The sequence below is a fragment of the Malania oleifera genome, chromosome 2, assembly GCF_029873635.1.
Source record: "Malania oleifera isolate guangnan ecotype guangnan chromosome 2, ASM2987363v1, whole genome shotgun sequence".
Taxonomy (NCBI): Eukaryota; Viridiplantae; Streptophyta; class Magnoliopsida; order Santalales; family Ximeniaceae; genus Malania; species Malania oleifera.
In genome coordinates, this window is record NC_080418.1 from 148,248,662 (window position 1) to 148,320,750 (window position 72,089).

Below are 72,089 nucleotides of genomic sequence, written 5' to 3' on the forward strand. Positions count from 1 at the left end.
ATATAGTACATGATAATATATTGTTTTACATAAATAGATTGATAGCATTTTATGAATTTTGTAGTAACATAAATAATTACGGCTTTGCGCTGAATACATTCATAACTGCGGCCTTGTGCCAAATAACATGCATAAGTGTGACCTTGCGCCGACTATCAATCACGGCTTTGCGCCAAACATATCATAAATACTGAACTGAGCATAAGTATTGTTTATCATATATTCTGAAACCATAATTTCCTGTTTTATCATGTTATTCCTGAAAATAACTAAAACATATTTTTTCTGTAAAATTGACTTAACATAATACAATATGCATAAAATAATATCCATGCCACACAAACTGAATTAAATCATGAATTCTGTTCTGAAATTACCTTTCCTAACATTTCATAGTAAAAATATATCTTCCTGTGTAACAGTAGTATTTTCCCAAATATATATTTTCACAAATATGCTCATATATATAATATATGCTTTCTAAAAACTAATATGCTATTAAATAATAATAATTTTCATGAAAAATTATTGCTTCAGTTTACTCCCTTACCTAACTATTGGAAAGCCCCAAAACCACTAGTCCTACACTCGCAGGGTTCCCCGTTCAACACCCTAAAAACAATATTGCCCTGAACAAAACTTCAGTATTTCATCAAATGCTACATTTTCTACTATTGTAGGAAAGTCAAATACTCAATAAAAAGCCTTACCCTAAACCTGTGATGGAGTCCAAGTTAGCCCCACCAACGATCTACTCCGGCAGACTTGAAGAGAACTTTCTCAGGAGTAGCGTGGCGGCTTCAGATCGTCGATCTGAAGAAGAACGGACCCATAATCTTAGAGAGAAGGGAGGAAAACCGAAGAGGAGTGAGTGAGAGAAGTTGTTCGAGTGATTTCTGCTGCAAAAACCGAGTTTAGTCTATTTATACACCTATGCTCGTTGACGAGGCCACAAAGGGAATTCGTCAATGAACGATTATTCCTCATCAACAAAATTAAGAATTGAAAATAGCCTCTCGGTAACTCCTCGTCGATGAGACACATGTCCCCGTCGACGATCCCATCAAGCGTGTTCGTTGACGAACGTGTTGCGTTCGTCGACGAGACCCCTGTTGAATTCCAAACTCAATTTACCTTTCTCTCTCCTTTTCCTTATTATTTAATTAATATAATTCATCGAGTCTCTACATTCTCCGCTCCTTATAAAATTTCTTACTCGAAATTTACTATCCATTTGATTCACCATCCCCTAAAGAAAAGTGGTCTACTTATTTTAGTACGTACCCTCACTTGTGGCGGAGGAATACCGTGGTTACATCAGAGTTCTGGGAGATACATATATAAAATAAAATTCGCCCAAAACAAAAATATTGTTTACTAACTAAACTATTACATACATTAACTAGCCTGTAAAAGAAACATTTCATAACTACTTACACTTCCTTGATTATAAATAAACCCCACCGAATAAATGCAGATATTTATGCCTTATTTGTTCCTCGAGCTCCTAAGAAGTTTCTTCCACCGCATGGTTTCTCCATAGGACTGAAGAAATCTTCTTATTGCTCAATTTCTGTTATTTCCTGTCCAGAATCTGAACTGGTAGCTTCTTATAAGCTAGTGAATCACTGAGCTCTTATTCACTATAACTGATTGCGTGGGATGGGTCTGGGACGTATTTCCTTAATATAGAGACATGGAATACGTCATGTATCCTAGACAACACAAGTGGTAAAGCTAACCTATAGGCAACCGGCCCCACTTTCTCCATAATCTCAAACAGGCCAATGAACCTAGGGCTAAGTTTACCTTTCCTTCCAAATCTCATAACCTCTTTTAACGAAATTATTTTAAAAAACACATGATCACCGATATCAAACTCCAATTTCCTAAAGCGGTTATCGGCGTAACTCTTCTGTCAACTCTGAGCTGCACTGATTCTATCTCTAATGAGCCGAACCTTATCATACACTTGTTGTACTAACTCTGGTCCCACAACTCACCATTCACCCATCTCATCCCAGTATAAAGGAGAACGATATCTCTTTCCATAGAGCGCCTCAAACGGTGCCATGCCAATGCTGGCCTAATAATTGTTATTGTACACGAACTCCACCAGCGGCATAAATTGGGTCCAACTACCCCAAAAATTTGGCACGCATGCTCAAAGCATATCTTTTAATATCTGAATCATCCTCTCAGTTTGCCCGTCTGACTAAGGATGGAATATCGTGCTAAAAGATAACTGAGACCCTAGAGCTTCCTGCAAGCTCCTCCAAAATCGTGATATGAAACGCGGGTCTCGATTTGACGTTATAAACACTAGCACTCCGTGAGAACGAACTATCTCCTGAATATAAATCTTTGCTAGTCGGTTAAGGGAGTAACTGATTTTGATAGGAAGGAAGTGGGTGGTCTTAGTCAAATGATCCACGATCACCCAGATTGCATTATGGCCATGCAATGCCGACAGCAACCCTGAAACAAAATTCATAGATATGTGATCCCATTTTCACTCTAGGATAAAAAGTGGTTGCAACTGGCCTGTCAGCCTCTGGTGCTCAGCCTTTACCTGCTGGCACATCAAACACTCTGCTACATACTTAGAAATCTCCTTCTTCATACCACTCCACCAATAAGACTCTCGCAGATCCCTATAAATTTTCGTGCTGCCGAGATGAACTGTGTATAAAGATCTATAAGTCTCTTCTAAGATGGTCATTCTAATATCAGCATCAACGGGAACATATAATCTAGAACGGAACCGAAAAACCCCGTCATCTGTAATGTAAAACTCCTCTCCCTGACCACCCTGTACTCTAACCATTGCCTCTGCTAATTCTGGATCCTCTTTCTAAGTAGCTTTAATCCTTTCCTATAGAGTAGGCTGCACCACTAAGCTGGCAATACATGTTTGAGGATCACTCTTGACCAACTCTATGCTGAGTCTCTCCAGATCCATCAGGATCGGATACTGAATCTCCATAGTTGCCAGCGCTGGTCCTATAGACTTCCTACTTAACGCATCAGCTACCAAGTTTTCTTTTCCTGGGTAGTAACTGATAGTACAATCAAACTCTTTAATAAGCTCCAACTACCTTCTCTGCCTCATGTTCAATTCCTTCTGAGTGAAGAAGTACTTTAAACTCTTATAGTCGAAGAAGATTTCACTTCGCTCACCATATAGGTAATGCCTCCAAATCTTCAATGCATGTACTACTGCAGCCAAATCAAAATCATGAGTAGGGTAGTTTTTTTCATATTCTTTCAACTATTTGGAAGCATACACTACCACCTTACCATGTTGCATCAATACACAGTCAAGTCCCTTCAAGGACGCATCACTGTAGATAACATAACCCTCACCCCCTGACGGGATGATAAACATTGGTGCCATGACAAGCTTTTGCTTCAATTCCTGAAAACTCTACTCATAACTGTTGTCCCATTCAAACCTAACGTTCTTCCTAGTCAGTCGCTTTAGAGGCCCTGATAACACTGAGAATCCCTCAACAAAGTGACGGTAATAACCAACTAGCCCCAAGAAATTCTTGATCTCCTAGACGTTTCTCGGTTTAGCCCAATTCACTATTGCATCAATTTTACTAGGATCCGTAGAAATTCCATCCCTTGAGATAACGTGCCCAAAAAAACGCAACCTTCTCGAGCAAGAATTCACACTTTCTAAATTTGGCATACAACTTCTTTTCACTGAGTGTCTGTAAGACCTACCTCAAATGCATCCGATGCTTCTCATAGCTCCTCGAATAGACTAGTACATCATCAATAAAAACAATAACAAACTGATCTAAATATTGGTGGAAGATTCTATTCATTAAATCTATGAATATTTCCGAAGCATTCGTCAGACTAAATGGCATAACAAGAAACTCATAATGCCCATACCTGGTCTGAAAGGTTGTCTTTGATACATCTTCTGCCCTTACCTTCACTTGATGATAGCCTGACCTCGGGTCAATCTTAGAATACCCTTGTGTACACTGAACTGATCAATTAAATTATCTATACGGGGTAAAGGATACTTATTCTTGATTGTCACCTTATTAATTTCCCTGTAATCTATACACATCCTCATGGACCCGTCTTTCTTCTTCACAAATAACACTGTAGCTCCCCATAGAGATACACTAGGTCGTATAAATCCCTTATCAAGCAAATCTTGCAACTGATTCTTTAATTTTGCCAATTCTGCTGGCGCCATTCGATGAGGTGCTTTAGAGATCGGCGCTGTACTTGGAAGCAAATCAATAGGAAAGTCTACCTCACGATTAGGTGGCAAACCTAGTAGCTCATTTGGAAAAACATCTATAAACTCCTTTACCACTTGCGTACTAGTGAGCTTCAATTCATTCCTTGATATTGCCTTCACAAAGGCCAACAATCCCTGACAACTACTCAGGAGCAGTCTCCTCACTTGAATAGATGAAACTAACTAAGGTAGGGATTGCATTCGCGACCTTATAAACCTGAATTATGGTATTCTCGGCGGTCTGAATATCACTTCTCTTAACGGACAATCTATACTGGCAAAGTTAGCTGCTAGCCAATCCATGCCGAATATGACATCAAACCTGTGCATATCCAGCACTATCAAATCAACAGACAAAATTTTCCCTTGGATATCCACTGGATAGCCCCAGAGCACCATACTACACCTCACTACTGACCCAGTCGGTGTAGTTACTAACAGTTCAGTGTCTAATAATTGTGTTTCTGTCCCACACAATTTAATACACCCCATAGACACAAACAAATGTGTGGCTTTTGAATAAAATAATATAATAACTTTAAATGAAAGCATTATAACCATACCAATCATCACATCGCCAGTTGTCTTAACATCACCTGGCGTCAAGGCAAAAACTCTTGTTGGAGCCATATTCCTTTGCTGACCTCCACAAGGTGCTTGATAACCTCCCCGAATAGGTCTAGGAGCGGGAGTAGCTCCAATATGAGCCTCGCAATCCCTTTTCATATGCCCTGACTCCCCACATCGGTAGCAGATACCTCGTCGGACACGACACTCCCATGGGTGTCTCTTCCCACAAGTCGGACAAGCTGGAAATGACTGCATACCTTGAAACCAACGATTCCCTAACTCCTGCCTCCGATTCCTGTAGTAGCCACCTCTCTTCCACGAACCCCGACTGGACCCCTGCTAGGAACCAGAAGGCGTGGATCTCTTTCTCTGTTTCTGCTCCTCAGCCTCCAAACGTTCCCCGACTTCTGCCATAGCTGCCCTGTCTACCAGTTCGGTAAAGTCTTGCAATTTTAGTATTGATACCTGCTTATGTAATTCTCTTCTTAGACCTCTTTCAAATTGTCTTACCTTATTCGTCCCTTCTAAAATAATGTACAGGACGAAGCGAGATAACCTAATGAACCTCGTCGCGTACTGCAGCACTGTCTGCTGTCCCTGCTTCAGATTCAGGAATTCCTCTATCTTCGCTTCTCTAGACGAGGCTGGAAAATATCAATCGAAAAATATCTCCTTAAATCATTCCCATGTTATTTCTATAGGCACTGTCCTCTGCTATTTCAGAAGTTTCACTGTTGTCCACCATCTTTCGGCATCTTTAGTCAGTTTATATGTAGCAAATAGCACCCTTTGCTCCTTAGTACACCGTAGTACTACAAACACTTTTTCAATCTCCTACATCCAGTTTTCAGTGACTACAAGATCAGTTCCTTCTAAGAAAGCTAGAGGATTCATCTAATAAACTTCTCAATCGAACTACCGTGGCTTGCAGACGGACCACTCTGCTCTTTAGAGTTCCTAGAAATTTCAGCCATGATTTGCTAAGCCACGTTGCGCAATACCGCATCTGAATCGCCACTAGCAGCGCCCGAGGACCTAGCACCCTCATTACCACTAGCATGGGCACTACTACCTACAGGGTCCATCTTGAAAAGAAAATAAACTTATCTGAGGACCCTATTACCATAACATATCATCTAACTAATATATATTATATCCTTAACTGATTCATCATCCCTGATCTTAATTCAAGGTTCAATATGCCAACCTAGATACCCAACCCGACAATAGTTTACCATGGCTTTCTTGAAATCGTCACCCCGGGAAAATCACACAAACCATCAACGAAGTCTTGCATCTAGATTACAAAATCAGACCTCAAATTCCCTTATCCTATACTCTGGTATTATTAATGCTGCATTCTAAAGTTTACAGAACCTAACATCCTAGGCTCTGATACCAAACTGTATCAACCTGCTTAATCTACTACATAATTAAACATATTAAATACCCTGATACCATTAACTTAAAACATAACAAAGTCAACCTGAACCCATGGGTAATGGGGACACACCATTCACACACAACGAAAACCTAAGCAGTAGTAAATACAAATTTCATCCATCCAACCATAAAATACAATACCAGAGTTACTTACATTCCACCATATTTTTGTAGATGTATATATACAATCCTCAAAATACCAAAAGATACAACTAGGATCTTACATCAAAAACCTATTGACCCTAGTTCAAAACTCACTATTCTAGCATGGTAGAACAATTGCCTCAACAACGCGGAGCTCGATCCGTCTTTCTTTCTAGGTTTCCTAAAATATTTTAAGCTGGGGTGAGACACCTCTCAGTAAGGGAAATAAACTAAATACAGTTGTGTGGCAACATGAATATTTACATGCTATAATAAATATACAGTACATATTATACGATATCATAACTGAATAAATATACAATTTCATAATTATACTAAATCATACTGTATTTCACTGCTCATAAAATCATCTGATATAACTAGTAATTCTGAAATTTACCGAGGATGAATAGTTAGCTGATGTCATGTATTATCCCCCATGACGGGTTGTATAGCCCGAAGACGGAACCCTTCAATGGCTGGCCAGTCACTGCCGATTAAAAAATGTCTATAAGTACGATGGGCCAACTACACCTTGGTCCGGACTGCTAGGTGGACGTCTACAACTCTACACTGAAAGTCACATCGATTATCCATGTCCCACCCCCTCTACTGGCAGGGGTAGTTAGCACAAGTCTGAACTGAACTGTATAACTACGGTACCGTGCTCCTGATAACTGATCTAAACTACCATCCGGGTTAGTACATGATAGTATACTATTTTACATAAATAGATTGATAGCATTTTCTGAATTTTGTAGTAGCATAAATAATTACGGCCTTGCGTTGAATACATTCATAACTGTGGCCTTGCGCTGAACATATCATAAATATTGAACTGAGCATAAGTACTGTTTATCATATATTCTGAAACCACAATTTCCTATTTTATCATGTTATTCCTAAAAATAACTGAAACATGCTTTTTCTATAAAATTGACTTAACATAGTACAATATGTGTAAAATAATATTCATGCCACACAAACTGAATAAAATCATGAATTCTGTTCTCAAATCACATTTCCTAACATTTCATACTAAAAATATTCCTATGTAACAGCATTATTTTTCCAAATATATATTTTCACAAATATGCTCATACATAATACATGCTTTTTGATTATTAATCTGCTATTAAACAATAATAATTTTCATGAAAAATTACTGCTTCAGTTTACTCCCTTACCCGACTACTGGAAAGCCCCAAAACCATTAGTCCTATACCCACAGGGCTCCCCATTCAACACCCTGAAAATAGCATTGCCTCGAACAAAACTTCAGTATTTCATAAAATGATACCTTTTCTACAATTGTAGGAAAGCCAAATACTCAATAAAAAGCCTTACCCTAAACCTGGGATGGAGTCCAAGTTAGCCTCACCCACGATCTACTCCGGTAGACTTGAAGAGAACTTCTCTAGGAGTAGGGTGGCGGGCTTTAGATCGTCGATTCGATGAAGAATGGACTCAAAATCTTAGAGAGAAGGGAGGAAAATCGAAGAGGAGTGAGAGAGAGAAGTTGTTCGTGTGATTTCTTGTCACGCCCTGAACCCGGAAATAGGACCCAGGGGTGAATTTAGTAACCTAACCTGTCTCTGTATCAATTAAAACATACATGACACCACATACAAAGAGGGTCCGACCCCGTGGGGTGAACATATGCCCTATATACATACATACAATCCTCCATACTCATCAAAAATACGCAGCGAAATATGATCTTTCTATACATAAACTGTACCATACCAGAGTCTATACCATACAAGGATATACATCCCTACGAATACCATACATACTATGGGCGTCTACAAAATCCATCACGACGGCCCAGTTACAAAAACTCGTACCTATCAGGCACTGGTAGTAGCTAAACAACACCCCTCGCTTTCGAATGCTAGGATGCTAGTTTCGGCTACCCGAAGGACCTGAAAAACATTTGTATATATTAGGGGTGAGACACCTCTCAATAAGGGAGAAAATAGGTTATATCAGTGTGTGGCATACCAGTGTCATTTTACATACTTCATAACACTATACATACGATACAATTTGAAACAATTCGTACAGTTTCATACATTTCCATATAGTTATAGTATTTTTACAAAAACCATTCCAGTTCATACGATACCCAAATACATACATACATACATATATATGGTCAGTGTTGTCACACTAGTTCGCAACTACACAAGGCCACCTCGCCTCACAACGATTATATTGCTACATACGCAACTACGCTGCGACGATCAAGGCCCAATAGTAAATCCATTGCTTCATACGCAACTACACAAGGTCACCTAGTCTCATAGCGATTACATTTCTACACATGCAACTACGAAGATCTACGACTCAGGCCCAATAGTGAATCCATTGCTACATACGCAACTACACAAGGTCACCTAGTCTCACCCCGATTACATTGCCACGTGTCAAACTACGTTGCGACGACCTAGGCCCATTGTGAATCCATTGCTACATACAGTGTAGATCACACCCACCGGTGACCAGTCGGAATATACTGGTGATATTTCACACCCCGGATATAGAGCCGGCCACTCTCGCACAGTAACTACCCGATACCTGGCTATTTTACAAATCCCTGGAATCATTTTGGAACTCACGTTCCTATACATTTCAGCGTACGATAATTAACCGCCACATAGCTGTTTCACAAATATCTTGAACAAAATACATACATACAAACATACCACACTTATTTGGTTTACGAAAAATCATATCGTTTACAAATTCAAGTATACAATTTATGCAAATATGGATTACGGTCATCTCAATAATACAATTTAAACAAGACAAATGGTTTTCCAAACAAAATAGAGATGATACCCGAAATCTCTAATTTTCCCAAAAAACTGTAACCCGAAAATCCTGCATTTTTACCCAATAGATTTCCCTAAATAAGTTGCCAAAACAAACATATGATCGTAGCCTACAAGCTTACCGATCCTGATTTCGAAAATGGACTGATATAAACAAAATCCCCTTACCTTAACCCGAAATCCAACTAAGAACTCTACGGTCCTCAAAACTATGAACCAAGACTTCGAGATCTACAAACCATAGTACAAAACATACTTACAATCCGTACTACTATACATATACCGAATCAGAAATGAAAACCGAGCCTTACCTCGATTTTGGCCCGAAACTCGAAATCCTTCGAAACGAGATTCCGATCCAGTAGAAACGTAGAGAATCCTTCACTGATTCTCGCAGTAACTTTGGATTTGTGAATCCGGAAACAAACGGCGAAAGAATCGAAGAGAGAGAGAGAGAGAGCTTTGAAATCTAGAGAGAGAGAGAGAGAGAGAGAGATAATCCATAACTTAGCAATGAAGAAACCCAAAAGATCCTTTTATAGACCTTTGACCCAAGGGATTCCGTCGACAAAAAGGTGCCTTCATCGACGAAAAGTCAGGGATTTCTTCGAGCAATCGAAGATTTCGTGGACGAAGCCTAATATTTCCAATTTCTGCCTCTCGGCTTTTCTTTGTCGATGAACCTCTGAATTTCATCGACGAAAAGTCTTCTACCTTCGTCGACGAATCATGGCCTTGTTGACGAAGTCTGCAGAATTTCCATTTTTACCCCTCTTACATAAAAATCCACAAATCACGGTTCGGGTTCTTACATTTCTACTTCAAAAACCGAGTTTAGGCTATTTATACACCTGCGCTCATTGATGAGACATGTCACCTCGTCGATGAGGCGACAAAGGGAATTCTTTGACGAACGATTATTCCTCGTCACAAAATTGAAAATTGAAAATAGCCTCTTGGTAACTCCTTGTCGACGAGACACATGTCCCTGTCGACGATCCCATCAAGCGTGTTCGTCGATGAACGTGCTGCGTTCGTTGACAAGATCCCTGTTGAATTCCAAATTCAATTTACTTTTCTCTCTCCTTTCCTTTATTATTTAATTAATATAATTCACTGGGTCTCTACACAACGCATGTCTACACACTTGCCCCAGTTGGGACAGACGCTGCTAGAGGCACAGGTAACATGCTTATGTTTGAGATAAATAATAAGTTATATCTAATTCTAGGTGATGCAATGGTTCACATGCTAGAATAGATTGAAATGTGTGGAATGTGTGATAGAATATATGTTGATTAATGAATTTCGAGGACAAAATTTTGTAAGGGGGGAGAATGTAATAACCCGAACCAAGAAAATAAAATAAATAAAAGAAAAAAAGGAAATAAATAAGGAGAAATAAAAGAAGGGGAAAAGAAATTTAAAAGGGGCATCAAGCAGGAACTCATCAACGAACTTGTTTTCTTCGTTGACGAATGTCCTTCTTGGTCTTGTCGATGAGTACACATGTCTAATCGATGAGGAATTACCAAGAGTAGAGAAAATTCAGGTTTTTAAACGCTTCGTCGACGAACCTGATGTTCTCGTCGATGAATGTCCTTCTTTGGTTCGTTGACGAACCTTTTAGTTTCATCGATGAACTCCAGCCTATAAAGAGGCCTTGAATCCATTTTTAGCATGAAAATTCTCTCTCCTCTCGCTCTCTTTTTCTCTAGGGCTCAGCTCTACCACCTTCTCTCTTCGATTCTAGCTCAGATTTAGCCCAATTTGATGATCAAAAACCATCACGAGGTTCCTGGGGGTGATTCTTTCCAAGTTAGTCGAAGCAGAAACTTGATTTGGAGTTCTTGGGCACCACTCCAAAATTAGGGTAAGTGGGATATTTTTAATATTAAATTAATTATTGGGAGTGTGGGGGCCTAAGAGATGTTAAATGATAAATATTCTGGGGTTGAACTGATTAAGTAAGGATTTTTGGAATACAAGGTTCCATTTTTCCATTCGTTTTAGGCATAACTTCGAGGATCAGGTAAGGGGAATAAATTATATCAGGTTTTTTATTAAATTTGAATCAGTTATTTTTGAGTATAGGAACCGTATAATTATAGTATGATTTTCTGAACAATTTAGGCAATTGAAAATAATGATTTTAATTATAAATCATAATTTGGAAAAACTGTGTGGCAGGAAAATAATCCTTCTTAATTATCTAGTTGTAAATATTGTACGATTGTGAATACCGTTTGCTTGTTAGTGCTTTCTAGATGTGAGTGCTATTTGGTTGTGAATATTGCTTAACTGTGAACACTGTTTGGTGGTGAATACTGTTCGGTTGTGAATACTGCCTGTTTGGGTGAATACTGTCTGTTGTGAGTACAAATGTGCAGTGAAATAAGTAGTTGCCCTATGTGGGCCACGTATAGTGAAGCACGCAATTGCCCTATGTGGGCCATGTATTGGGACATATGTAGCTGCCCTATGTAGGCCACGTATTGTGTCATACACAGTAGTCCTATGTGGGCCACATATTGGGTAGTACGTAGTAGTCCTATGTGGGCCATGTACTATGTGGTACGCAGTAATCCTATGTGGGCTACGTACTGAGATCAATGGAATGTATTGTTTTCCTGTGTGGATGAACTGTGGTGTATATGTTTGTAGACTATGTGTGATAATTGATGTGGATATGTGTGAATACTGGTTTGAGAATATTTATGGTAAAGTAAATATCTCCACCCGTGGGCTTCCTGAGAAAGGTGAGTGCCCTGATCGGTATCAGTTATAGCGACACCTGAATCAAAGAGTATGGTTACAAACGGTATCAGAGCAGAGGAAAGGTACATGTATGGACGTGTAATCTTCCCAATCCTCAGGAACTTTTGCTATAACTATTGGTTTTTTTTGTGTGACTACATTTTGTATGCGCCTTGCCATTTGCATACTAATTAACGGATGAGTTTATTATATATATTAAAACTTTTCTGCCACACACTACTATAGTTTATTTCTTTCTTACTGAGAGGTGTCTCACCCCAGCGAATTATTATTTTTTTAGGTCTTTCAGATGATCGAGCTTAGAAAGCTCCGGGGGCAAGGTTAGAATTTTGATAACTTGTGAGTGGTTGCAAGAACTGATGTATGTATAGTTTATGTTTTTAAATGCCGGTTATGTAATATGAAGTGTATGGATAGATGGATACACTCTTTGGGGATGTATAAATATTACTCTGGTATTTTATTTGAGGTTGTTCATTATTTTTCGCTGCATGAATGGTATCAGAGACAGTGATTGGTTTTATCACACCCTGGGCCCTACCCAGCAGGTTCGAGGTGTGACAAAGTGGAATTCGTATTCATCAATCATCTTATATAGAAAAAATCTTAAAACAATTTTATATGAATAAATCTTATCCATTAAGCTCCCAAATGTAGGGGTGAGCAAACGGTCGGTTCGGCCAAATTCGGGTTATTAACTGAATTAATCAAAAAATTCGGTTAAATAAAATCATTAACCGAACTGACCAAATTGGAGGAGGAAACCGAATCGAACCCGACCGAATTACCTATTAACCGATTTTAACCGAAATTATTTAAAACACACATAAATATAATAACAAAAGTGGAAGAAGAAGAAGAAGAAGAAGAAGAAGAAGAAGAAGACGAGGAGGAGGAGGAGGAGGAGAAGAAGAAGAGGAAGAGTTACTAGGGTTCGGGTTTGCACGGCGAGCTGGTGGCTGAGAGTTTGAGATGCTGAGGACCGAGACGAGATGCTGGACTCTGGAGTCTGGAGAGCCGAGCTGCCGAAGACTCGAAGAGGTCAGAGGGGATTTGCCGACTCCGAGAGGTGGTCCACTAGTCCGAAGGAGAGGCAGGAGAGTTCTGGCCTGCGGGCGTGCGCCGTGTGGGGTAGATTTGCACTAGGCAGAGGCGCAGAGCGCAGAGAAATTGAGAAAGTGAGAAACCCTAACTTTAATCCCCAATCCGGCAATCCCTAGATTCCCCACTGTGAGTCTATAAGTATGAAGTGTGAAGTTGTGAACGAAGCCTTTTTTCCCCCCAGCCCCAAGCCCCAAGCCCCAAGCGGGCAGCGGCCAAGCCCGAGGCCCCGAGTCGCCTAACTGCTGTTGCAGCTGTTCAGTGTTCACACAGTCACACTTCACTCAGTTCACTGCCTTTCCCGACCACGGACCACCCTATTATAAATTATATTAAAAATGTAAACTATTAGTAATTCGGTTAATCGGTTAACCGATATTTTTTTTAACCGTTAATCGAACCGAAACCGATTAACCGAAAGTTTGTATAATTTTAACCGAACCAACCGAACTAGATTTTTTACCCGAACCGAACCGACCAATTTCGGTCGGTTAATTCGGTTTTCACCGAATTATGCTCACCCCTACCCAAATGGTTGTTCGTTCACTTGATGTGAAAAAGGATTTTTTCGTCCTCGAGAAGATGATGAAGAAATCCTTGGTCCTGAAGTACCCTATCTTAGTGCAATAGTAGCACTCTTGTATCTTACAAATTGCACTAGACCAGATATAGCTTTTGCGGTAAATTTGCAAGCAAGGATTAGTTCTACACCAACTCAGAGACATTGGAATGAAGTAAAACATGTTCTTCATTATCTTCGCAACACATCTGATATGAGTTTGTTTTACCAAAAGGGAGTAAAGTCTGTGTTGAAAGGATCTGCTGATGCTGGATATCTTTCTGATCCTCATAAAACTCGATCACAAACATGCTATATTTTTACATGTGGTGATACAACTATCTCATGACGATTTGTAAAGCAAACGATCACCGCTACCTCTTCAAACCATTCATAAATATTGGCAGTTCACGAAGCAAGTCGTGAATGTGTATGGTTAAGAATTATAATCCAACACATTAAAGGGACAAGTGGATTATCACTGGAGAATGACACGCTAACAATATTGTACAAGGACAATGCAACATGTATTGCACAAATCAAAGGTGGGTACATAAAAGGTGATGGAACTAAATATATTTCACCAAAGTTCTTTTACATCCATGAACTTCTGAAGAAAGGAGATGTTGACATTTGCAAAATTCGTTCAAGTGACAACCCAATAGATATATTCACAAAAGCATTGTCAGCTTCAATTTTCAAGAAACACGTACATAACATTGGAATGCGACAACTTAAGGACATTTCTTAATTAATTGTATTGTTTAGGAGAAGTATGAATATTGTACTTTTTTTCCTTCGTTAAGGTTTTGTCCCACAAGGTTTTTTTAAACGAAGGTTTTAACGAGACATATTCATAGTGTATAGTCATCCAAGGGGAAGTGTTGTAAAATATGTATATTTATGTGGATGACTATCTAGATAATAGATTACAATTTTTGGTATGCCCACATAATAATTCATTATGTGGTTAACTTTTGGAATGTCAATGTATTTGCCAATATAAAAACATGCTTTACAACAAAATAAGATAATAAAATGATTAGAAACATCTAGTTTCTGAAAAACTACACTGTTAAATTTTTATAATTCCAAATTATTATTCTTATTATTATGTATTCATCTTTTTATTTCATTTACAACAATTTCCGTATTTATTGTCCATTCCTTCTATATTTATATTTTTTAATTTTTTTTATATTTTTATAAAAAATTAATCTATTAATTTTATTGTTGTTGTTATTGTCGTCCTCATCGTAATTTTCAAATTATGAATAGAATCAAACCCTACATAATGTTTGTATATGCATTAACATGGTGGCAGGTTGGACAAATTTGTCATGATCGGCAACCCAAGGAAAAAACAGGCAGCCTGGGCCACACCAAATTCAGCAATTTGTCACCGCAGCATGACCCTTGACCCTACCACCACCCCCAATTCAATTCATGTCCCCTAAAAAATTAGGTGTCTTTAATTACTCTCTCTCACAGAAGCTTTGATGAGCTTGGCCTACTTTCTTTAAGATACTTTTAAATAAATAAATAAATAAATAATGAGTCGAATGCATTTAATAAATTATTTTTATATTTTTTTAAATTTCACATTTAATAATTTTTAATGAATTTTAGAAGATTTTGAAAAATTAAAAATTATATATTTTTTTAGAAATCAACATGGGTTGAGTGAATTATTTTAGAAGCAACACGTGCGTGCCTTGTTTGATAATAAAAATATAAGGTAAGGCCAATCCAACCCAATACATTAATAATGAATAGATGTTTCTTATCCTCATCCCAACTCAAATAATACAATTTAAAGGAAACCAAAAGCATAATTATTTTATTACTAAGACTAAGTCAACTATTTTTTAATAAATTTTATTATTTTTATTTATAAAAGTGAAAGATAAAATAAAATTGATAGCGTCTGAACGAGTGTTATATGTGATGTTTGATAGGTAAGTGTAATATTATTTTTTTTATTTTTAAAATTAGAAAGTAAATAATGACGGTACGACACGAAACATGCCTCATAAATATTAGAAACATAGAAACAAAGAGCATGTTTAATTAATGGGGATTATTTTTTTTATATTTTAAATTTATTATTTTTAGGAGATAATGTGAAATTATAAAAAAAATTTATTTAAATTATAAAATAAAAATTATTAGATTATTTATGTACTTATGATTTATGAATATTATAGCAATAAAATAACTTGTAAATTAAGGGTATATTTGAAAAATACGACTATCTAATTAAGAATTGTATATACTTTTCTCAATTAATAGTAGAGATTAATTGTCGTAAAATAAGAACATTTTTTATGATGGTGATTGAAGGAAAAAAAAAAAGGGGAATTAAAAATTATAATCCAACAATCAAAATTAATTTTTACTAAAAAATATCTTCCAATAACTTTGACATTATTATTAATAATATTTCTTAATTTGTCTCCTATGCTTCACTAAATCTTCCACAATTAGAACCTGCTAGAGAAAATTTAACTGTTTAAAAAAATATTAAAAAATAAGTTTGTATTTTTAAAAAAAATTTATTCAAAATGAGGGAAAAAACGGTCGAGGAAACTTGCAATTATCTATTAAAGGAAAACCCCGAAAAAAAAATCTGCAACTTGTTTTGAGAGCTGGAATTGAGAATTAATGGAGGGGGATGGAGATGTGAAATCGCCATTGATGACGTCGACCGAAGCTCAGCGGAAGCTGAGTCATTCCGGAGGCCGACTTCGTCGCCGGAACTCCGTGAACTCGCTGAGGAACGACTTCGTGTCCCGCTTGCCTGATGAGGTCCGCTCCAGCCTCGACGTTGAGTCTTCTTTTCGCTTTGCACCCTCCAGAACATCTGGCTTAAGCAAAGGTTTCCTCTCTCTCTCTCTCTCTCTCTCTCTCTCTGTATTTGTTGCTGAGAAAATGTAGGAGAACAGAGGAAATTATTGAGACTGTTTGGTTGCTGAGAAAATTAATGTTGGAGAGAAAACGAAAATTGTTGAGAGCTGAGAAGGAACCATGTTGAAGTTTGGGGTGCATTCAAAATCAGTCGAGTTCCATGACTCGAAAAGCTTCGAGCTCGAATTGAACTCGCTTAGCAACTTCCACTCACCACTCAATTGGCAATTAAGCTCAATTTCATAATAATAGTAATGTATAGTGCTTTGTGCTTGTATAAAAGATATAATATATCACTTATAAAGTATAGTTTTGAAGACAAAAAAAAAAACTTGATTAGGTTTGATTATAATTACAAGTAGAATTGCGGAATTTGGATTGACTCATCGGAATTACGAGCTGTGCTCAAACTCAAACTTGAAAAAAGTTAAGCTGGGTTGAATTAAGGAGCAAGCCAAGATCGAGTTCGCGAGACTCACTCACACCCTGTTTGCAGTCCGACACTGTTAGTTTAGCCATTTTTTTAATTTAAACTAAAATTTCTATTGTTCAGTTGTGTACTTTTTTCTCCCCCCTCCCCTTTTATTTTATAATTAAGCTCAATCTCTGCAATGGGTTGAATCTGGATGATTATTATATATGAGAAATGCTCTTGCTAAAAATTATCATATGTTACAAATGAATTACTTATTCTTTTGTTAGATTTTAAAAAAGATATATACTTGAATTCATGAGAATGTGTTGTTAATTGAGAAACGTGTGTATTCCATCAAAATTTCAACATCAATACATTCAGCCGTCGTCACTTCTCAAAAGTTTTTCCTCGTCATTTACCAAATATTTCTTTCTCCAACGACTTCTTGGCAATTTATAATATTCCTCGCAGGTAAAAGGGAATACTATGAAAGACAATTTGCTACCTTAAAATCTTTCGAGGAAGTCGATACTGTGGTGGCATCCAACTGTCTTGAGGAGGAAGATTGCGAAGAACAGGCCAAACATGAAAGACTAATGAAGATCTCTAATTACTTAAATGTTGTGCTGCTGGTATTTAAGGTAATGTATGCAGCCTTGCTTGTTTCAAATTTGAACAGAACCTATCATTTATACTCCTAAATGGTTTTTGGGTTGTGAGTTTGATTCATTCTAAGAAATCTTCATTTTCTTGCACTAATAAAACTGCAGCATTGCTTTTTAACTGTTAGAATAGTGTAAATCTTACTGAAGCAAAAGGTGATGTGAGAAGTATTTTTTGTTTTTCATTTTGAATAGTAAAAACAAAGATGAGCTGGCAGTGATTTAGGCTCTATTTGAAACTTGGAAAACAAGGGAAAAAGAAAACAAAAATACGAAGGAATCTACTTTTTCTTGTTTGATTATGAAGGAAATAGAGCAATAATAAAATACATAATAAATAATGAATAAAACTTTCATTTTACATCATGTTGATGTTTCTTCTTCTTCTTCTTCTTAATGAAAATTTGATTACCTCGTATTTTTTTCTCCTTTCCTTTTCTCTGGCAAATCCTTCGATTTGAACGGAGCAATTGTTTTTTTTTTGTCCCACATTGGTAGAATACTCCCACATTAATATAAAAAGTTGTTTTGAATTTTTTATATTATTTGTCCCACATTAGAGAGAAGTGTTTTTTAGACTTAAGATTGAAGTTATAAAAAGAGCTCAACTCTTCATTTGTAAAATACACCTCAAAGTTGTATTTTGTCAAGAAGTAGTGGATTGATCATTGGCGCCCGAGGACCTAGGTAATGCTATACCGAACCTCGTAAATTTCTTGTCTTGTTCTTTTTATTGCTTTATTATTAGTTTCTGCATTACTTTAATTTTCTTATATATTCAATAGGGTGTTTGGCACAAGTGGGGTGCCCGGCACAACAATTGGTATCAGAGCTAGGTTGAATAGTGTTGATACGAAGGTGTTCCTCTGTTAGGATCCTTGATTCCACGTTTGATGCCTAAGAAAGATCTTGTCTAAGCGAGTGCTCAGAAACCATTGCGGCTCAGTCGCTCCCTGGAGGTCGGCCTGGTCAAAGTGGAATTTCATAGGATAAAACAGAGTAGACACAGTTGGTACGTACTATTCATCCTAGGCTTTTTTGCTTTGTTGGTTGCTATTGAATATATAGAAGATGGCAGAAACTAGTGCAGCAGTAGAAGAAACTCTGTCCACACGAACTCCAACCCCTTTGACTTTGACATCATCATCGAAGACGATAGCTAATGCTCGGTTTGAGGTGGAGAAATTTGATGGTACCAATAATTTTGGTATGTGGCAATGTGAGGTGATGGACATCTTGTATTAACAAGAACTAGATATTGCTTTGGATGATAAACCAGTAGATATGGGTGACAGAGATTGGGAAAAGATCAATCGTCAGGCATATGGTACGATTCGTCTGTGTCTTGCCAAAAATTAGAAATATTGTGTTATGAGGGAGACATCTGCAAAGAAATTGTGGAAGACATTGGAAGATACATTTATGACCAAGAGTCTGGAAAATCGGCTCTATTTGAAAAAGAAATTGTTTCGCTTCCAGTATCAACCAGGTATTTCGATTAATGACCACATAAATGTTTTCAATAAAATTTTGGTCAATTTGTTAAATTTGGTTGAAAAGGTGTAAGATGAGGATAAAGCCATATTGTTACTGAATTCTCTCCCTGATGAGTATAAACATTGACCACCACTTTATTGTATGGGAAAGATAAAGTTACTTATGATGCTGTTGGTACTGCGTTGATTAGTACTGAATGCAGAAAGAAAGATTAGAGGGTCCATAAGGAAACAACAGAAGCACTAACAATAAGGGGACGTGCTCAGAGTCGTATGCCTGGAAGGAAGAGTAAATCTCATGGGAGGAGTAAATCTCGTGGGAGACCTACTAAAGATGAATGCGCCTTTTGTCGTGAGAGAGGGCATTGGAAGAAAGATTGCCCTAAATTACAGCAAAAGAATAAGGGCAAAGCACATTCTAATGCCAATATAGCCAATGATGATGGAAGTGAGTCAGATTTTTCTCTTGTTGGAACATCTTCGTCACATTATTTTGGTGAATGGATTTTGGATTCTGGTTGTTCCTATCACATGTGTCCCAATAGGGAATGATTTTCTAATTTTGAAGAATTAGATGGTGGGGTTGTTTTTATGGGAAATGATAATACTTGTAAAACAATGGGATAGGATCAATACAATTGAAATGTCAAGATGGAACTATTAAGACCTTGACTGATGTTAGGTATGTTCCAAGCCTAAAGAAGAATCTGATTTCATTGGGTGCCTTAGAATCTAAAGGGTTCATTATCACTTTGAAAGATGGAACCTTAAAGATTAAATCAGGTGCGCTGGTGGTGATGAAAGGAATAAGAAAAAATAACTTGTATTATTTACAAGGTAGTCAGTTATTGGCTTAGTAGCTGTTGTTTCTGAGAAAGATGTAGGTTCATATACAACCAAGTTATGACATATGCGGTTAGCACATGCAGGAGAAAAATCTTTGCAACAATTAGTTAAGCGAGGTTTGTTAAAAGGTGCAAAGGTGTGCAAACTTAAATTTTGTGAGCATTGCATTTTGGGAAAACAAATTAGAGTGAAATTTGGCATAGCAATTCACCAGACTGAAGGTATTTTAGACTACATCCATACAGATGTATGGGGGCCCACAAAAACTGCTTCGTTGGGTGGTATGCATTATTTTGTCACTTTTATTGATGATTTTTCTAGAAGAGTTTGGGTGTATTCTATGAAACATAAAAATGAAGTGTGTGATATTTTCCTTAAGTGGAAAAAATTAGTTGAAACTCAAACTGAGAAAAAGATTAAATGGCTCGGATCAGATAATGGTGGTGAATACACGAGTGACCCGTTTATGAAGGTATGTCAGGATGAAGGTATTACTCGACACTTCACAGTTTGAAATACACCACAGCAGAATGGGGTTGCAGAGCGCATCAATCGGACTTTGCTGGAGAAAGTTCGATGTATGTTGTCTAATGCTGGGTTAGACAAAAGGTTTTGGGCTGAGGCTGTTAGATATGCGTGTCATCTCATCAATCATCTACCATCATCTGCAATAGGGGGAAAAACACCCTATGAGGTATGGTCTGGAAAGCCTGCTAGTGATTATGATTCTTTACATGTATTTGGTATTATGACTTATTATCATGTTAAAGAATCTAAGTTAGATCCAAGAGCTAAGAAAGCAATATTCTTGGGGATAAGTGCAGGAGTCAAAGGATACTGTCTTTGGTGTCTAGAGACGAAAAAAATGATTTTAAGTAGAGATGTAACTTTTGATGAACTTGCGATGATGAAGAAAACAATACGCAAGGAGTCATGAGTTGAAGAGAAGACTAGTGGTACTCAACAACAGGTGGAGGTTGAGACAATTTTGGGAAACCTAGTGAGAAATGAGACTACACAAGGTAACTCTCCAGTAACGGTGGGGAATAGTATACAAGAGGAGGAGATTTCAATTCGAGAATCTTCACAACAACAAGAACCAATTGTTTCTCAAAGGCCAAGACGAGAAATTTGAAAACCTGCTCGGTACACTGATATGGTAGCCTATACACTTCCAGTTGTGGATGATGATGTTCCTTACACTTTCAAAGAAGTAATGAGGAACTCTGAATCAGACAAGTGGAAAACAGCAATGGATGAAGAAATGCAGTCTCTTCATCAGAATCAGACTTGGGAGCTAGCCCAGCTGTCTAAGGGTAAGAAAGCAATTGGTTGTAAATGGGTTTATGTAAAGAAAGAAGGATTTCCATATGCAAATAATGTTCGCTTCAAAACTAGATTGGTAGCTAAGGGCTACACACAGAAGGAAGGCATTGATTATAAAGAGGTATTTTCTCCAGTTGTTAAACATTCTTCCATTCGAATTTTGTTGGCTTTGGTAGCACAATTTGATTTTGAACTAGTTCAACTCGATGTAAAAACTGCATTTTTACATGGTGATTTGGAAGAAGAAATCTATATGACTCAGCCAGATGGATTTCAGGTTGCTGGAAAAGAAAATTGGATATGTAAACTGGGTAAATCATTGTATGGTTTAAAACAGTCTCCAAGACAGTTGTACAAATGATTTCATCAGTTTATGATGGGTTAGAAGTACATCAGAAATAAACATGATCATTGTGTTTATTTTCGCAGACTACAAAATGGATCTTTTATATATTTAGTCTTGTATGTTGATGATATGTTGATAGCTTCAAAGAATAGGGAAGAAATCAACAAGTTGAAAAGTTAGTTAAATCAAGAGTTTGAGATGAAAGATCTTGATGAAGCAAAGAAGATACTTGGCATGGAGATTCACAGAGACAGAATGAGAGGAAGAGTTAGTTTGTCTCAAAAACAATATTTGAAGAAGGTAGTACAGAGTTTTGGCATGTCTGAGCAGTCAAAACCAATAAGCACTCCTCTTGCTCCTCATTTCAAACTTAGTGCTGCTTTATCTCCTAAATCAGATAAGGAACGTAAGTATATGTCACAGGCTCCTTATGCAAGTGCTGTTGGTAGTCTGATGTATGCAATGGTTTGTACTAGTCCTGATATTTCACAAGCTGTTAGCATGGTGAGCAGGTATATCCATGATCCGGGTAAAGGACATTGGCAAGCTGTGAAATGGATTTTGAGATATATTATGAATACGATTGATATTGGTATAGTATTTGAGAAAAATAGTACTATTGATCAACGTGTTGTTGGATATGTGGATTCGAATTTTGCAGGTGATTTGGATAAACGTCGATCAACTACTGGTTATATTTTTACATTTGCTAATGGTCCAGTGAGTTGGAGGTCTACCTTACAGTCTACCATTGCTTTGTCTACAACAGAAGCAAAGTACATGGCAGCTTCAGAGGCTGTTAGGGAAGCTATTTGGTTGCAGGGTATACTTGAAAATTTGGGAGTTATTCAGAAGCACATTGTTGTGTTCTGTGATAGCCAAAGTGCTATTCATTTGACAAAGAACCAACGAACGAAGCATATTGACGTTCAGTTTCATTTTATACGGGATATTATTAATGGAAGCAAGATACTTCTTCAGAAGATTGCTACAACTGAAAATCCTGCAGATATGTTGACCAAAATTGTGACAACAATCAAGTTCAAACATTGTTTGGACTTGATCAATATCCTGCAAATTTGAATATTTTTGAAAGGTGCAATGATGTGGAACTCCAGAAAATGTTGGTGACTAAAAAATTTGTTGAATTTATCGTCAAGGTGGAGATTTGTTGTTTTTTGTCCCACATTGGTAGAATACTCCCACATAAATATAAAAGGTTGTTTTGAATTTTTTATATTATTTGTCTCACATTGGAGAGAAGTGTTTTTTAGACTTGAGGTTGAAGTTATATAAAGAGCTCAACTCTTCATTTGTAAAATACACCTCAAAGTTGTACTTTATCAAGAAGTAGTGGATTGATCATTGGTACCCGAGGACGTAGATAATTCTATAACGAATCTTGTAAATTTCTTGTCTTGTTCTTTTTATTGCTTTATTATTAGTTTTTGCATTGCTTTAATTTTCTTATATATTCAATAGTAATAGTTGTAGTGTTGGTGTTTGACACAAGTGGGGTGCCCGACAACAGCAACTTATATCTTCGATTAACACATCAAATAATAGAACATGCACCTGGCATTCATGAGCTTCTAATTTGTTTGATGAGTTGATTTAAAACATCTTTTCTCAACTCAATCCGCTGATGTAAAAAAATGTATTTCCTATTGCAGTTATATGCCACAATAAGGAGTGGATCCTTAGCCATTGCTGCATCAACATTGGATTCTTTACTAGATCTCATGGCTGGTGGAATACTTTGGTTCACTCACCTGTCAATGAAAAATATAAATATCTATAAATACCCAATTGGAAAGTTGAGAGTTCAGCCTGTGGGCATAGTCGTATTTTCAGCAATTATGGCTACTCTTGGTATGTTGTTTTGCTTCATGCTTTTTAGGTTAGCTGAGAGTTTATAGCATATATTTACTGTGAATTTCTCTAACCTTATGTTTGGGAAGTGCTTTGGATTTGAATTTTTGTAGATTTGGACAAACTGTAATATGTAAATGTAACTGCATTGAATTTTGCCCAAATCCACTCAAAACCAAATCCAAGTCCTGAAATCCATGCTCCCAAATGCAGCATCAATGAAAAATAACGATACTTAAAAAAAAAAAGGAAACTGATTCTTCACATTTGCAAAATAGCACAACATAGGATGATGCAAAAACATAATGGTCTTTATGATGGGAGGGGGCAAAATTAATGTAACCATATTACTGTATTACACCAACCATAATTGAAGATATTTTCCTTTAATTTTTATTTTTATTCAGCACTGTTTGTAGATCCTGAAATGTTTAATCATTAAATAGTGACTAAATCAGCAATATTAATATTCCACTTATTATGTGTACAACATTTTGGTTATTGTATACATTGGACGGCACTTAGAAATCTACTTAGAAACTGATTTCCTTTATCCCAGCAGCACGAAATTACTTAAAAATTTATTCCCATCAACCGGAGATATACTTTCACTCCCTTTTGGTCTTTATGATACCATGTATGCAATGTGCAAGGATTGGAATTTGTGATTAAAATGCACAGTGACATTTTCCCCCTACAAATGTTTTGCTTAATAAGAGATAGGCTGTGCATATGTAATCAAAGACCCTGAGAAAGAGTTTCTTGGCAATTTCAGAGTTAGAACCAATGGAGAATTCAGGTTCAATAATTGAAATAATTTGAAGGGGTTCTTTGTCGATATAGGAGGTTTTTTGAAAATTGGAAGAGATAGGAGGTAACGAATTTGAAGGAGTGCTGGTTGAAGATGAAGTTTGAGATGAACTGATGAGTTGGAAAGAAGGTTGAGTTTGTTTTGGATTTGGAGGAGAACTTTGAACAATTTGTCTGGGAATATTCCCATGAACTTTACTTACCTTGGGTGTTGAAGATGGACTGAGAGCTTAGTCGTCTGCAGTTTGAATCTTGATATGCCTGAGATCGATTTTTGACCGGAGCTTTATTTTTTCCTTTTTATCACTCATCTATGCTTTGCTTGAAGGAATTCTCTTGAAAGGAAATCTGGCGAAGAATTTGACTCGCCTTTAATAAATTCAATTTGAAAATCAAAACTTGATAAAATTGCTTGCCATCTTGCAAAGATTTGCTTTGAAACCAAATTTTGAACATCCTTTCGTAAAATTTCTTTCGCAGATTTACAGTCAACTCAAAGAAGAAATTCTTTGTTGAAAAGGTCGCCTTGAAATTTTTAAACACATAAAACCATTGATAAAGCTTTTTTAATTTTGGAATAATTAAGTTGTGGACCAGACCAAACCCCTGAGTGGAATCTAACTAGTCTTTCTTGATGATCAATTCTTTGTTTGAGAATCCCTCCATATCCAAGATCCGACGCATTAGTTTCTACAATCATGAAGGCCTTAGGATGTGGGAGATTAAGAACTAGGAGAGACTTTATTTGTTCTTTAACCTTTTTAACAATTTTTGTATGGTTAGGCGACTAGGTAGGAGGATTCTTTTTTAGCCTTTGAAATAATAGGTTGACAATTTTTTTAAGATTTGGAAAGAAATCTGAGACATAATTGAGGCATCCTAGGAATCTTTGTAGTTGATTCTTGTCTTTGATTTCATCTTGTAATTTTTATTTTTATTTTTGTGAATTCAAGCGATCTTTGAATTGACTTAATCATTCCTTGATTGATTTCGTGTCCTATAAATCTAATTGCTATTTGAAAAAGTTTCATTTTTCTTTGAGAAATTACTAAGCCATTTTCTTTAATTATATTAAAGAATTTACTGAGATGTTTGAAATGTTGATCAATACTTTCGGAGAAGATTAGGACATCATCAATGTAGACTATTGAAAATTGAGTATATGGAGTGAATATTTCATTCATGATGTTTTGAAATTCTGATGGTGCGTTTTTTAATCCGAAGGGCATGTAATTCCATTCGTATTGTCCGAAGGGGACATTGAAAGCGGTTTTGTATCGGTCTTCTTCTACAATTTGTATTTGCCAAAATCCCGATTTCATATCAAATTTTGAAAAGATCAATGCGGAGTGGAGACTATTGAGAAGATCTCTTTTATTGGGAATTGGATACCTAATCCATTGGAGGACTTTGTTGAGAGGGTTGTAATTGATAATGAGTCTTGGGACTCCTCTCTTAATTTCAGCTTGAATTTGAACGTAAAAAGCCGAATAGCTCCAAGGGGATTTTGAACCTCAGATTAATCCTTTTTTGAGTAAGGATTGAATTTCTTGTTTACAAAATTCAAGTAATTCTTGATTCATCTGAATAATTATTCATCTTATTTATTGTTTAAAAGATGTCAAAAATGTTCTAAGTCAGAATAACTATTCAAATCAAATCCTTCAAAAGATAAAGAAATAATTTTAGAATTAATAGAAGAAGTCGATGATCTTCCTAAAAAAAAATACCTTGAAAACTCAAAAGGGTTCGAGAAGAAAAGGAAGATGAGTCAAAATTGTTCGGTCCATATAATCTCAACGAAATTCTCAAGAGAGAAATAGAAAAACAGATAACTATCTCTAATTTACAAAAGGAAGTCAAAGAAATCAAAATTCAAATAAAGGAATTACAAACTCAAACAAATAATCTTCAAATAGACAAGATAAACTTTAAAAAGGAATTTCAATTAATAAAAGAAAAATTAAGTTCAAAGAAAGAAGATATTCCTCCTTTAAAGGAAGACAACATGGTCAATAAAATAGAAAGTCAATATTCACCAATGGCAAACCCTTATTAAATTAACAATAAATCAAAGTTTTAGGATTAATTCCAATTCAATATTTTGAAAAAACTACAGAGCAGGTTTATTCTGCTAATCAATCAAAACTAGAAGTCAAATACAAATTATCTAAGGCTCATATCTATAACTCAGATATCTGTCTTAAAACTTCCTTCATAATCGTCAAAAACCTAAGTCAAGAAATGATATTAGGAACCCCATGTAAAATGTTAAAACAACCATTTTATTTCAATATTCACCTCAGAAATATTAGAAGTACAAATAAGATATTTTACTCTCTATTTTCGGTAATTTACAAAACTTAAGGCTAGGATGTCCATCACCTCACATTGCCACATACCAAAATTATTGGTACCATCAAATTTCTCCACCTTAAGCCGAGCATTAGCTATCGTCTTCGATGATGATGTCGAAGTGGACAGCGTTTCTTCTACTGCTGCACTAGTTTCTACAATTTCTATATATTCAATAGCAATCAACAAAGCAAAAGGCCTAAGATGAATAGTACGTACCAACTGTATCTACTCTGTTTTATCTTATGAAATTCCACTTGACCAGACCGACCTCTAGGGAGCGACTGAGCCGCAATGGTCTTTGAACACTCGTTTAGATAAGGTCTTTCTTAAGCATCAAATGTGGAATTAAAGATCCTAATAGAGGAACACCTCCATGTCAACACTATTCAACCTAGCTCTGATACCAATTGTTGTGCCGGGCACCCCACTTGTGCCAAATATCAATACTACAACTACTATTATTGAATATATAAGAAATTAAAATAATGTAAAAACTAATAATAAAATAATAAAAAGAACAAGACAAGAAATTTACGAGGTTTGGTGTAGAATTACCAACGTCATCGGGCACCGATGATCAATCCACTACTTCTTGACAAAATACAACTTTGAGGTGTGTTTTACAAATGAAGAGTTGAGCGCTTTATATAACTTCAACCTCAAGTCCAAAAAACACTTCTATCCAATGTGGGACAAATAATATAAAAAATTCAAAACAACCTTTTGTACTAATGTGGAACTATTCTGCCAATGTTGGACAAAAAAACAACATATGGTTGGGATTCTTTGACCCTTAATTGAAGGGATTTGTATCTATAATCTCTCTCATTTATCTCTAATTTATAGCTCACGCCAACACTCCATTCTTAACTCTTATTTATCCCTTCGTCACTGACCAAGAAGGTATCAAAATTGTATTGAATTTTGCCCAAATCCAAATTCAAGTCTTAAAATCCATGCTCCCAAATGCAACATCAATGAAGTTAAGGATAGTGACAAAAAAAGGAAACTAATTCCTCACATTTGCAAAATAGCACAACATAGGATGATGCCAAAACATAATGGTCTTTATGATGGGAGGGGGAAAAATTAATGTAACCATATTACTGTATAACACCGACAATTGTAGAAATAAGTGCAGAAAAAATTCTTATTTCTGGCCTGTTGAAATAATTGAAGACATTGTTCCTTTAATTTTTTTTTTTATTCAGCACTGTTTGTAGATCCTGAAATATTTAATCATTAAATAGTGACTAAATCAGCGTTATTAATATTCCACTTATTATGTGTACAACATTTTATTTATTGTATACATTGGACGGCACTTAGAAATTTACTTAGAAACTGATTTCCTTTATCCCAAAAGCAAGAAATTACTTAAAATTTATTTCCATCAACCAGAGATATACTTTCACAGTTTCACTCCCTTTTGGTCTTTATGATACCATATATGCAATGTGCAAGGATTGGAATTTGTGATTTTAATGCACAGTGACATTTTCCCCCTACAAATGTTTTGCTTAATAAGAGATAGGCTGTGCATATGTAATCAAAGACCCTGAGTATCAGCAGTTATAACAAACCCAGCTAAATTCCCAACAGATTTATTCCTTTCTGGTTTATTTGAAATTATTCTGTAACCATTTTTTATTCTTTGATTCCCTCTGTAATTGTATATATAAAGGGCTCTGCACTATGAATAAAATATAGCAGACAGTGCAGCTACTGTTCATTGCCTTCTCACACTGAGAAAGCCCACAAAGTTTAAATCTCTTCTTGAAAGAAGGAAAGATAATCATAGCCTTGAAATTTTCACAGGCTTGCAAGTGTTGGTCACAGCTGTAGAGCAACTTGTTGAAGACGAACCTTCTGACAAGATGACCTCGGATCAATTGGTCTGGTTGTATACAATCATGATATTTGCCACTGTGGTAAAACTCATCCTTTGGTTTTACTGTAGAAGCTCTGGGAGTGAGATTGTGCGTGCCTATGCTAAGGTGTTCCTCTCTAGCACTAAAGCTTTTCTATTTGACTTCATTCTTCTCTTTACATTTTCAGTCATGAACCATTTTCCTATTCTGCTTCCCAGGATCATTATTTCGATGTGATAACAAATGTAGTAGGGTTGGTAGCAGCCGTACTTGGCGATAAATTCTACTGGTGGATTGACCCTGCCGGAGCTATTTTTCTATCATTTTATACAATTACAAACTGGTCTGGAACTGTCATGGAAAATGCAGGTAGCTTCTTTTGGCTTCATCAAATTGTATTTTATTTCAAAAAATTTTCAATACTTGATAAAGAAAGTCAAATACGGTTTTCAACAATTTGCGTGCTACAAATTTCTTCATCTTTGTAACTTGCTTATCCTTCTTCAACCATCTTACCCATACAGGTAATTATAATGCTTTGTTATTATTTTCTTTCCAACTAGTAACTGTTTTTCTGATGTCTGGATGTAGTTTCACTAGTGGGACAGTCAGCCCCTCCTGAAGTGTTGCAGAAAATGACATATCTTGTTATAAGGCACCCTCAGGTCAAGCGTATAGACACGGTTCGGGCATACACATTTGGTGTTCTTTATTTTGTGGAGGTTGGCTTTCTTTGCTGTTTACATCCTGTTAATCTCATAGAAGCAGTGTTTGTGTTGTCTTCCTTCAACAGGAGGTCAGCCGTGGTTAGCATACTTTTACTATTAAATGTCTTCTATTAGGGTTGTGTGACTTAAACATTAAAGCTACAAAACGTTAAAAAGTTTTTTTCAAGTTAAGGAACAAGTCATCTTTCATGTTAATATTTATTGACATTAAGCTTTTGCCTTTTATGATAGAAAAGATTAAGAAAGAAGAAAATAAGGTGGAAATCAAGTTTCCTTATTTCCCATCTAACCTCAAATATGAACAAATGATTAAAAATTAAGAAAATTAAAGGTTATTGGCATGTAAAATAAAAAATATATATTTTTTAAAATTTTCTATATATTTTGTTTTCTTTTCCATGTTTTTTCACTTGAGACAAAGTGAATTGTTTCATATCCTCCTTTCTTTTCATTTATGTTTTCCAAGTTCGCAAACAAAGCTAATGTTTCATGCATCATCTTGACATTATTCTCAAAGAAAGAACGTTGGCTCATTGAGTCATGCTCTTGTCTTTTAATGGCACACTTGCATCACTTCCCACCAAGAAAATTGCATATTACTGCCTTTTAATGTCAGATATGCATGCACACACGCACGCGCGCGCGCGCACACACACTTTTTCTTTTTAATAATAAAAGAGGGCGGCACCTTCTTTCTTTATTAGAAAAACCCTCACTTATGACGGAGGAATACCGTGGTTCCAGCAAATCAAGTTACAAACAAATAAAAAAGAAACGTAATGAAAACGAAATGAAGGCAAAATGATACATTAGACTCTTAAATTAGGAAGACCAATTTTGTCAAGTCGTATCATGCCTCTAACTAGATTAGGTAAAGAAGCAAACTCCAGATATCTCATAGTGATGCATTCCTCTCCTTGACGTGCTAAGAAGTTCACAGCCTTATTTCCTTCTCTGAATTGGTGAGCAATGGTGAAATTAATCATGGAAAGAGTCTCAAGAAGCTATTCCCAAAAATCTTACAAATACCATACCATGCATATCCGAGAACGAACCCAGTCAACCACTACATTAGAGTCACATTCAATCTTCACGTTCATATAACCCATCTCTTTGCACATCTGCACTCCCTCCGTCAGGGCTCTAAGTTTGGCTTTATTATTAGTGCCCTAGTCAAAGAAGGAAGAATAAGCACCCAGGAAAGCTCCATTGCAATCTCGAATCACTCCACCCCTTCCACATGTCCCTGGGTTCCCATGACAACTACCATCTACGTTCAACTTTACGGACCCAACCCGAGGGTTCCCCCACCTAACAACACAAGGAGTCCATGCCTTGGAGAGATAATTGGAATTTCAAGAGCACTTAGAACTTTGCTATCTTGAGTGGAAAGGGATTCGCTTGATCTCATATTCTCTGAAATCCTCCTAAGTCATACCTTGATTGTCAACCAAACTCCTTCAGCCGATTCCTTAGCACCTTCCATTCAGACTCTACAACGACGCACCCAAAGTCTCCAAATTATTAAACTCGGCAAGATACCAATGATTACACCCCTCTGAGTCGATTTTTTAGCATAAGTAAACCATTGTTGTCCACAACAAATCCAAAAAACTGCAGTCGTACGAGGAACCCCCAAGGCTGTAGCGACAAAATCCCAAACCTTCACAGCAATCTCACTCACACAAAGCACATAATTCAAGGTTTCTGTTTGCCCCAACTTGCAACAATTACACTAAGAAGTAAGACCAATTCCTGAGGATTGAACTTTCTCATCCAACGGCAACCTATCAAATATTCGAACTATTATCATCGGTGTGAATTTTGTCAAGTTGCAACAATTTCTTATCCAACACTTCCCGAATCTAATGATATCTAACATCAATATGTTTTGACTTTGAATGGAAGATAGAATTCTTGCTCAAATGATTGCACTTTGGCTATCACAATAAAGAAGATATCTTTCTTGTTCCATGCCCAACTCTTTCAAGAATCTATTCAACAAACGCAATTCTTTACAAGTTTCGGTAATGGTAATAAACTTAGTTTCCATAATTGATAGAGCAACACATTTTTGTAATTTTAATTGTCATGTCACAGCTCCCCCTATAAAAGTCATCAAATAACCCGAAGTTGATTTTCTAGAATTAACATCACCAGCCATGTTGACATCCGTAAATCCATGGAGCATAGATTTACCATTTCCAAAGGACAAATACACCTTTAAAGTGTCTCTAAGGTATTGGAGAATCCATTTTACCACTAACCAATGCTCCTTTCCCGAATTAGAGAGAAATCGACTAACAACTCCAACGGCATGAGCTAAATCTGATCTTGTGCTAACCATTGCATACATTAAATAACCAACGGCCGAAACATAAGGAATTTTCTTCATATTTTCCTTGTCTTTCTCACTTGTAGGACTTTGTTTTGTACTAAGCTTGAAGTGACTAGCAAGTGGGCAACCAATGGGTTTTGCTTTATCCATATTGAACCTCTCAAGCACTTTTTCAATGTACCTTTCTTGAGACAACCAAATTTGCCCATTTTAATGGTCACGAACAATTCTCATGCCAAGAATTTGCTTTGCCAGTCCCAAGTCTTTCATAGCTAAAGACTTGCTCAACTCCAACTTCAACATGTCAATCTTGGAGAAGTCTTGTCTACAACGAACATATTATCAACATAGAGTAAAAGAATAATATAAGTACCTTTCGGAAATTTTTTAACGAACACACAATCATCCAAAGAGGTTTTTGAGTAACCTTGATCAATCATCAAAGAATCAAATTTCTTGTACCATCTCTGTGGTGCTTGCTTCAATCCATACAAACTTTTCTTTAATTTGCACACTAAAGTCTCTTTCCCTTATTGTTTGAAGTCTTCAGGTTGTTCCATATAAATTTCCTTTTCCAAGACACTATGTAAGAAAATGGAATTTACATCTAGTTGCTCAACTTCTAAATTCAATTTTTCCGCCATGCCAAGAACACCCCGAATAGGTCACATCTTCGCAACCAGTGAGTATATTTTATCAAAGTCAATTCCCTTTTTCTGACCAAAGCATTTTACCACAAGCCTAGCCTTCTACTGAAGATTCTTTTTATCATTTTTCAACCTAAACACCCATTTTTTTTTCATAACTTTCTTTCCATAAGGAAGTTTAAACAAATCATAAGTATGATTGTCAACTATAGACTTCATTTCCTCTTGCATAGCCTTCATTTATTCAACTTTATTTTCATGTTTCATGACTTCTTGATAGCTTTCGGGCTCCCCTTGATCCATTAGAGTAACATAATTACTTGATGAATATTTAGTTGAAGGTCTTGACTCTTTTGAAAACCTTCTCAATGGAGCTTGCTCTTGAACTTGTTGCTTCTCCTCATTTTCATCTTCAACATCATTAGGAATTTCATCATTTGCAACATCTTCAAGAGGTAGATGAACACCTTTCATATTTTCATCATTTTCCAAAAGTGGAGAAGGTGACTCTAGGTCAACAAAATCATTCCCATTAGATTGTGGTTGCTCAACCGTACCAAAATCTTCAATTGTTTGATTTTCAAAAAATACAATATCCTGGCTTCTAAGAACTTTCTTGTCAACCGAATCCCACAATCTATATCCAAATTCATCATGCCCAAAGCTAAGAAAAATACATTGCCTTGTCTTGTCATCAAATTTGAATCTTTCATCTTTTGGAATGTGAACAAATGTCCGACAACCAAACACTTTCAAGTGATCATAAGTGACATCCTTACCTTTCCAAATTTTTTTGGGAACTTTACCAAGTAGAGGAGTTGAAGGAGACAAATTAATCAAGTCCACTGTCATCCTTATTGCTTCACCCCAAAATGATTTTGGTAACTTCGCATGAAAGAGAATACATTTCATTCTCTCCACTATGGTGCGGTTCATCCTTTCGGCAATTCCATTTTGTTGAGGGGTTTTCTTGATGATCTTTTGATGTCTAATGCTTTGGCTATAACAATATGCATCAAATGGGTTAATGTACTTTCCACCATTATCCGAACGCACACATTTCACCTTCTTTCAGGTCTCCCTTTCAACTTTGACCTGAAAATGCTTAAACACATCTAAAACTTGATCTTTAGTTTTCAAAGTATAAGCCTAAACTTTTCTTGAACAATCATCAATAAAAGTAACAAAATAAAGTATACCACCATGAGACTTAACTTTCAAAGGACCACATACATAAGAATGTACCAAATCTAGAACATTAGATTTTTTTAGTTACAAACTTTGTACGAAAAGGAGCTCTATGTTGTTTACCTATTAAACAATGAATACAAGCTTTAAAAGGGGTACCTTTCATCCCGAGTAGAAGCTTATTTTTAAACAAAAGTTACATTCCTTTTTCACCCATGTGCCCAAGCCGCTTATGCCACAAATCGGTAGAAGAGTGACTCTTAATTGCATTCATAATACCATTGTATTATGACCAATTTTACCTTGCATCATGTAAAGTGTACTAGTCTTCTTACCTTTAGCCACCACCATATTACCCTTTGTGAGCTTCCATTTTTCATCACCAAAATGGTTGTCAAACACTTCATCATCAAATTTTCCAGTAGATATCAAATTTAATCGAATGTCGGGTACATGTCTCACATCTTTGGACACCAACTTGCATCCAAGATTTGTTTCCAAGCAAACATTTCTCATGTCAACAATTTTTGATAAACCTTCATTTCTCATCCGAACAACTCCATAACTTTTTTTGGAATAGGAAGTGAAGAAATCTTCCATGATGCACCGGAATCAATAACCCAATTAGTCTCTTGACTTGTCAAATTAATGCAACTTTCATCACAAACAATCATAAGATGCAACTAAAGTTGTGTCTTCATGTTTTTTCTCAAAATTTTTCTCTTTGTTTTGCTCATTGAATTTCAATTTTCTACACTCCTGCTTCATATGCCCTTTCTTATGACAATAGTGACACTCAATATCTTTTTTTGAAACTGAGCTTGACTGGCCTTTTAATTTATCATAACGGTGAGGAGATCTACACTTGCTTCTACCTCTCTCCCGATTTTCTGTTATAAGTATCTTTGAATGAGAAGAGCCGACTGATTTTCTTTTTATTTCTTTATTCAACAAGCTATTAGTTACTTGGTTCATACTAACAATTCCATCGGAAGCCAAGTTACTAACTGTCACAACTAAAGTCTCCCAACTTTCTGGCAAAGAGTTAAGAAGCATTAGGGCCTGCAACTCATCATCAAAAATTATTTTCATAGTAACAAGTTGATTTATAATATTTTTCATCTCATTCAAATGTTCGGTAATAAGACCATCATCTTTATATTTCAAGTTCGTCAATTTTCGGAAAAGAAAAATTTTATTTGTAGCCGACTTTTTATCATAAAGACCCTCCAATTTTTTCCACAATTCATATGCCAAAGTTTCGATAGAAACATGATGAAAAACACTATTATCAATCCATTGACGGATGACGCCAACAATTTTTCTATTAAGCGTATTCCACTCATCATCACTCATGTTTTGAGGCTTTTGGTTATCACCCTCAATAGGTCCATCTAGATCTTTGTAAAATAAAAGATCTTGCATTTTTATTTTTTTAGTTACCTAATTGCTTCCATTGAAACTTATCATACGGCTAACATTACCATCCGTGATTTACATCATTCTAATGAGTTCAAATAACACTACTTTGATACCACTTGTTGGGTGGTTTTGGGCCTTCGCAATCCCAAAAGCCAACTCATGGGGTGAGACTTTCCCTTATATTTAATAACTTACCACCAGCCCCTTCACATCTCAAGTGGGATAATCCCAACATGAATTACTTCATATTCTCCTCCTTTTCTCTCATGCTTACCAAGTTTTTTAACGGTTTATGTTTCATTCATCGTCTTGAAATCCTTTGCACAGAAAGCATGATGGTGCCTTCTAATACCAGATAAAATATTTCTTTTCTTTTGGTAAGTTCTATGAATACTATTATTTTGTATTGACTGAGTAATACATACCGTTGCAGGTTGACATTGAACTCCCAGAAGAGCTGCCCTTGAAAGAAGCACATGCCATTGGAGAGACTTTACAGATAAAGATAGAGAAACTCCCTGAGGTTGAGCGTGCATTTGTTCATCTTGATTATGAATGTGAGCACAAGCCAGAGCACTCTGTCCTCAGTAGGCTCCCCAACAATTAAAAGACTTAATTTTGTTGAGTTTTCAGGTGACTATTGGCCAGGCACAATTTTTTTTTATAAATATTTCGGATATGTTTAATCGTGGAACAGTTTTTATTTTCTATTTTCTATTTTCTAAATATTTACTAAAAAATTACATTATTTTTCAACTTTTCTATATATGTATGGAAAACTTGAAACACGTATTTTTGGGTATGTCGTTTCGGTTATGATTCCAGGATTCAGTGTTTGGCCTCCTATCGGGTTTTTGCTGCTGGGTGTTTCAAAGGGTTTTTGTTGTTCGATTTATGACGTGATCGGTTGGCCATGCTGTTTTGATTTTTTTTTTTTTTAAGAAGGATTGCTTATGTTCCTTGTTGTACAAGTTTTTCTTCTTAATTAATTCTTCTTTCGATCAAAAAAATATTTTAAATTGTGTTTCATTGTGGAAAAAAAAAAAACCGTTTTTATTTTATTTTATTTTATTTTATTTTGTTTTACAAGGAATTAAAAGATATTACCTTATTTTTCAAATTTTTAACATTTATGGAGAAAACTTGGAAATTTTTTTAGTTATTGTTTTCCCATCTCTCCACAACGACGATGAAAATACATTTTTATAGTTTTTTGAAAATTTAGAAATAAAAAATAAACATTGTTTTTCATAACTAAACAAAATAAAATTATTTTCTATAACCAAACAAGTTCCGAGCATGATGCACTTACGGATTTTCGAAGCGCGGAAGTAAAGGATGTATTCTCAAGGACGAGTAAACAAATTTTATTATGTATTTTCCTCTCTTTATTTTTACTTGAACTAAAGAATTAATCAATGACATGAACATAAATGGTGAGGCACAAAGCAATTATGCATGGTATTGTGCCATTGAGCCATTCCAATATGAAACTCCTTTCACAGTGAGTCAAATCCTTACCTATGAATTATTATGAGACATTCATGGTCCAAACAGAAAGCATCAATGTTGCATAATGACCAATTCTAACTGTGCAAAGGGTTTCTTTCACAATCAAATTTACAGGCCATCTCTCTCTCTCTCTCTCTCTCAAATGTTCATCAGATATTTGGCAGTTTGGATCAAGAATTTTGCTTTATTTTTTATTATATTTTTTTATATAAATACAATTAAAAATAAAACTTTGTTTTAATATGATTCAAAAATAATAAGAACTAATTAATGATGAGTAAATTTAAAATTTTGTTCATAAATTTGATGTATTTTTTACTTTCTTTTTTTTTTGATAAACAAAGATAGAAAATATAAATTTCTTGACAATTTTCTTTTCTATTTTCAATGTTTTATGAGTTCCAAACCAAACTTGGCATGCTGGGAACCTTATGATTCTACTGCGGCATGAAATCGATTGCACTCTAAAACATTAAGAATTGAAAAGTTTATGATCAAAATAATTGAACAATTGCTAGAAAACCAATTATTCGAACCAATTATTTGCATTTTCAAGTGGTTAATGTATCCATGGAGAATCTTAGAGCTTACTTTCATAGAGCCACCATCCCAAAGTTGTGAGTTAGCTTAAGTTATCATTTAACATCAATTCATCATTCAATTTGGCCAAAAAAATGAAATTGCACCCACTCTTCCAAAAAAGGATCGGCACTAAACCAAGTTTTACACACCTAAACCAACTTCTTCTTCTTCTTCTTTTAATGTAAAATGCTTAATCAAACCAAATCTCATTACTAAAGAGAAATTGGACAAAAGACACTAACCTCTCCTAAAGTTAAGCAAAGAGACTCTTGAGTCTAATCTTTCATGAGTTTTCAAAAATTTCAAAAACCTCCCCTAAGGTTTCAAGAATTATAAAGACTTTCGCTGAGATTTGTCAAAAAGACGCAAACATTTTCTTATATTTTGTAAAAAAGAATAAAAATTTAAGGACATATTTATATCTTTTTAGCAAACATCAAGAGAAGTTTGGGACATTTTTGAAATCTCGAGAGGGCCAATGAAAATTTTGAAACTTTAGGGAAGGTCCTTGTCTTTTTAACAAATTTCAAGGGAAGTGAGTTTCTTTTGTTCTTAAAAATTTAACCAAAATTGAATAGGTTTCCTTAATTCAATTTAGCAAATTTGTCTTGCTAAGGTCGTTGAGGTTTGGATTTAAGCAACTTATGACATAAATCGCACACGCAATAACCTATATACTCAATTTGATTCTTTTTTTTTCCGAATTTTTTCACAAAATGAAACCAAAACCCAAACTAAGTGCTTCTATTTAAGAGTTTCAATCAAATGGAGCAAACCAATTAAAAACCCGACCTGTAACACCCCAACCCCGAGGGGTCTGGGATAATAACTTTTTACTACTGATTTACAGTGGAAGCAAATAAACTCAATTATTATTATACCAGAGCGCTAATTATCCATATTACAATCATTTATTTTAAAAGAAAAAAAATTACACAAGCATAAATATTTGGCATCATACTAATATTTCTAATAAATCTTTATTTTTTTATCCCCACCCGCATACTTGTTAAGCTTGATTTTCGACATGCCCTTCAGAGTTATCTGAAATAAAAACATGATTGGAGTGAGACGACGCTCAGTAAGTAAATAAGATTATTATTAGTGTGTGACCAAAATGAGTTTTTTTTAAAAAATTTCGTAAAACTATATTTAATACTATAACTTCAAAATTGCTTCTAGAATAAATATAAATTTAAAAATTTCTGCATAAAATTTTTGTCATCAATTACAATAGTAAAATTTTATAATCATATACTATAACTGTTAAATTAAACTTTTAACTTTAAAATTGTATAAATATTTAATGATAAATATACATATACTTTTCCTTACACGTTTTCTTTAGATCGTCATTTAAGCATAAGAATGATCTTTTTCATGTAAACTTACATTTTTCCTTCAAATCATCAATAACTTTGTATACGTAATTAACTATGTATAAACATATATTGTAAAAACCACCCTTAGGCCTATTTGCCGTAAGTCATGTTTACCCCCATGACTGAGTTGTGCGGTCCGAAAACTGGACTTAGCTGGCTGGCCGACCAAACTAAATCAACGTACGTAAACTTTAAGTGAGATTTTCCTTATTAAGTCTTGATCCAGAACCAGGTGTGCACTCAGGAGAAATCCACTAACATAAATAACCATTTTGTAAACAGTGTGGATGCACTCTGATCCGTTTAAACTTTAAGCTGCGGTACCGAACATCTGTAACTTTGAACTTGCTTAGCCATAAGGGGTTTTAAAATCATCTTATTATAATTTATGTAATTTAAAATAATCTCGTGAAAATCTCATCTTTACTCATATTTTCATAAAAAATGTAACGTGAAAATAAACTCATGCCACACAATTTTTGTATTAAAAATATATATAATCTTTTTTTTTTTTAATAGAAAGAAATGCTGAAAATTTACCCGAGGGGATTAGAACATTTCTTAACCCAAAAATAGATGCAAGTATATTAAAGATAGAACTGATATAATTAAATTGCGTAAAAATAAACTCATGAAAATTTTGTGGAACTAATTAACATAATTGAAATTTACTTATAAAATAAATTCGGGTATGAATTTTAAATAAAAAAAAACTAATATAATCAAAATTTACTTATATTCTTCCTTACGAACACTGTAACTATTTTTAAGAAATGAGATCGGAAAGAGTAGGTGATTGAGAACTTGTTCAAAAATTCTCTCTCCACCACAAATTCTTTCACTCACTAATCCTTCTTTTCCTTGGAAAATTGTTGTGAAAAATGAATGTTGAGAGTTTCCTATTTATAGGAAAATTTTGGGGAAGAAATTGAATTTATAAAAGTGTGGAGAGATGGCTGAAATTATAATTTTTTTAAAATTAAAGAATGGGCAAGGGATGGGCAAGGTATGGGATGGGGATGGAGGCCATGTGGGAGTGCTTGCCACCATTCCCATTAAATAAATTTTTAGTTAACTACTTACCTAATTAATTAATCAATTAGTTAATTAATTATTTTATTATTTTATTATTTTTCTCAATCATTATTATCATTGTTATTACTTTTAAACTATTTTTAGTATTTATTTATTTTATTATTTATTTTTGAACAAGAATTAAATTTAAATTTTGAAAACTCATGTGAGCCCCACATGGTCTTGTGGGCCCCACCTAATCTTGTGGATTCCACACAACTTCAAGACTCAAATGGATCCTACGTAATTCCAATAATTCTCATACGATTTTATGAGCCCTACACAACTTCGAGACTCGTCCACACGGCTTCGGAACTCATGTGGGCCTCAGACAGTCTTGTGGGCCCCGCATAGGATGCCTATATTATTATTATTTTATCATATATTTCTGTAAATTATGTCAGTCAAAACATTATTTTATGTACTTATTTACGTGTACAAACAGTGTTTATTTTGTTTATCCTATGAAATTCCATTTTGACCAGACCGACCTCCAGGGAGCGACTGAGCCGCAATGGTCTCTGAGCACTCGCTAAGACAAGGTCTTTCTTAGGCATCAAACATGGAATCAAAGATCTTACAGAAAAACACTTCTGTATTGATGTTAACTTAATGACCATTTTTATTATTTTATTATTATTGTACTTTAATCATATATATATTTTTGGGTCATCACACGACTGACTCAACACGACTCAATTTAGCAAGGTTAGATTTTTTATTTTTTATTTTATTTTTTTCAGAATTCAATAGTTTTCTTACACAATTAGACCCCTAGACCACCATAGCTTTGACAATTATTGTCTAATAAGCTCTGGTTAATTACAATAATAACAACAAAATCAAGCCGTAAGTCTCATTAGGTGGGGTCGGTTATATGAATATATTCAAGAATCAACTTTTGATTCACCCAAAATCTCTTTTTTGCTATCTTTTTAATGTAGCTAATTAATCTACTCTAAAGAGTATTTGTATCTATCACATCCTTTATAGTCTAATCCTCATCTTTGATCATTTTATCTTTAAATTTTATTATGCTTTCTCCCATTAAGTTCCACCACCTATGTAGAGACCCGAACCCGTAAAATGAGAAAAGGCTAAAAATATAATTTTAGCAAGCTTCGTTAATGAAGCCAAAGTTCTCGTCAACGAAGGCCCTTCTGCAATTCGTCGCCGAAATTCAGAGCCTCGACAACAAAGAGATTCTGACCGACATGAAAAATATCGGACAAGGGTTTGTCAACGAAGGGAAGAGATTCGTCGACGAAGAGCCTTCTATGGCTCGTCGACGAAGGCACCATTCGTTGACGAGTTTGACTGGGTCAAGGGGTCTATAAATATCATTTTTTGTTGCTTAAGGCTAAGAAATTCAAAACACACACACACACACACTCTCTCTCTCTCTCTCTCTCTCTCTCTCTCTCTCTCTCTCTCTCTCTCTCTCTCTCTCTCTCTCTCTTCAATTTCTCAGCTATTCGTCACCTGAACCCACAATCCGATGTTACTACATGGATCAAGGGGAAAATCTCTACAATTATAGTGGATTGGATCTTCGTTTTGAGGACTTCTGAGTTTTATCCCGAAATTGAGGTAAGGGTCTAAGTTCGTTTTTTGTTCGGTAGATCTGTAGTAAATAGGATTGCATTGAAGTACTATTCTTCGATTTATAGGTTTTGAGAACTCGATTCGTTGTTTTGGGAGCCGTATAGTTTGTATTTTGAAATTCAGAAAAATGTAAGGGAATTTGTTTACATCCGTCTTTTTAGAAAACTAAACAGCTAAAAAATTAGCTTATGTTTATATGCACGTATTGACTGCTTATTTGCTAAGTTTCACCAAGTAAAAATATCGTTTTTACAATTTTTTGATTTTGTTAAAAATGAGAGCTTTGGCGTATGATCTCCAAACTTTTCAAAACTTCTTCATTTGTATTAATCTTAACGTAGGAGATGTTTGAACCCTTTATTTTTCATTTAAATGATATTTATCGAGTTATATGCTATGTAGTGGATTTTTGATTAAATGAGTGTGACATATGATATGAAATGGAATATGTAAATTAGTTTTAAATACATATATGAATTATGGGAACTGGAGTTCTATTTTGCTATTTGAAAAATGTTAAAAACAGGTGGCGATTATATACCAAGTTATATACGTAAAAAGGGATAAACTGAGAGGTTGTGTACTGATTTATGCCATAGCACGATTGAATGAGTTTGTGAAAATACTGGCACTGTACAGGTGATTTGTGAATGTGAAATAAGTTAATTCGTTTTATCATAAATTGTATATATGATATTTGAAACCGTAGCTTGTTACTATCAGAGTTTTAAAAAGCTCACCGTTATATCAGAGCCTTAAAAAACTCACCGTTATATGAGAGCCCTAAAAAGTTCACCGTTATAAGAGAGTCATAAAAAGCTCAACGTTAAGTGCGGTTCCGTTGCTTTATATATATTGGATGCAGTGCAACCACACATATGATTTTTAATGTGGGTATCGAGATAGTTGGCTGTATATTGGAGTGGCCACTGGTGGATTAATGAACTAGGTGGTACCAGTTGGACTATAGTAAATTGCATAACCCGAAACCAAGGGGTAGTGTTGGCATTTGTTAATATTGTATCTAAGCTGGACAGTGTTTTAAATATGCATATTTATGATTTGAAAACTAAAATGAGCAAAGTCACAGGTTTGAGTACCGAGGGAGGATCGTACAGTGTATGAGCCTCTACCCTACCCTAACCTCGGGAACACTTACTTATTATGATGCTAAATCATCTATTGTAAGAATTATTTTTATATATCTCCTATACTATCGTATTGAGAATATGTCTTATATGTAACTGTTTTCAATTGAAATAAACATATGTGGTCACACACTAATGTAATATCCTCCACTTTACTGAGAAGTGTCTCACCCCAACATACAACCTTTTTTTTTCAGGTCTTGCAAGACATCGGTCCTAGTTGATAGAGGGACTGGGAAGGTTGTATTCTGTTTAGCTTACGTAAATGCTTTGTATATGTAATAGACTTAATTCTAAATGTCTTTTGGGGGATTGTAAGAACAGGTTATGTTTTAAGTCTGGATGAATATATGAAATAAGTCAATTAGAAACTCTGGTTTGTCTTATAGATTCCATATGAATGTTTATGTTTTCTATTGTGCATGAGATTACAATTCAGAATGAACACTCGTATGTCCCTATTCAGGGCAGGTGGTATATGTATGTCTATTCAAAGACAGGTGTATTATATAGGTGTAGTAGCACTCTGGGGCCGTATAACGAGCTAGGGTGTAACAGTTGGTATTAGAGCCTTAGCCAACCGGAAGTGTGATATGGTTCACACTGCCTGGTTATGGAAATGTTCGAAACTTAGTCTACTAAGTTCTGTATATTAGACTTTACCAGAGTTTAGGATATGGATAAAACATTTGAGTTTTGCTTTGTATACTTGGAGACAAAAATCAATTGACAGACTTCTGTGTTTTTCTAGATCAATCGAAAGGTTCAGAAAATCACGGCAATCCATTGACGGTTTTGTTTCTAAGTGGAAAGGCGGAACTTGAGTTAGAATGAGAATATTAAATTAATGGAGTACGTCAATATTAAGAATGTGGATTTAGGGAACTAAGGCTATTAAGCTTCTAATGGATGTTCATAATTGTTTTTTAGGATGGAATCCAGGGACAACACTGCCAAAATAGGAGACAGTAGTAGTGAGGTTGCCGGCCATGACGCTAATAGTGACTCTACGAGTGTATTGCGGGATTTCGCACAGCAGCTCATGGCTGAGGTGGTGCAAACGAATAGGGGGCAGGACCGTCCCACAACTGAGATGGGATGCTCCATTGATCAGTTCACTAGACTGAAGCCTTCACATTTCATAGGAAGTGCAGATCCGATTCGAGCATAGAATTGGATCCAAGAGATTGAGAAGATCCTGGATGTTCTGAACTGCACAGAGAAGCAGAAGGTAACCTTTGCAACGTTCAAGTTGTCAGAAGAGGCAGAGAGATGGTGGGTGTCGATAAAGAAGATGGAGGAGCATCGACCGATACTAGTAGCGATGACGTGGGCTCGTTTCAGAGAGTTATTCTTTGAACGGTTCTTTACAGCCACGATCAGAAACGCAAAGATGAAGGAATTCATGAGCCTAACGCAGGAGTCGCTGATAGTGCAGCAGTACGCTGCCATATTCTAGGAGCTATCTTGATTTGCTTCATTCATGATACCAAATGAGGCAATGAAGGCCTGGAAGTTTTAGAGTGGTCTGAAGAAGGAGATCCGGAGGCAGACGGTGATCTTGCAGTTGCAGGACTTTGCACTGGTGGTAGACAAAGCCACTGTAGTATAGGAGAGTCTACTGAAGGACGCAGAGGTCCAGGTCCCGAAGAAAAGGCCAACGCCTCCCAGTTCTTCTTCTAGCGCAAGGCAGGATAACTGGAAGAGGAATAATAGTGGTACATGTCAGAGCACCACATCCTATCATAGTTGCCCTACGTGTGGTAAGAGGCACTCTAGGCAGTGTTGGAGGACTACAGGGGCTTGTATGCGGTGTGGTACGCAGGGACATTAGGCGAAAGATTGTCGCATACATGGAAACAACGGAGCCCCACAACAGCCATACAGAGGAGACACATAGGCGCAACGTTGTGGTCAACAAGGGGGTACAACCCAGGCTAGGGTGTATTCCCTGACTCTAGGCAACGCATAGAATGGTAGTGATGTAGTCACAAGTATCATTCACATGCTTTCTCATAAAGCTGTTATATTATTCGATTATGGGGCAACGCATTCCTTTATCTCCTGGGGATTCGTTAAATTGTGTGAATTAGAGGTGCAACAGTTAGATTATGAACTAGTAGTTGCTACGCCATCTGAGTCTATAGTCGTATGTAGCAAAGTAGTCCATGATTTTCCAGTACAAATTCAGGAGAGGGTACTACTAGTTAGCCTTATTGTGTTTGACATTCATGGCTTCGATATCATCCTAGGGATGAACTGGTTATCTTCCAGTTATGCCAGTATCGATTGCCACAGGAGAGAGGAGATGTTTAGACAGCCAGGGGAGCAGGAGTTCAAGTTCCTAAGGTCGTGTGTGCATTCTGCACCACGGATCCTTTCCTTTATGCAGGCTAGGAGATTACTCCTAGAAGGATGCCGAGGGTACCTGGCGTTTGTGAAAGACACGCTGGAAGAGGAACATAAACTTGAGGGGATTCCTATAGTGTGCAAGTTCCCAGACGTATTCTCGGAGGACTTGCCGGGATTACCACCAGATCGCGAGGTAGAGTTTGTTATAGAGTTGGTTCCAGGTATGGTGCCAATATCGAAAGCTCCATACCGTATGGCTCCAGCAGAATTGAGAGAGTTAAAGAAGAAGTTACAAGAGCTACTAGACAAGGGGTATATTCGACTGAGTGTTTCACCCTATGGAGCACCGGTGTTATTTGTAAAGAAGAAAGATGGGTCGATGAGGATGTGCATCAGCTATAGAGAGCTTAATAAGGTGACAGTAAAGAACAAATACCCGCTACCCAGGATTGATGATTTGTTTGACTAGCTACAGGATACGCAGATCTTCTCTAAGATCAACCTATGATCTGGGTATCAACAGCTAAAGGTGAAAGCAGAGGACGTTCCGAAGACAGCATTTCAAACTCGGTATGGCCATTACGAATTTATGATTATGCCTTTTGGTTTGACTAATGCACTTGCGGCATTTATGAATTTGATGAGTAGGGTCTTTCACGAATACTTAGACTGGTTCATCGTGGTATTTATAGATGACATCCTAGTGTATTCTAGAAGTGCTACAGAACATAAAGTTTATCTAAGATTGGTATTGCAAATGCTCAGGGAAAAGAGGTTATATACTAAACTAAAAAAATGCGAGTTCTGGCTGGAACAGATTGCATTTCTAGGGCATGTGTGTCCGAAGAAGGGGTGTCAGTGGATTTGAGTAAAATAGAAGTGGTAGTGGACTGGGTGAGGCCAAAGAATGTTCAGGAGGTCAGAAGTTTACTGGGTCTTACAAGATACTACCGACGGTTCGTAGAAGGGTTCTCTAGTTTAGCATGTCCATTGACGCGACTCACAAGGAAGAACGTGAAGTACGATTGGACGAATAAGTGCGAGCTGAGTTTCCAGGAGCTGAAAGAGCAATTGGTTTCTGCTCCAATTCTGACCATTCCATCTGGGGATGGTGGATTTGTTATCTTCAGTGACACTTCTAAAAGAGGTCTCGGGTGTGTCCTAAAACAGCATGGAAGAGTGATTGCTTACACTTGTCGTTAACTCAAAAGGTACGAGAAAAACTACCCAACACATGATATGGAATTAGCAGCGGTAGTATTTGCATTGAAAATTTGGAGGCACTACTTGTACAGTGAAAGGTGTGAGATTTTTACTGACCATAAAAGTCTTAAATATATTTTCACCCAAAAAGAGCTGAATATGAGACAGCCTAGATGGCTCGAGTTGATAAAAGACTATGATTGTATCATTTGCTATCACTCAGGAAAAGCAAATGTGGTAGTCGATGCCCTAAGTCGGAAGTCTATTGATGCATCAGTCTTAACAGTGAGAGTTCAGCATCAAATCTGTATGGACCTGAAAAGGTTGGGCTTAGAGGTTGTGAAAGGAAATCATCAGGCTCTTCTTACTAGCTTGGTGGCACATCCAACCTTGCAAGAGAGGATCAAAACAGCTCAAAAGGAGGACGAAGAGCTGGTAGAGGTTATGGAACGGGTACAGAGGGGTTTAAAGCCGAATTTCAATCTCTCTGATGATGGGATATTGAGATTCCACAATAGGATTTGTGTACCAAATGATGCCGAGATTAAATGGGTCATTTTGGAGGAGGCACACCGTTCGTTCTACACCGTACATCCTGGAAGTACAAAGATGTACCGAAACCTTAGGAAATCTTTCTGGTGGTCGAACATGAAAAAAGAGATTGCTCGTTTTGTAGAGTAGTGTCTGATATGTCAGCAAGTCAAGGCAGAGCACCAGAGGCCAGCAGGAACCCTTCAACCACTTGACATTCCCAAGTGGAAATGGGAGCATATCGCGATGGATTTCGTATCGAGGTTACCTACGGCTGTGCATGGGCAAAATTCTATATGGGTTGTGGTAGATCGACTGACGAAGACTACACGTTTCATTCCAATTAGAATCAGCTATTCTCTGAATAGGCTGACAAAGTTATATGTGTAGGAGATTGTACAACTCCATGGTATTCCAGTTTCTATCGTTTCAGATCGAGACCCACGCTTTACTTCTCGATTCTGAAAGAGTCTACATGATGCCTTGGGATCACAACTCACATTCAGTACGTCATTTCACCCACAGTCTGCAAAGGTCGAGCTGATTAGGGAGAGAATCAGGACAGCTCAGAGTCGGCAGAAGAATTATGCTGATACTTGCCAATGAGAGCTAGAGTTCGAGGCAGGAGATATGGTATTCGTGAAGATTGCTCCGATGAAGGGAGTAATGAGGTTTGGGAAGAAAGGGAAACTAAGCCCTCAGTACATTGAGCCATTTAAGATCTTGGAAAGGATAGGTCTGGTTTCTTATCGAGTGGCATTACCCTCAACACTATCCAGAGTTAACGACGTGTTTCACGTATTAGTGCTGAGGAGGTACGTGTCAGATCCTTCGCACATGCTGAGTTACGAACCTCTGGAGATCAGTGACGCATTAGCATACGAAGAGGTTCCAATACAAATATTAGATCAGAAGGTACAATAGTTACCGACTAAGGAGATACTGTTAGTGAAGGTATTGTGGCGTAATCACGCAGTGGAGGAAGATTCATGGGAATTAGAGTCAGAGATATACCAGAAGTACCCTCAATTATTCAGAGATAGTTAGAGATAGACAAGTAAGTAGAACAGATGGTTCAGTTTATTTTAGTTATGGTTTCGGGAGAGTTTTGTATGTGTATTGTAAACTCCCAAAGCATCACATTGTAACCACGGTATTCCACCGCCATATGTGAGGGTATGTAATAAACTTGAGCTGGAACCGTTATGTGGGTGGTTGCCGACTCTTCTGTAGAACTAAGTTATAATGTAAGGATATGCTTAGAAACGGTTAATAAATTTCGATGACGAAATTTTTGTAAGAAGGGGAAATTGTAGAGACCTAAACCCATAAAATGAGAAAAAGGGTAAAAGGGTAATTTTAGCAGGCTTCGTTGACGAAGCCAAGGTTCTCGTCGACGGAGGCCCTTCTGCGGTTCGTCGCTGAAATTCAGAGCCTCTGCGACAAAGAGATCACGACCTACAGGAAAAATATCGGACAAGGGTTCGTCGACGAATGGAAGAGGTTCGTCGACGAAGAGCCTTCTGTGGCTCATCGACGAAGGCACCATTCATCGACGAGTTTGACTAGGTCAAGGGGTTTATAAATATCATTTTTGGTTGCTTAAGGGCTGAGAAACTCAAAACACTCTCTCTCACTAGAACCAGCGAACTCTCTCTCTCTCTCTCTCTCTCTCTCTCTCTCTCTTTGATTTCTTCATTGTTCATCATCCGAACCCGCGATCCAACGTTATTACGTGGATCAGAGGGAAAACCTCTACGATTATAGCAGATTGGATCTTCGTTTTGAGAACTTCTGAGTTTTATCCCGAAATCGAGGTAAGGGTCTAAGTTCATTTTTGATTTGGTAGATTTGTAATAAATAGAATTGCATTGAAGTATTGTTCGTCGATTTATAGGTTTTAAGAACTCGGTTTGCTGTTTTGGGAGTCGTATAGTTTGTATTTCGAAATTCAGAAAAAGGTAAGGAGATTTGTTTACATCAGTCTTTTTAGAAAACCGAACCGCTAAAAAGTTAGCTTATGTTTATATGCACGTATTGACTACTTATTTGCAAAATTTCACCGAGTAAAAATGCTGGTTTTATGATTTTACGGTTTTGGTAAAAATAAAGGTTTTGGTGTATAATCTCCAAACTTTTCAAAACTTCTTTATTTGTATTAATCTTAACGTAGGAGATGCTTGAACCCTTTATTTCCTATTTAAATGATATTTATCGAGTTATATGCTATGTAGCAGATTTTTGATCAAATAAGCGTGACATATGATATGAAATGCAATATGTAAATTGGTTTAAATACATATGTGAACTATGGGAACTGGAGTTCCATTTTGCTATTTGAAAAATGTGGAAAACAGGTGTCAGTTATATACCAAGCTATATACGTAAAAAAGGTTAAACCGAGAGGTTGTGTGCCGGTTTATGCCAAGGCACGATTGAATGAGTTTGTGAAAATACTGGAACTGTACAGGTGATTTGCAAATGTGAAATAAGTTAATTCGTTTTATCATAAATTGTATATATGATATTTGAAACCGCAGCTTGTTACTATCAGAGCTTTAAAAAGTTCACTGTTATATCAGAGCCTTAAAAAGCTCACCGTTATGTGAAAGCCCTAAAAAGCTCACCGTTATAAAAGAGCCTTAAAAAGTTCAATGTTAAGCACAGTTCTGTTGCTTTATATATATATTGGATATAGTGCAACCACACATATGATTTTCAGTGTGGGTATCGAGATAGTTGGATGGATATTGGAGTGGCCACTGGTGAATTAATGGACCAAGTGGTACCAGTCGGACTATAGTAAATTGCATAACCCAAAGCCAAGGGGTAGTGTTGGCATTTGTTATTATTGTATCTAAGTTGGACAATGTTCTAAATATGCATATTTATGATTTGAAAACTAAAATGGGCAAAGTCACAATTTTGAGTACCGGGCCGAGGGATCGTACAGTGTATGGGCCTGTACCCTACCCTAACCTCGGGAACTCTCACTTGTTACGATGCTAAGCCATCTATCGTAAGAATTATGTTTATATATCTCCTATATTACAGTATTAAGAATATGTCTTATATGTAACTGTTTTTAATTGAAATAAACGCATGTGGTCACACACTGATATAATATTTTCCACCTTACTGAGAAGTGTCTTACCCCAATATACAACCTTTCTTTTAGATCCTGCAAGACGTCGGTCATAGTTGATAGAGGGACTGGAAAGGTCATATTCTATTTAGCTTACATAAGTGTTTTGTATATTTAATAGACTTAGTTCTGAACGTCTTTTAAGGGATTGTAAGAACAAGTTATGCCTTAAGTTTGGATGAATGTATGAAATAAGTCAGTTAGAAACTCCGGTTTGTCTTATAGATTCCATATGAATGTTTATGTTTTCCGTTGTGCATGAGATTACAATTTAGAATGAACACCCGTATGTCCCTATTCAGAGACAGGCGTAATAGCACTCTGAGGTCGTATAACGAGTCGGGGCGTTACAGTTGGTATCAGAGCCTTAGCCAGCCGGAAGTGTGATATGGTTCACACTGCCTAGTTATGGAAATGTTTGGAACATAGGTTGCTAGGTTCTGTAGATTAGACTTTACCAGAGTTTAGGATATGGATAAAACATTTGAATTTTTCTTTGTATACCTGGAGACAAAAATTCATTGACAGACTTCTGTGTTTTTCTAGATCAATCGAAAGGTTCAAAAAATCATGACAATCCATTGACAATTTTGTTTCCGAGTGGAAGGGCGGAACTTGAGTTAGAATGAGACTGTTAAATTAATGGAGAATGTCAATATTAAGAATGTGGATTTAGGGAACTAAGTCGATAGTATTGTAATATTAGCTGGTACTTAGGCTATTAAGCTTCTAATGGATGTTCACAATTACTTTTCAGGATTGAATCCAGGGACAATACTGCCAACGTGGGAGGCAGTAGTAGTGAGGGTGCCGGCCATGAGATTGTTAGTGACTTTACAAGTGTATTGCGAGATTTCACACAGGAGCTCAGGGCTGAGATGGTGCGAATGTATAGGGGGTAGGACCGTCCCACCATTGAGATGGGATGCTCCACTGATCAGTTCACTAAAATGAAGCCTTCGGTTTTCATAGGAAGTGCATATCCAATTCGAACGGAGAATTGGATCCAGGAGATCAAGAAGATCCTAGATGCTCTGAACTGCACAATGAAGTAGAAGGTAACCTTTGCAACGTTCAAGTTGTTAGGGGAGACTGAGAGATGGTGGGTGTTGGTAAAGAAGATAGAGGAGCATTGACCGATACTAGTAGCAATGACGTGGGCCTGTTTCAGAGAGTTATTCTTTGGACGGTACTTTTCGGCCACAGTCAGAAATGCGAAGATGGAGGAATTCATTAGCTTGGCGCAGAAGTCGCTGACAGTGCAGCAATACGCTGCCAGATTCCAAGAGCTATCCCGATTTGCTCCATTCATGATACCGAATGAGGCAATGAAGGCCTGGAAGTTTTAGAGTGGTCTGAAGAAGGAGATCCGGAGGCAGACGGTGATCTTGCAATTGCAGGACTTTGCACTGTTGGTAGACAAAGTTACCGTAGCAGAGGAGAGTCTGCTGGAGCACGCGGAGGTCCAGGTCCTGAAGAAGAGGCTAGCGCCTCCCAGTTCTTCTTCTGGGGCAAGGCAGGGTAACTGGAAGAGGAACAGTAATGGTACATCTCAGAGCACCACATCCTATCGTAGTTGCCCTACATGTGGTAAGAGGCACTCTTGGCAGTGCTGAAGGACTACAGGGGCTTGTATACGGTGTGGTAGGCAGGGACATCAGGCGAAAGATTATCACATGCAGGGAAGCAACGGAGTCCCACAACAACCATACAGAGGAGATACACAGGCGCAGCATGGTGGTCAACAGGGGGGTACAGCCCAGGCTATGGTGTATTCCCTGACTCCAGGTGACGCAGAGAATGATGGTGATGTAGTCACAAGTATCATTTACATGTTTTCTCATACAGCTATTATATTATTCGATTCTGGAGTAAAGCATTCCTTTATCTCCCGGGGATTCATTAAACTGTGTGGATTAGAGGCGCAACAGTTAGATTATGAACTGGTAGATGCTATGCCATCTGGGTCTGTAGTCGTATGTAGCAAAGAAATCCGAGATTTCCCAGTTGAAATTCAGGAAAGGGTACTACCAGTTAGCCTTATTGTGTTTGACATGCATGGCTTCGATATCATCCTAGAGATGAACTAGTTATCTGTCAATTATGCCAGTATCGATTGCCACATGAGAGAGGTGATGTTTAAACCGCTAAGGGAGCAAGAGTTCAAGTTCCTAAGGTGGTGTGCGTTCTATACCACTGATCCTTTCCGCTATGCAGGCTAGGAGATTACTCTCGGAAGGATGCCGAGGGTACCTGGCATTTGTGAAAGACACGTTGGAAGAGGAACGTAAACTGGAGGGAATTCCTATAGTGTGCGAGTTCCCAGACGTATTCCCCGAGGACTTGTCAGGATTACCACCAGATCGCGAGGTGGAGTTTGTTATAGAGTTGGTTCCATGTACGGCGCCAATATCGAAAGCTCCATACCGTATGGCTCCAGCAGAATTGAGAGAGTTAAAGGAGCAGTTACAGGAGCTACTAAACAAGGGGTATATTCGACCGAGCGTTTCACCCTAGGGAGCACCGGTGTTCCATCTTTACATATATATATTATTTTATTATTTACTATACGTATTGCTTAGGAAGGGAGTGCAAACGAAAGTGAGAATGGGCTTCCTAATATTTTACCTTACTCAACTCATGTATATATATTTTTTAAGTCATTACAAGAGAGGTGTCTCCACCCTGAAAAAGAGATGTGTCTCCACCTACTAAATGGAGGAATTAGTGAAATCCTCATAACAAGTTGCTTGAGGCAAGGACGTAAGCATGTTGCCGAACCTTGTAAAAAATACTGGTGTTACTCTTTCTCTTATCTCTTTTACTTTTCAAGTATATTGATTTGTGAATGTTGTGTATGTTGTGAATGTGCTATATTGTTTTGTGAATGATTTAAATACTTATATTAATCAAACTCTACTATAGTTACAACTATAGGTTTGATTTATTCTGCTGAAACTTTTTGTATTGTTTCAATCACTCATTTAAGTTACTGTATAAACTATTTTGTGTGGCTGAAAATATTCTTATCAATATTAATTTGTTGCAAGCATTGTCAATAGTGTGTGACTGAATATATATTGAAATCACATATTAATCTCTTTCATATTTAGGAATATCAAAATTGGTATAGTTGTTTGCTGAAAATAGTTCTGTGGTGATTAGAGTATTTAGATCACTTGTGAAAAACAAATTAAGATAGATTAAACTTCTGTATTAAATTTTAAAATACCCAATTCACCCCCCTCTTGAGATTACACCTCAACTTTCACCCACTACATACACTTTTTTTTTTCTAAAACCCACAATAGAACTTCCCTATGTACCCTATCATGTGCTTTCTCTAAGTCAATAAATACTATATGCAAGTTCCTTTTCTTTTCCTTAACTTTTCCATTAATCTTCTTAAAAGATATATAACTTTTGTGGTAGATCTTTTAGGCATAAAATCAAATTAATTTTCTGAGACCTCCATTTCTATCTTTAATCTTTATTCAACTACCATTTCCTACAATTTCATCGTATGACTCTTAAGTTTAATTCGACGATAGTTGTTACACTTTTGAATATCTCTTTTATTTTGTATTTAGGTATTAAAGTGTTTTCCCTCCATTCATCTGACATTTTCTTAGTTTTTATAATTGTGTTAAATAAATTAATTAAGCATATAATTTTGTTATCACCTAAGCATTTCCAAACTTCAATTGGGATGTAATTCAATCCTATAGTTTTTTCCATTTTTCATCCTTTTTTAGTGCAAACTTAACTTTGTTAACTCTAATTTTGCGAATAAATATCATATTTTTAGTATTTTCCTCATTTGTCAATTCTAAGTTTAAGTCTTCTATTTTATTTTCATTAAACAACTTACTAAAATAATTTCACCATCTATCTTTTATGTCTTCACCCTTAATCAATACGATATTATTTTCACTTTTTATACATTTTACAATCCTAAGTAATTACTCTTCCTTTCTCTACCTTTATCAAATTTAAATATATCTTTTTCCCCTTTTTTTGTATTTAATCCATCATACAAACTATTAAATGATCTGTATTTAACTTCACTTAACGACTTTTTTTTGCATATTTTCTCGTCTCTTTATATTTTTCAAAGTTATCCATGTTTTTATATTTTTGTCACGTTTTATACCAAATTCTTTGTCTTTACAATTTTTTGAACATCTTTATCCTACTACCAACTTTCTTTGCTATTTGAAAATCTTACCATTGATTCACCCAAAATCTCTTTTTGCTATCATTTTAATAGAGCTAGTTAATATGCTCTAAAAAGTATTTGTATCTATCTTATCCTTTATAGTCTAATCCTTATTTTGGTCATTTTATCTTTAAATTTTATTATATTTTCTCCCTTTAAGTTCCACCACCTAATTCTCTTACATTGGTTTATTATCTTTTGTCTTCCATTTTTTAATACATATATCTAACACTAAGACTTTATATTGTCTGGTTAAGCTTTCACTTGAAATAACTTTACAATCCTTATATGATAAACGATCTACCCTCCTAGTTAAAAAAAAAATATCTATTTGACTTCTATTTAGTCTACTTTTAAAGGTTATTAAGTGTTCTTCTCTCTTCTTAAAACAAGTATTCATTGTGATAAAATCATATGACACAACAAAATCTAAGATCATCTCCTTAGGCTCATTTTTGTCTTCATATCCATATCCTATATGTATCATCTCATAACCTTTATTATTTCTTCCAACATGTCCCATACAAATCTCCTCTTATGAGTATCTTCTCAATCCTTAATATACTTTGTATAATACTATCCATATCTTCCCAAAATTATCACTCAAGATTTTTCTTTTAAGCTTACTTAAAGAGCATAAACACTAATTATATTTACTACTTGGCTTAATACCATCTTGATTTTTAAAATTCTTTCCTCCAATCTATTTACATTAACAACACCATGTAAGTTATTGCCTACAATAGTTCCTATTACATTCTTATGTCTTTTTTTTTTTTTTTTTTTTTTTATTCCAATATACCAAAGTTTATATCTTGATTTATCAATTTATCTACCTACCCCCCACCCCCCCACCCCACTTAATTTATTAAAGGCAAATTATATTAATTTTTCTTCAAATCATTGTATCTACAATTTCAATGTTTTTACCTGGAATTGTCTCTATATTCAAGTTGCTAATCTAATCCTAATTTCCTAAACTAACTTCTTTACCTACCCACGTCCAGAATGATGCAAGAACCCTCACATATTTGACACCACACCCGAGCGTCAACACAGCACGTCACTTCGAGGCGATGACCTAGCCCACCCTCGCCCACTTTTCGCTACATTCAAGTGGTACAAGTGCAACACAACACTAGTAGGGAATGTCCCAGCAAATATTTTGGTAAGAATTTACATCATAGTGATCTAACAAATTTTACGTTGGCTATCAGTTACCTAACGCAACCCTCCTCCTTTATTTGGACTTGGGACCGACTATGTGTAAAAAAAATTAGGACATTAACTGCATCACAGGCGGAGTTAAGCTCTGGTTAATTACTGCATCAAAATGAACAAGCATCTGATCTATTTTTTATCTAATCTATCGAATTTATTATCTCACAAAACATATAAATCGGGTGCAAAGGAAATCAAACTATACAACTTACATTAAAAGCTTTGAAAAGTTTAAGGGCTTTTTTTTTAATGATGAACTAGCTTCCCACACACCACACTTGGCTGACCATTGATGGTAAGAACCCTTGTAATCTTCCTGCCACTTTTGTCCTTTGTCTTGATATTATAATCTTGCAGCCAAATAGGCAGCCACTGCAAAAGGGTAGGATTGAAGGATTAAAAGAAAATCAGCATCTAGACAAGCAAATAAACTGAATCCATCATGCTTCTATGGAACGTAATTCAAATAGACGAGTTAAATTTGTAGTTTAAGTGGAAAGCATAAGCATGTGCATGTAAGTGACTTCGAGGCCCCCCCCCCCCCCCTTCCCTTTTTTTATTTGGATGAATTTGTGCAATGCACTTGGCAAGGACATGTTACGAGGATGAGCTTGTCGAGCATTCCTGATCCTTTGGGAAGGAGACGTAAATGTAAATATCTCATTCTTCATAGTATTATAAACTAGATCATGGAGGATGACTGGCTTAGAGATGTGGGGCAGTTGCTCGTACTTGGTTACCCAAGATTTTGGAAGGAGCTCCAAGAGTTCCTCTAGGTAATTGCCTTGGGATATGGACATGGCTAGATTTTTATAGCTTTTAAGAAGCAACTTTTAGCTTCTTCGGGGGCTTTTAGAAGTTGGAAACCGAAAGTTTTAAAAGATAAAAGTTGACCTTTTGGGGGCATCTCTATTTATTTTTTTTTTTCATATATTACAAAATTGCTCAGATATTATTTACGTCTCTTAAAACGACATCTCCATTTTTTTGTCATTGCAAACATTTTATCCAATTTACAACTTTTTTGTCGAACACTCAACATCAACTTCTTCTCGACAACTCATTTTTCACACAGGAGCCAAACAATTGCAAAAGTTATATAACTCTGAATTAACTCATTTCCTCAACTCCTTTTCAAGAGCTCATTTCATTAATCATAAAAAGTACCAAACTAAGCCTTCACAGTCCTCAGACTATCTAAAAGAATTAACTTACGCTCTAAACTTAAAGTCAATTTTCCAAAATTTTCCATCAGATAGACTACCAAAAGGATGATCTTCTCATTAACACCACTGGAAACACATTTCAGCAACAAACAGCTTGCTCATGTAACATGTATGCATAGAAGAAATAATTACACCGCCAAACATTCTAGTTTAATATTAAAAAACAAATATCATTTCTATTTCTAATTTTCCAATTAATTACAAAAATACCATCTTGTTTTCCAGTTTTTTGGCATTTATACATAGAACTCGAAAAACAATAGAAAGACATTTTCTCAAATTTCCTACAATATTTTTTTGGAAAATTGAAAAATAAGGTGGAACTTATGTGATTCTTCAGAAAACTGGAAATGGAAAGTGACAAAACGTTTCCACAACTAAAGAAGCCCTTAGCATAGAAGTATAAGAGTGGAATTAAATAATAGATCTTTTTTTTTCTATTTTTGAGGGTGGAATAACTTACTTAAAAGCTCGGCATTATGCGCCCATTGTACATTTTGTCAAGTAACTCCCGCGCATCAGGCCTCCTAAGAAGACCTTTATTATTGGGTAAACCAGTCCCTAAACAAACAGGGCACACCAGTTTCCCTCGACCTGCACCACATTAAATCCAGAAATAGCTGAGAATCATCATGTCCTATTGCTCAGACAAAAAATCGTATACATGTTACAAGCAGTTATAAAACTGACAAACTTTCAACATCATAGTATGAATAAGAAACAATGACAACTCGAGCAATCATGGAGCATCTTGAGAATTTGACATCCCCACATCAATATCCATCTTATATGGCAATAACAACATCAGTCGGCATTAATCACCAACTCTTTAGTCAAATGTTTCCTGGAATGTTCAAGACAACTAGATGGACCACTAACAAATATTTTGCCAGCTCAACCACTAACAAATATTTTGCCAGCTCAAAGAGATCACTTAAAGGTAGCCAAACAAGTGATAACAAATTTTCATGACATTCTATATCAAAAGAAATTCAAGTGGATACTTGAACAGAACTACACAATTTTTTTCAGAAAATATGTTCCCCCCAAGGTGAACAGATTAGCAGGATTTTATGATTATTTTAGTATTCAGTTGATTAATGGACAATCATTGTATTTTGGTCAGTATTTTCATAGTTTGGAGCAGAAAAGACCATAATTAGAACTTATTTAGAAGATAATCAGTAGATTTTAGGTAGTCTTACGTTTCCTTTTAATTAGAGCCATAATTCAAACAAATTTAGAGGATAACTAGTAAAGTTTATGTTTATGTTTCCTCTCTTGTTTGCCAAGGCATAATAATCTAAGTAAAAACACCCATTTGAAGGATTGCAGCTATTGATGAATGATAATTGAAATCCTCTTTGATGCCAAATTCTCTCACCATTCTTTTAAACTACAACCCTAATTTCTTCCCCTTCTTCCTTATTTCTCTTATTCCTCTCTTCTATTGCTCCTCTTCTATGATTGTGTTCTCTCTTTCTTTCTCCTATCTTCTTTCTAGAGCTAAAGGGCTTGAAAAAGTACTAGTTTTTCAGAGCTAAAACAGTAGATATTTGAACCTCTGCATGTGAAAAATCAAGGCAAGAAAAAGATAAGACTTGAGAAACAACAGCAGTAAACAATTCAACTACAATTTTGAAGTTATCATAAAATAATAATTATCCCCACCTAAACAGTTGGATAGACCAGTAAAATACTAAGATACTAAGCTTGCATTCTGCAAGCACTCATCTTGTTTTTACAATCTGAAATCATATAGTTTCTGTCTTTAAAAGCAAGAGAACAGCTTTCAAAATGTTCACCAAATGCTCGGTTACATCCAACAAGAGATGGAATTATTCCGTTGCAACATTCAGAAGTATCCATTTCCAGCCTAACAGCATCTGAAATGAGTAACTTTTTGCATGTTCAGAAATTTTAAAGGATGTCAAGATTCAAAAGTTTTTCCTCCAACCACAATGATTTGGTTTTTCAGTATTCAGCCCATTGTAGTGATGATCTCTCTCTCAAATGCCATGGAACTGAAGAGGTAGTGGGGGACAAAACTTGGAATGGTTCAATTTCAGTTGGCAGTTCATCTGTCAGTCAACTAACTTGATAATCTAGTCCAGTAGCTAATACAAATTACAAAACTAGGAGGGCAAGGAAAAGCATATTACCATAACAATTTGGACATTCAGTAAACTCGTAAACATCTTTAGCCCGTTTTCTGTTGAGAGCTTTCCATTTTCCTGTACCACCACACATATCACCTAAATGAAAGGTAAACAAACATCTTACAAACCCAAATGGGGTACCAGAACTTAAAGAAAGATAGATGTAATGAATGTTTGAATTGCAGATATCCAAAAGAGTCACATCTATCAGGTTTTTACATGACTACTCTGCACATTTTTTCACTTAAATTTTGTCTGGTCTTGCAATGTGAAGACCGATGAGTTCAGATCACTCAACAAAATTTTACATGGCTACTTAACAAGAAAGAGGAAGATAAATGTGAAAAACTCTATATGCACCTGATTAAAGAGAGAGATCCAAACAAGAAAAGGACAAAAGGACATAATGAAGTGAGTATAGATCAAACAGATGATGAATAACTTGCTTTCCCCCGTGCTGAATGATGTAGCACTGGGAAGAGGAGACCATTCATGATCTAGAAACAGAAGTTTCCCCCTGATGGTTTCAATTTTTATTGGACATGTCTAGAGGAGCTAAAGACATAAGTTGGGCATAAAATTATCAAGGGTACACAAACTCAAATTCATAAAGAAATGAGTAAGAAACTGTTTTGAGTGAAAAGACCTTTCAAATTTTGCGCACTTCAGAAGTCATACGCATGCTATAGAAATATTCGAATGATGCAATCTAAGAAACCAAATGGAGATATTATATAAGTTAAATCAGCACTTACATAGTATAACACCGCCACCCCCACAATTACGACAAACAGGCCGTTCTTTTCCTTCCAGAGCAGATGCTTTGGACATAGAAATAGAAGTAGGAAAGCTTATCAATGCAACACTTGAACATAAATGTGTAAGGCACCTACGTCGTGAGACTGTTAGCGAAGAACCCTGCCACAAAACCAGTAATCTCTACTGAACAGATGGAAGTTTTAATATAAAGTTTATAAGAAACTAGGATAGGGCAGGATTACTAGATTTACCTGATACACATACTCTTGGGGGGGAGGGGGGGTAAAAGTGATTCTTGTTAAGAAATACTCATGTAAGATGTACGTACAATGACTATTTATCAGTCAATTCCAGAAAATTATTGGGGCACTTAGTTGGAACTTGGAAGAAACATATTATGCTGCCCTACACAGCTAAAAAGAGTGTAGCAATGCCAACTCATGTTTCCCACAAACACGATGAAAATAGCAACAAATGAAAGTACCTCTTGATTGATTGTTTCCACAATTATTCAGCTGTGTTATTTAAATTTAAAACCCTGCTGTTTATAACTGTTTTGGAATTCTTTTAGAATCAACTATGAATATGATCTGTTGAATGTCTCTGCATTATCATATATCAGACTCATGACACAACCAGCAGCTTAGCATTTTAAGAAACTAGAATACTACTTTATGAAACAATTGGCACAACCAAACACAGAGGAGCAACATGTAAGTCATTTATAGGAGCAATACTTTGACAACCGCCCTCTACCAAGAAATTCTTTCACAAAACAAAATTGAGCTCATTAATATAGCAGATACTGATTTTTTTTTTTTTAAATAAAAAAATAAAGAGTAAAGAGAAACCTTTGTCTTTGATAATTCAGATGAATCATCTGAAGCTCCTGTGGTGCAGCTCTTATCTTCCAAGCTGAATTTCACATGAAGTCCAACTGTCTTCAAAATGTCTGTCATTTATCACAAAAGATTGAATATTCCAAAATGCAGAGGAACTAATAAGTAAATTAGCAACCAAAAGTTAAAGAATAAATAAATAAAAAGGGACAAACAACTAGGGAAAAATGAAAAAGATGCATATCATAGGGAGCCAATTTGCCACAATGTATTTTAGATATAATTTAAAGTAAAAATATATCATCATGAATTGGACACAGGTGGGTGGCTCATATAATAAACTTAGTTGCTGCATTATGAATTGTATATATATTGAAAATAAATCCATTATCTTGAAGAGAGACATTGCAGAGAACAACATTCATCATCACAACTTATGACGAACCAAAATTCAAGGCTCCGTCTGCTTCGTTTGGAACATGAAAAACCCAAAGAGAGGAAAATATGAAAGAATCATTTTTTTGGTTTGGCTATCAATTGAGAGAAGACAGATAACTAAGCTTCACTTTTTTTTTTTTTCTTAACTTTCAACTATATTTGAACAATTTTCCTTTCTTTATAATATTTGAGAGAGACAGAAAATACAACCATTTCCTTCTTATTCTACTCCTTCCATTTTTTTTTTCAAACAAAATCTCTAATCCAAATGGAACCCTAATGATACAATTTTGTTTTATGTCATTCTAATTGGTTTATTTATTTATGCTTTTTTTAATTAAAAAAAAAATCTTAAAACTACTGCATCCTCAGCAGATGGTGGAGTTATATGTTACTGTAAGGGAGCCTTTGGAAAATAAATTTTATTACAAAAATATCACTTTTTTTTTCAGTGTTCTAACATTGATAAGAACAACTTGGAAAACAATTATTAGATAATCCAAGTTTGCCGCACAAATATTGAAAATAAATAAATAAATAAATAAAAATAAAGAAGAAAAAAACCCCGGAAACAAAGTGGCATTTTTACAATTCTGTTAGAGAAGCAGAGTTTACATATAGGGTGACCCATTTCAAATCGAGGCCATCCTGAAATGGGAAATCTTGGTTAACGTTTCGGGCAAAGGAAAAGACCCAGAAAATTGGGAAAACAAAACGAAAACTCTACAACCTTAATATGATGTCAAATTAGATTGATACTCCAAGTGACTAATCCAAACAAATTTTAGATTCAGAGAAACAAGAAACCACTGAAATTCACACATGAAAAGAATAGCCTAGAGAGAGAGAGAGAGAGAGAGAGAGAGAGAGAGCTCACAGTTGTTTGAGGAGAGTGGTGAGGTCAGAGAAGGGCGAATGGTGGGTGAGAGTGGAGGAGATGAGAGATGAGAAGCCATTCCCATTCCAACTCTCATGTTTCTCACTCTCGCTGCTGCGAAATGGGATAAAAGGGATATGATTGACGAACGACGCTTCATCCATACCAAGGGAAGAGGTGTCATTTTTCAAGGAGTTTTTTCCCGTTTTATAATTGAAAAAAATAAAATATAAAATAACACTCTGATTGAAAAAAAATTTTTCAAAATAATGCTCACGTATGCTGTGAGATTTAAAAGCGATGCCAATGAGAAGCTGACGCGTGACAGAGTGCAGAGAAAATTTCGGAGCTTCATGCTGCGAGATTTAAAGACTCAGACGAACACGGTAGTGACATGTGACAGTGGGAAAATCTCGCAGGTTAGTCCTGCGAGATTTGTGGCTCTATTTACCCCCCTTTTTTACAAATTTAAATTTAAATAATAAACATTCCCTTTTAATAAATTTAATCATAACTTTCCCTTAAAAATATAATTTAAACTTAAATTTTAATTTTTTAAATTGTAAATATATAATTTAAAAAAAAATTTACATAAAAAAATTATTGATTATAAATAAGTATTTTGTCATAAAAATTTGGATAAAATCCAAAAAAAAATTTCAAAATATGATTCTAACCCCTGAATTTACAAAAATTACTACAAAATTTCTTATAATTGAATTTTATTGACGAAATGAATATTTTGTTAGTTAACTATTAAATGCATGTGGAATAACAAAATTTGTCCTTAATAAAATGATATTTTAAAATGAGTAGATTAGAGACTGAATAAAAATTTCGAATTGAATGCTTTGATGCTTTGTGCCAACTAATTCTTTAAGTATGACAAAATAATTTGTATTATTTCAAAATTTTCTAAAAATATAATTAGAAAAAATAAATTTCTCAATAAGTTATAAAAATGCCTAATAATTATAATGCTGCAAAATGTTTATTGGATGTAATATTTAAAATTAATAATTAAACATTTTGCAAGACAAAGTTAAATTTATTATTTAAATTTAAATTTAAATTTGTAAAAAGGGAAAGTTATAATTAAATTTAAATTATAACTTTAAAAAAATAAAATTTAATTAAATTTTATCTAAAGAAATAAATAACAAAAAAAAAAGTTTTAAGTAAGATTGAAGCTCTGTAGAGCACATGCAAAATTAATGGGAAATAGATAATGAAATTTGATCCGTGAGTATCGTGAGTTGACAAAAACTAATCGTGTAAGGAGTATGACTATTTCTAACACAAGCTTAATCAACTTGAAAACAAGTATGACGAATTCAGTTAGCAGCATTAAGACTCTAATTTATATATGTAATTATAAATATTATATTACATGCATATAATCTCTCTAAGGAGTGTATGAAAGATAATAGCAGCATCAATACCTCTTCGTACGTCTTAATTTTTTTGTTTTTACTCTTTTTTATTATATTTTGACTATCCGCATACTAAATCAATTATTTTGACCCATCCTTTTGGTGTTTGAAAGTAGGATTTGAATCAAATTGAATTATTGTTAGAATATTTTTTTGTCTTAGTCACCCATTCATATTAAAATAATTAAATTTTTAAAAAATTGAGTCTAATTAAAAAACAAAAATAATAATTATCTCTACAATTCCTTTGACAAAAGGCATGTCTATCGCTAAATTAAAATATATGAAATATTCAAAACACAGAATATATAGTTCAATTTGCCAGGTTACTCTTCAAGTTAATAATAAGCTGCACTGTGAGAAAGGAGGAAGAAGGCAGGGATATCTCATGAGAACGAGATTTATTATTATTTTCTTTCAAGTTCAAAAATTGGACCTCTCTCGCTTTGACGCATGTGTGTAAAAATGAAAGTACAATATTAGTTATATAAAATTAAAATATAAAAAAAATGTAACATTATTTGCGTGTGGAAACAAATATTTTTAATTTTTCAAATAATTGTAAAAATATCAAATTAATTTTTTATTTTCTAAATTTATATAAAAAATTTAAAATATATTTTTATTTTATATATATTTAATTTCTTAAAATATTATTTTCATGAATGTAGAGAAAACCATACTAAACTTTTTCTAATTGTACAAATTTAAATTCAAATGCAAAATTAACGATTCTTACATGTTGTAACTACATGCAGTTTGAATTTTAAATTTGGATAGTCAACTAAAGTATAAGTTTAGAGAAATCATGAAATAAACTTTAATTAAGGATATACATACTCTCAAAATTAATATGTCACTTAATCAATAATATTTTTTTATTAAAATTAATATACGTAATTAATTAATATACTTTAAGACAAATTGACTAGGAGTTTAATGGAGAGAACATATATTAAGTGCTCCCTAAGATTTTCGGTGCATGTAGTATATGGCAGTGAGGGCAAGCTAACGTGTAAATGTTTAGAATGCTGAAACACGTTTGGATCTGACGACGCACGTAAATGCATGCAGACATACAAATTTTAGCAATACGAAATTTGTAGTAAAAGACAATTCAATTTAAGGAATTAAGTTAACTAGACATGCAAATTTAGACGATACGAATTATATGTCATTTTTTAGATTTGGCAGTATTAAATTCTTTAGAGATACGAATTATTAAATGATATATACAAAAGAGTTAAAAAAATAATCAATTATATACAAATGAAATCAAAACAATCAATGATATACATACAAATAAAATGCAATTAAAATAATGTTAAACTACTCTGTGCCGCAGCGAGGTCGTCTCCGAGGTCGTGGTGGTTGCCGTCTGCGTCTACCCTCTCCCTGCTCGTCAGCATCATCAGGTGTCCTGTCCCGTCGTGTTGAATGTGAATCCTCTCCCCCAAGAGGTGCTGCATCATCATCATCAGCCATGCGGAGCGCACGCGGTGAGAAATGATACGATGTCTCGGGACGAGAACGAGGCGGCATAGGGGGTGCATCGACCTCCACCCCATCGAAAAGATCGTCTAATAAAAATGACATGGATGGGGTAGCAGCGGAGTCGGATGGGGCATCAGTCGGTCTGCTCGATGGTCCGGCAATATGAGCTGCAGTGGAAGGCGCATAAGGCGCTGACGGGCCGAACAAGTACTCGGCCTGTACGACTGGTGGGGAGGACATGGGAGTCCTTGGACGACTAGAGGAGGCATCTCGTCCTCCTCGTACTGGAGCTGGTTGACCTCCTCGTGCTGGTACATCAGGTCGACCTCCTTGTTCTGGGATCAGTCGACCGTCCTCGTGGACGAGGTCTAGTGCAGCACTCATCAATCGATGGATCGCGGGATCCGATGAGATCTGGTCTGCCTTAATGACTATGTCAGCCTGCAGGATATGAACATATATTATTAACGCATTCAAATCGGAACGTATATATAATAAAATGAGTTGTGGCATTAATCTTCTTACGAGGCTCAAATATACAGCTGCGGTCCTATCAACGAAGCGGCGTGTGATAGACCTATACCAAGTGAAGTATGGGTCATCTAGACACATCGGACTGTGCTCCGCCACTCCTCGTACGATGTAGTCTCGCTGATGCTCCCACGCAGTGACGAATATCGCGTGCGTTCTTGACTAGTCTGTAACCCCTCGACCGCGCCCATCCATGCCGTGAAGATCGTCACCCAAAAATATCTACCCCCGAAGTCATAAATGGGACGGGAATGACCTATCAAAACCCGAACTGTCGCATGACTCAATCGGGGAGATACCACTCAATAATATGAAAGCATATGAGTGGCACTCGCGCTACCCACAGGTCCCTCCCGTTTGCATAGGCAGGCGGCATGTCAGCTAAAATTTCATCCGTGTAGGGCATCCATATAAACTGCAGTTAGACAAAACAAAAATAATACCAGAACTATACACAACTGAAAGAAAGAAAAAAATAATATCATGTGCTATACTTTAACTGATTTATACCTCATGCTCCCGGTGCATGTCCAACTCGAACCTGTACCAGGGCAATGTGTGAAACGCAACCATCGATGCCCTCAAGTCGTCCCTCTATCTGTATAAGATGAAACATAAGTTCCCAAATGCAAGACTACTACATATTACGAATTAGTATTCGTAATAGTTATTGAGTGAATGAGAAGGGTTAAATAAAATTTGTACTAACCGATATGCGAGTGGGAGAGGATCAACCGGACGACCCTCCCGACCCCTCTTAATCTGCAGGAAACCTCGCCGCATAGGTGCGAATAAAGGAAATCTCTCCCAAGCCCAAACCTGGAGTAAGCGAAGGGGGCCCGCAATCTGTGTCTTCGAGTGGTGCGCGGCGCGACACATCTCCCTGTACAACCACGCCAAAGTGGCGGACCCCCAATTGTATGAGTGACACGTTCCGAAGTCCTCAAGAAGTGGAAGGAACATCAGATGCGCATAACTACCGGAAACATCCGAGAAGATCACCGTACAAATCAAACGCAACAAGTGGGCTCGTGCGTGGCATGCTATCGTCTGAACATCTGCATGTGCCGGGAGCTCACAAAATGCATCCCCCTCAAGGAACCGCATATGGATGCGTGCACCAACCAACTCGCTGTCAGGCGGAACGACACCTAACAAACGCTCGCACATAGTACGCAGGGCGAGTCGACCCTGACGGTCTGTAGGTCCCTCCACTGGTCCGGCAGTGCGACCAGTGACAGCTCGCCCATCAATCGGCAACCCGAACAAAACAGCTACGTCCTGTAATGTGACGGTGGCCTCGCCATGAGGTAGGTGGAACGTGTGCGTCTCGGGTCTCCATCGCTCCACCAATGATGTGACAAGATGCCAATCAAGTTGGATATGAGCAATCCGATAAATGCCATAAAACCCATTTAATCTCCCAGCCACGCGTCACGTTTCGGTTCGATGGCTCATTAAATCTCGCAGCTTGGAGCTGCGAGATTTCTTCAAGCGTCATCACGCGTCACCTGCCCCCTGTTTCTCTCTTTGCCACTCGTCGAAGGCAGAGTGGCCATCAGTTTAAATCTCGCAGCATGAAGCTGCGAGATTACGTGAGCATTATTTTGGAAAAAAATTTCCCAATCAGAGTGTTATTTTATATTTTATTTATTTTTAATTATAAAACGGGAAAAAACTCATTTTTCAAGAGTTTTTTTCATATTTAGTTTTATTTTATTTAAAAAAGTTTGGTAAAACTTTATTTCCCTAGTCGATGCATCCTAACAAAATACGCTGGATCATCTAGTGTCTTTAATCAAAAAATGCTACTTGGGGCAACATCTTTTAGTAAAAAATGTCATCCAACATTTTTTGTATGCCCCATGTGTCACGGGCCAACTATTTTCACACCTTTGTCAAGGATCGTGCAGTACTAGTTAAAGCACTCTTGCTTAACTAGTCAGTATATCATTTACCAACATTCATCCACGGTATTTTCATTAGCATTCATTCAAATAGTAGTGGAAGTCATAAGCAATCAAGAAAGTAGTGGTAAGCAAGCAATAAACATTAAATTTACGCAATTCATTAACAACACCTTTGTTAACAATGTGTGTTTAGCGAGGGAGGCAAGTAGGTTAAACACGTTGACAATAGCTAATGAGTCTTACAAGACACCCTCAGCTAATTAAAGAGGTTTTTATGTAATTATCATCCTGACACTAAGAAACATCAAAGTGGCTGAAAAGTTATACTGTCTTATTTGACATATAAATAAACTACTAGCAGAAAATAACTCTATACTAATATTTACATGATGGAAACTCATCTCAAGCACACGAGACAAGTGGCCACGGGCAAGCATAATGTCCTAAACAAGCTTAGCTCGTGACATGCAACGTTAAATAATTGAAATATATTTTTTTTTTTTTGTATTAGGAATTATTTAGAGATTTAAACAATTTTTAACTTTTTTTAAGACGTAAAAATATTGGGAGTATTTAAACAGTTTTAATTTTTAACTTCTAAATCTTTTCATCGCTTTGAAACACAATGAGTGTGTTCTAAAACTTGAAAAATGAGTAATTCCATTATATTTTTACATATCGAAGGTGCGGTTTTAGTTTATAGTGGATAACTTTCAATAAATATTGTTATGAACTAATGTAAGATATAATCTAGTGAACAAACTTTGCACAAATAATTTTGCCATTTCAAACTACCAAAATATAGAAGAAAATGATGATATAGAAAAGTACACCAACATTTATTTTAAAAATCCAAAGTACATGCACAAAAGGAAAAATGTAACAACCTAATAATCTTAAATCAACAAAAATAAACTAGTTGTTGCAGTGGTAGAAAAGGATTCATATAAATGACCCCAGACACCAACTACTAGAATTTAAGGCATGGTTGTTTTATTATTATTATTGTTGGCGGCGGTGGTGGTGGTGTCTTAGACAAAAAGTCGAACTTCCAAACTATTTACTAATAAATAATCTTCAAAAATGAATATTTAATACTAGTTACAGTTTTTTTGTCATTTGAATAAAGAGTTAGCCAGCCAAGAGTCAACAAGAATTAGCTATTTCGAATTATTCAATTAGTTATGATGGAAAGTGTTCATTTGAAAGATTGATGGCAATCATGTGCTATTTGGTTCTTTGAGTTCATAAAATAAGTAAGAAGATGTCCTAGCTAAATGAGAGCACAAGTCTTGCCAAGATAAGAGAATGAAGGTTTTGATGAAAGGATCTACCTACATAGATCCTTTTATAACAATAACCTAAACAAATATACATTGGAGCAAAAGGAGTTCGAGTTCCCAACATCAAGCTATCGTGAGATGATAGATTTAAATTATTGTAGCTCAATCCTTACACTAGGGTAGAAAATCAAAGCACCTCATGTTTAGACTATGCTACTAGGTCACCTCCTTTGTCTTTTGATCTAGGAAACTTATACTACTTGAAATTTTCGTTCAATCCTCAAAGGCTAGCATACATGCATTGCATTAAGTAGGCATTCATTTTTGCAAATTAGAGCCCCAAATGTCAAGAAAATAAATGAAATCATCCAATTCCAAAATTCGAGGCTAATGTGCCTTCACAGTTCAACTTGGAACAGCAGACTTCAATGAGCATGGTTTTCTTATGAATTCCTTTAAAACCCCTTTTTTTTTAAATTGAAATTGCATTTCCACTTTACACTTAGTTCATCCATTACATGAGGTCTAGGTCAAGAATAACAGTTAAGTTTAACCTTATCTGCATTAAGTAAATCATTTACATCAAGTCTGACATTTGCATTTGCATGAAATTGTCACTTACATCTAGTTTAGTTTAAGATTAGTGTTTCCATATATCATTTTATGTGCATCGTATTTCTCACATACATCATCATGAAAATCAAAACCAAACATCATGTACCTACCTTGAAAGAACATTTTATTTTCATGAAATCCAACATGATCATGATATCAAATTTAGTCTAGGGATATCATATCACTTCATCAAGGCTTAGAAGGAAACAAAAGAAAATATTATATATAACTGTCATCAGAAATCGGTCAAAGAATTTTCACAACTCTCATATAGAACTGTACACATTCTCACTGCATTGAATTATTGTAAAAATTTCGACAAAGTCTCCTCTTAAAATCGAGTATATCCATCAATGCTTTCACCTATTCAAAGGAAACAGTTTTCATCGTCAATCGATAATAGTATTTTCACAACTTTCATTCACAACTGTCTACATTCACCCAACATCGAATTACTGTAAAAATTTTGCCATATTCTCCTCTTAAAATCGAGTATGTCCATGCATGCTTGCACCTGTTTAAAGAAAATAATTTTCATCGGTAATTAATAACTGTATTTTCACAATTTTCATACACAACTGTCTACATTCACACTACATCGAATTATTGTAAAAATTTTAGCAGAGTCTCCTCTTAAAATTGAGTATATCCATCCATGATTTCACCTATTAAAAAATAATAATTTTCATCGCCAATCAATAATTGTATTTTCACAACTTTCATACACAACTGCATATATTGAGACTATGCAAGTAGTATTTTCCAATTACATATACATATTTGTGAACAACAAATAAACATCCCCAAGTATATAGAATTAATGTAATGAGACAATACACATGAAAACATAAGAATCAAACTAATGTGCAACACAATATAGGCCGTAAATTACATATACAACAATGACTACTCAAGTTCCACACGCAAGTGGTCTTCGGTGTCGGAGTGGCTGTCGTTTGCATCTGCCTTCTCCTTGTTGGTCATCTGCATCCGGTCTCCTAGTCTGTCATCATCCCATAGGCCTACCATCTCCACGCTGAGGTACTGCATCATCATCCATATGAAGCCGACAAGGAGACAACTCATATAATGATGTAGGATGGGAATGAGGTGGCATGACTGGTGGATCCACGACCTCAGCATCTAGATTATCGCCCAATAGGAATGATGTGGATGGGGCGGTAGGAGAGTCATACAGGGTACTCAAACCTGAAGGACGGGAGGATGAAGGAACATCTCCAGCATACGGTCTGCTACTAGACGACTCGACAATATTAGCTCCCATCAAACATGCCTATGGTGCTGACGGGCCAAACACGTCCTCACTCTGTACAACAGCCAGCTCACTATGCAATTCATCGAAGCGGCTCTGTGAACCACTATCCGCACATGGAGCATGTCCTCCTCATATTGGAGCAGCTAGACCTCCTCGTGTAGGCAGGTGAGGTCGAGGTACATGTGTCTGTCGTCCATCCTCATAGATAATCCTCAATCCAGACCTCACCAATCCCTGTACTATAGGATCTGGAGAGATCAAATCTACCTCCTCCAGTATGTTAGCCTGCAGTATATAACAAAATTTTGTTGGTACATTCACATCATAATGTAGTTTATGGTGTGGCTTTTATACTTCATGGGCTTATAAACAAAGGGAGAAAAACATATGAATGTGTTCTTGGTGCAGGGCAACAGTAGAAAACTCGTCGACGAGTGCCCTATGCTCGTAGACGAGTAGATACCGAGAGCCAAAAAATCTCATAGTAGAAGACTCGTCGACGAGAGAATAGATTAGTCGATGAGTGGGCTTCTTTGACTCGTCGACGAATCTCCTATTCTCATCAACGAGTGTGCCTGGGCTGTGAGCAGTTTTTAAAATTTTGAATTTGAACATTGGGGTGGTTGGGTTATTAGAGGGAAACCTCTGAGGGCTTGTTATATATGCTCTTTGATTTTCATACTGAAATCTCTTGTCGATTGCTCCCGTGGATGTAAGCTTTGTCGAACCACGTAATTCCTAGTGTCGTTGCTCTTATATTTACTCTCTTTATATTTCTATGGTTATGGATATATTCTATATTCACTATTTACATTGTATGCAAGTGTATGATTGATCCTTTTACAACAATATCGTTATTCCGTTGTGCATTGTTGGAAGAGGCCCTTATTTCACAACAATTGGTATCAGAGCGTGTTGTATGGTCTCTGAATTGAAGGATCTCTTAGTGCAACAAGGTTTGGTGAAAGGCTTATACAGAATTTCAACTGGATAGCATGGATGCAACGACTTGGAATGAATTTGGATCAATCATTCATCTTTGTTTGGCAAAGGACGTGTTGTATCATGTCATAAATGAGAATTCTCCGGCATTAGTTTCATGAAAAAGGGAATGTCGATATATGTCTAAGGGTTCGTCAAAATCTACAAGTGTAGTAGAGGAAGATTCAGAATGTAGTGATAGAGATATGCTACATGTTTCATTGGGTTCGGAGTGCCTCACGGATGAATATTGGATCTTAGATATCGGATTCTTTTATCCTAGAAAATGGTTTGACATCTATAGGTTAGTTTATATTGGTTGTATTTTGATGGAAAATGATATTTCATGCAAAAATTTTGTTATTGGAAATGTCAAAATAAAAATGTATAATGGTGTTGTAAAAACCATATGTGATGTAAAGCATGAATCAGGTCTAAGTAAGAATGGTATTTCATTGATAACTTTAAATCGTAATAGATATTATTACAGGTTTGAATGTGAAAAAAAATGAAAGTGTGTGAAGGTAACTTTATAGTGATGAAAGGAGATAAAGTAGCAGGAAATATCTATGCACTGCAAGGTGTTAAAGTTGTAGGTGGAGTTACAACTGTTAAATATGAGTCAGATATCCTGTGGCATATGCAGTTAAAGCATATGGGTGACTACATGTATTTAGATGTTTAGGAACCGATGATGATACCATCAAGGGATAGACATATGTATTTCATGGATTTATCATGAAGGGTCTTGGTGTACTTCATACAGTGGCTGAGGTGGAGAACCAAACTAGGAGAGAGATTCTCAAGTAAAACATTAGGGCTGAGTATGCTGGTTTCGTTCAAGAAGTTTGTGAGCAGGGCAGGTTATATACAGGGCTTGCAAGGTACTTCTTAGTGAAGTCAGTGAGTATGACACGTTTCTCATGTGATCGATCACCAAAAGTATCTCTAGATGAGAAAGTTGTAGGTGAATTGTGGGTAGGTTTTGTGGTTGACTACTCGGTTGTGAGTGGATGTGCACTGTTGCAATACTCTAGTGATGGAGGATCTAGACTTGGTGTTATGTTCGAACAATACATCTTTCTAAATTATAAGAAAGGTGGGTTTAAGTTGGGTGATCCTATAGCAAACAACAGGTGATCAAGGACATGATTTTTGGTAATAAATTCATGGGGCAACGTACTCATGTAAAGGAAGAGAAACAAATTCCAGAAAACCGTAGTAGCAGCAATCATGTTATTCAGGTGGAGTTAGGGACTCAGGGCAGAAATGCAAGGAGTTCTATCTCGAGTCAATAGTATCACGGTATGAATGGGCATGTGGTGCAGGTGGAGCAACAAAATCAGGGTGGAGATGACAT

At 36.1% G+C, this 72,089-nt stretch overlaps 2 protein-coding genes across 3 annotated transcripts; one reads left to right on the forward strand and one right to left on the reverse strand.

The window, feature by feature from the left end:
* Positions 1–16,164: 16,164 nt before the first annotated feature.
* LOC131149302 (metal tolerance protein 4-like) lies at positions 16,165–35,722 on the forward strand. Its single transcript, XM_058099644.1, has 7 exons — positions 16,165–16,580; positions 17,496–17,665; positions 23,374–23,572; positions 28,559–28,737; positions 28,830–28,980; positions 29,203–29,333; positions 35,368–35,722. The coding sequence occupies exons 1-7, from the start codon at positions 16,367–16,369 to the stop codon at positions 35,539–35,541; spliced, it is 1,218 nt and encodes a 405-aa protein (XP_057955627.1). The 5' UTR covers positions 16,165–16,366; the 3' UTR covers positions 35,542–35,722.
* A 19,299-nt stretch (positions 35,723–55,021) lies between these two features.
* On the reverse strand, positions 55,022–61,410 carry LOC131149304 (protein PHOTOSYSTEM I ASSEMBLY 2, chloroplastic). 2 transcript variants are annotated; one of them, XM_058099646.1, is made up of 6 exons: positions 61,207–61,410; positions 59,904–60,004; positions 59,049–59,211; positions 58,297–58,389; positions 56,598–56,728; positions 55,022–55,280 (listed from the first exon to the last, which is right to left on the reverse strand). In XM_058099646.1, the coding sequence occupies exons 1-5, from the start codon at positions 61,388–61,390 to the stop codon at positions 56,598–56,600; spliced, it is 672 nt and encodes a 223-aa protein (XP_057955629.1). In that variant the 5' UTR covers positions 61,391–61,410; the 3' UTR covers positions 55,022–55,280. The 2 variants fall into 2 exon arrangements, with proteins under 2 accessions (XP_057955629.1, XP_057955628.1); XM_058099645.1 differs by lacking the exon at positions 55,022–55,280 and having other exon boundaries at positions 56,291–56,728; positions 61,207–61,382.
* Between the last annotated feature and the right edge of the window lie 10,679 nt (positions 61,411–72,089).

Excerpts from the sequence above, each read along its gene's own strand:
- LOC131149302 (XM_058099644.1), top strand. The coding sequence starts at position 16,367 with ATGGAGGGGGATGGAGATGTGAAATCGCCATTGATGACGTCGACCGAA. Across the intron at positions 17,666-23,373 it reads TTGTGCTGCTGGTATTTAAG|TTATATGCCACAATAAGGAG; the intron begins GTAATGTATGCA and ends TTCCTATTGCAG. Across the intron at positions 23,573-28,558 it reads AGCAATTATGGCTACTCTTG|GCTTGCAAGTGTTGGTCACA; the intron begins GTATGTTGTTTT and ends AAATTTTCACAG.
- LOC131149304 (XM_058099646.1), bottom strand. The coding sequence starts at position 61,390 with ATGACACCTCTTCCCTTGGTATGGATGAAGCGTCGTTCGTCAATCATA. Across the intron at positions 60,005-61,206 it reads ACCACTCTCCTCAAACAACT|ACATTTTGAAGACAGTTGGA; the intron begins GTGAGCTCTCTC and ends GATAAATGACAG. Across the intron at positions 58,390-59,048 it reads GGGTGGCGGTGTTATACTAT|GTGATATGTGTGGTGGTACA; the intron begins GTAAGTGCTGAT and ends CCTTTCATTTAG.